Consider the following 71518-nt stretch of genomic DNA (forward strand, 5'->3'; position numbering starts at 1 on the left):
CTGAGTGTTACACTGAGGGAGGGTGGGGGATGTTACTGAGTGTTACATTGAGAGAGGGATGGGGGAATGTTACTGAGTGTTACATTGAGGGAGGTGGGGGATGTTACTGAGTGTTACATTGAGGGAGGGAGGGTGGGGGATGTTACTGAGTGTTACACTGAGAGAGGGTGGGGGGTGTTACTGAGTGTTACACTGAAGGGGGTGTTGGATGTTACTGAGTGTTACACTGAAGGGGGTGTTGGATGTTACTGAGGGAGGGTGGAGGATGTTACTGTGTGTTACACTGAGAGAGGGTTCTGGATGTAACTGTGTGTTACACCGAGGGAGGGATGGGGGATGTTACTGTGTGTTACACTGAGGGAAGGTGGGGGGTGTTACTGAGTGTTACACTGAGGGAGGGTGGGGGATGTTACTGAGTGTTACACTGAGGGAGGGTGGGGGATGTTACTGAGTGTTACACTGAGAGAGGGATGGGGGATGTACCTGAGTGTTACACTGAGAGAGGGATGGGGGATGTACCTGAGTGTTACACTGAGAGAGGGTGGGGGGTGTTACTGAGTGTTACACTGAGGGAGGGTGGGGGATGTTACTGAGTGTTACACTGAGGGAGGGTGGGGGATGTTACTGAGTGTTACACTGAGAGAGGGATGGGGGATGTACCTGAGTGTTACACTGAGAGAGGGATGGGGGATGTACCTGAGTGTTACACTGAGAGAGGGTGGGGGGTGTTACTGAGTGTTACACTGAGGGAGGGTGGGGGATGTTACTGAGTGTTACACTGAGAGAGGGATGGGGGATGTACCTGAGTGTTACACTGAGAGAGGGATGGGGGATGTACCTGAGTGTTACACTGAGAGAGGGATGGGGGATGTACCTGAGTGTTACACTGAGAGAGGGTGGGGGGTGTTACTGAGTGTTACACTGAGGGAGGGTGGGGGATGTTACTGAGTGTTACACTGAGGGAGGGTGGGGGATGTTACTGAGTGTTACACTGAGGGAGGGTGGGGGATGTTACTGAGTGTTACACTGAGAGAGGGATGGGGGATGTACCTGAGTGTTACACTGAGAGAGGGATGGGGGATGTACCTGAGTGTTACACTGAGAGAGGGTGGGGGGTGTTACTGAGTGTTACACTGAAGGGGGTGTTGGATGTTACTGAGTGTTACACTGAGGGAGGGATAGGGGATGTAACTGAGTGTTACACTGAGGGAAGGTGGGGGATGTTACTGAATGTTACACAGAGAGGATGGGGGGTGTTACTGAGTGTTACACTGATGGAGGGTGGGGGATGTTACTGTGTGTTTCACTGAAGAGGGTGGGTGATGTTACTGAGTGTAACACTGAGGGAGGGTGGGGATGTTACTGAGTGTTACACTGAGAGAGGGAGGGATGGGGTATGTTACTGAGTGTTACACTGAGGGAGGGACGGGGGATGTTACTGAGTGTTACACTGAGGGAGGGTGTGGGGGGTTACACAGAGAGGGATGGGGGATGTTACTGAGTGTTACACTGAGAGAGGGTGGGGGATGTTACTGAGTGTTACACTGAATGAGGGTGGGGGTAATGTTACTGAGTGTTACACTGAGTGGTTGAGGGATATTACTGAGTGTTACACTGAGAGAGCCTGGGGGATGTTACTGTGTTATACAGAGAGGGTGGGGGACGTTACTGAGTGTTATACTGAGGGGGGTGTGGGAAGTTACTGAGTGTTACACTGAGAGAGGGTGGGGGATGTTACTGAGTGTTTACACTGAGAGGGGGTTGAGGGATGTTCCTGAGTGGGGTGGGGGGTGTTACTGAGTGTTACACCCAGGGTCATGGGGATTATGAACATCACACCTCGGGGAATGAGTTACGTTTTAAGCGGATAATGACACTGCATTGTTTCTTTTTTGCCCAGTTTCCTGTGTGTTTCCAGAGATGACAAACCAATCCGACATACATATTTCAGACCGTCACCCCAGCCTGGATGAATTGCCCAAACCTCCCTTTTCAAAGCATTGTAATTGGTTGGAAAGAAATCTACTTCTCTTGCTAACTATTCTTGGTAAGACTCTTTACCTAACTCTTCAGAGGCTGGCTTCTCGTCACCCGTGTCCTTTTACTTACAAAGAACCTTGGGAGTGTTACTGAGCAAAGAGACCTTGGAGTGCAGGTTCATAGCTCCTTGAAAGTGGAGTTGCAGGTAGATAGGATAGTGAAGAAGGTGTTTGGTATGCTTTCCTTTATTGGTCAGAGTATTGAGTACAGGAGTTGGGAGGTCATGTTGCGGCTGTACAGGACATTGGTTAGGTCACTGTTGGAATATTGTGTGCAATTCTGGTCTCCTTCCTAACAGAAAGATGTTGTGAAACTCGAAGGGGTTCAGAAAAGATTTACAAGGATGATGCCAGGGTTGGAGGATATGAACGATAGGGGGAAGTTGAACAGGCTGGGGCTGTTTTCCCTGGAGGGTCGGAGATTGAGGGGTGACCTTATAGAGTTTAGAAAATCATGAGGGGCATGACAGGATAAATAGACAAAGTCTTTTCCCTGGGGTGGGGGAAGTCCAGAACTCGAGAGCATAGGTTTAGGGTGAGAGGGGAAAAATATAGAAGAGATGTAAGGGGCAACCTTTTCAAACAGAGGTTGATACGTGTATGGAATGAGTTTCCAGAGGAAGTGGTGGAGGCCGGTACAATTGCAACATTTAAAAGACATCTGGATAGGTATATGAATAGGAAGGGTTTGGAGGGATATGGGCTGGGTGCTGACAGGTGGGACTAGATTGAGTTGGGATATCTGGTCAGCATGAATGGTTGGACCGAAAGGTCTGTTCCGTGCTGTAAATCTCTATGACTGTAAATTCATAGCCTTTGACAGTAGCACTACATCTCACTGAGTCCGGGTTTCAACATGGCTGACATTCATCCTTTCATGTCAGCCTGGGCTCCCTGATCCGACCAGATTAACAACCTCAATCAGGGAACTCAGATTCTATGAGGTCCAGCTGACTCTCCTCATTACCTCACCAAAGACCCTTAGACAGCACCTTCCAAACTCAAGACCACTTCCATCGAGAAGGGCGAGGGCAGCAGGTACTTGGCAACACCACCACTTGCAAGTTCCCCTCCAACTCACTCGCCCCCCTGATTTGGAAATATATTGTCGTTCCTTCACAGTCTTTGGGTCAAAATCCTGGAATTCCCTCCCTACCATCACTGTGGGTCAACCCACAGCAAGTAGACTGAAGTGATTCAAGAAGGCAGCTCACCCCCACCTTCTCAAGGGCAAATAGGGACAGGCTATTAATGCTGGCCAGCCAGCAATGCCCAAGTCCCACAGATGAGTAAATTAAAGCAAGAATCACTTACTACTGATTGCAAAAATACCATTTCCAGGGGGTTCGTTTTCTCTCTCTCTCTCTCCCCCATGCCACCTCAGACATGTACATAGCAGAGCTCCCCACCATCTGCCCATGGTGTATCATCCTATTTGGTAATGTCATCATCTCTCACCTTTCTCCATCCAGTCCTGGTGTGGGATTGGACCCGGAGCCTCTGGCTCAGAGGTAGAGACAGGACTGCGACACACAATCAAGACTTAAATAAAACAAAGCAATTGGAAACGGAACCAGAAATTGCCGGAGAAATGCAGCAGGTCTGGAGAGAGAAAGCAGTTAACATTTCCACTCCAGTGAACCCTTCTTCAGGGCTATTAGTAACTGGGAAAAGGTGGTATATTTGTTGGCGACAAAGGATGGTCAGGGGGTAATCGATAGGTAGACATGGTGCCCAGGGAGAAAAACAATGGATAATGGAGACAAAGAAAATCTGTTAATGGGGACCATAAGTGAATGAAAATGGATTAGCTGTGTCATGTGATGACCTGGCTAGGGGTGTGTGCTAAGAGTGGTTAAAAGACAATACAGGAAGGTGTCTAGCTCCTTTAAAAAATGACTGAACTCATTACTGAGTCCCCCAAGTGGATTTTCTGGGGGGTTTTTTTGTCACTATCAGCACTTACATTTCTCAATAAAAATCAAAAGAACTCAGTTCTGACGAAGGGTCACTGGAGTCGAACCATTAACTCTGATTTCTCTCCACAGGTGCTGCCAGACCTGCTGAGCTCCCCCAGCAATTTCTGTTTTTGTGTCTTAGATTTCGAAGCTCTATTCATATTTTCAGCCAATTATTTTGCATCTTTTATTTTCCAAACTTAAGACAAAATTGCTGGAGAAACTCAGCAGGTCTGGCAGCATCTGTAGAGAGAGAAACGGAGTTCCAGGTCCAGAATAACTATTCTCTAGAGGTTTGTTTTCTCTCTGCACAGACACTGCCAGACCTGCTGAGCTCCCCCAGCACTTTGCTTCTATTTCTCCTTAATTCTTACACAAGGTGTCATTGGTAAGGTCAGCGTTCCTTTCCCATTCCTATTTCCATCTAAACTGAGACTTGTGAAGCAAGTTCAGAGTTCAGCACGCTGCTCATTACTGAGCCAGAAGTAACTGCTAGTCCTTGTCATGGTAACCATCACTGATGCCTAGTTTTATACATCAGTCAACGTGTTCAGCAAATTTAAGAAACACCTCTGGCTCAGATGGGACTTGAACTAGGATCTCCTGGCCCAGAGACAGACATTACTCCTGCACCTCAAGAACACCATGCAGACAGACCCCGAGTTGTGGACTGGTTCTGCTCGAGAGTCTGTTGGCAGGTTGATTTGTACGCACATCGGAACACAGCGTAAAGCAGCCGTTCATGAGCACAGGAAATGTTTATACAGGTCCTGATAATGACATCCCTGTACAAGGCGGTGTTTGTAAGTCAGGGACAGCCGGGTTACCAGATTTACTCACTGAACTCAAATAGCAGCCTCAGTGGGATTCGAACCCCTGTCCCAAGATTATCCCACTGGATTACTCGTCCAGTGACACTGCAGCCAAGTTAGTGCCTCCCAGTGGGACCTGTGCCCAGCAAGCTCTCACGAGCAGCCATGTGATAATGTCCTGATCATTTGTTGATGGAGGGTTAGACCAGGACACTGGGCACTTATTCCTTCTCAAGCTGGGGCCTAGGATCTACCACTGAGGGCAAAGGGGGAGCAGACAGGCACTTGGATTCATATCTGATCTGAGAGACAACACTGGGGCCAGTGCAGCACTCCGCAGTCCCCCTTTGGAGTGGATCAGCCTGGGTTACATGCTCAAGAATGCGCTGCCAGCAGTGGGAGTAGAGTCAGATACATTAGGGACGTTTAAGTAACACTTGGATAGGCACACGGAAGATAGTAAAATGTAGGGTTTGTAGGTTAGTTTGATCTTAGAGTAGGATAATAGATCAGCACAACATTGGAGGCCAAAGGGCCTTCACTGTGCTATATTCTGTGTGAGCCACTGGAGTGGAAGCCCAATCTTCTGATGTGGAGACATCGCATACAGAGCCACAGCTCACACCAGGTGGGGGGGTGGTGTGTGTGGGGGGGCTCGTTCCTGCCAAGATTAAAATATGTCAAAGTATATTACAGAATAATCTGAGTTGAAAGTTGCAGGTCACGCAATAAAATTCAGCTTGTCACCGTTCAATATGTTCCTCTTAGCTGCCTCAAAGTATCAAAACTCTTGATTAGCCCACGGTTCTGAAGGTTAGGAAGGGTTGGCCATGCTAAATTACCCATGGTACCCAAGGATCTGCAGGTTAGCATTGTTTGGCCATGCCAAATTACCCATAGTGTCCAGGAATGTGCAGATTAGGGTGGATTGGCCATGCTAAATTGCCAATAGTGTCCAGGGATGTGCAGGTTAGGGTGGATTAGCTGTGGGAAATGCAAGGTTAGAGAGAATGGGTGGGCCTGGGTGGGGTGCTCTTCTTGGGGTCGGTCTAGACTTGATGGGCTGAATGGCCTGCTTCCACACTGTAGGGATTCTGTGATTCTATCTACTACATGTCAGGAATACGACCCAAGGGCGAAACAATTCAAACTGAAAACTGCAGGAAGTGCGATAGGAATTGAACTATCCCCTATGCACTGTGTTCCACTCTGAGAAGCCTCTGTGCAAAGTTTTATATTCAAAGTGAACACTTCTACCGGGCAGACAGCCCAGGGGGTACCACACTGTACCAGTCCCTCGATGTTGCACTAATTTGCACTAATTTGTTAAACCAAACCAGGTTGCAGAGTAAAATAACATCTCTTTTAGATCAGCATTGCTGAACATGTCAAGCCAATTTGCACACAATAATTTGCACACAGCAATTTCCAGCCTCCGCAGTGTTTTGCATTGATCTATGTGGAGGTTATTGATTGATGGAGTATCTCGAGCACTTATAAAGCATTACTGTCGGGAACACTGGCCTGTGTGTGTAGTTGAGAGATAATCCTGCAACCTGTTCAGTTAGAAAGATTTGCTTTCGGGGCCTGGCTTGGATTCACGTTAACCTCTGATACCAGTTAGACCCCCCTCTTAACCAAATTAGTTTGACCCAAACGTCACAGTTAGGCTCTTGTTATCCTTCAAAATTAAACACAGACAGTGAAGATGGGTTAGATCAATGAATGGCGCTCTTTATTCCAATCGGGTATGAAGCAGAGCAGGTGATGCAGTGGGGCATGTTTTTGCCCCTCACCTTGCTGAGTGGATGGTAGTCCCCTTGTGGCCCAGGGGTTGTAACAGCCTTTTGGAACCATCTCCGGAGCTCAAAATTTTTTTCATATATGGAAATCACCCAGACTCCTGGAACTAGATCCTGGAGGGGTGTGTTTGTGTGTGTGCGTGTGTATCCGTATTGTGTGTGTGTATCCGTATTGTGTGTGTGTGTGTGCGTGTGCGTGTGTGTATCCATATTGTGTGTGTGTGCGTGTGTGTATCCGTATTGTGTGTGTGTGTGTGCGTGTGCGTGTGTGTATCCATATTGTGTGTGTGTGCGTGTGTATCCGTATTGTGTGTGGGTGCGTGCGCGTGTGTATCCGTATTGTGGGTGCGTGCGCGTGTGTATCCGTATTGTGTGTGTGTGCGCGTGTGTATCCGTATTGTGTGTGTGTATCCGTATTGTGTGTGTGTGTGTGCGTGTGCGTGTGTGTATCCATATTGTGTGTGTGTGCGTGTGTATCTGTATTGTGTGTGTGTGTGTGCGTGTGTAATCGTATTGTGTGTGTGTGTGTGTGCGCGCATGTGTATCCGTATTGTGTGTGTGTGTGTGTGCGCGTGTGTATCCGTATTGTGTGTGTGCGCGTGTGTATCCGTATTGTGTGTGTGCGCGTGTGTATCCGTAGTGTGTATGTGTGTGTGTCTGTGTAACTGTATTGTGTATGTGTATATCCATAGTGTGTACGTGTGTGTGTCTGTGTAACTGTATTGTGTCTGTGTGTGTGTGTGTGTGTGTGTGTGCGTGCGCGCGTGCTTGTTTGTTTGTGGAAGTATTCTTTGAAAGATAATCTTTCTCATTGCTGTGTGTGTGTGCGTGTGTGTGTATATATGCAGTGTGCATCTGTGTGTGTCCATAGTGTGTGTGTGTATCTGTATCGTGTGTGTGTGTGTGTATCTGTATTGTGTGTTTGTTCATCTGTGGAAGTATTATTAAAAGATAGTATTTCTCATTGCAGTGTGTGTGTGTATATGTGTATTATGTGTGTATCCGTATTGTGTGTGTGTGTGTGTTTGCTCATTGCCCTGTTTAATGACCATTATACCTGTACATAGTTGGGGTGTGGTTAGCTCATTTGGCTGGACAGTTGGTTTTTGCAGTGCAAAGTGACTCCAATAGGTTCAATTCCTGCCCCAGCTGAGATTACCCTTCAGGGCTGTCTTTCTTATCCTTTCCCCTTGACTGAGGTATGATCACCCTCTGGTTAAACCACCACCAATCATCTCTCTCTCGAATGAGTGAGTAGCCCTGTTGGGCAAAGGTAACTTTGCATGGTTATGTATCTGGTCCACTCTACATCACACAATCAACAGCTTGTGTTTGCAGGATTAAACTTCTGGTTTCCTCAAGTGTGGAGCAGTTTGCGTTGACTCAGAAGGTAAATTTAACGCAGGGATGTTTGATTCTTTAATCCTGTTTGATTTTATTGTCATTGTAGTTGCTGTTTGTGGAATTGTGACATTCTGTGAGTTGTTAGTCCTTCATTCTCACTGAGTTTGACCTTTGTAAGGAGTTGGGACGGTGTAGAGAGAGAAAAAATGTAGTGTTTTCAGCTGCATTACAGTGAAAATGAAAAGGAGTTGCATTTATAGAGCAATTTTTCCAACCTCTGCATGTCCCAAATTGACTCCTATTCAACGAAGTACCTCTAAAGCGTAACTGTTGTTACAACATGGAAAATATAATACTGTTCTGAAGGGTGGGAAGAGATTTTACTGAGGGATCTAACTCTTCCTGAAGGGGATTGACAAAGTAGATATAGAGGAGAAAGTGGGGTCTGCAGATGCTGGATACCAGAGCTGAAAATGTATTGCTGGAAAAGCATAGCAGGTCAGGCAGCATCCAAGGAACAGGAAATTTGACATTTCGGGCATAAGCCCTTCATCAGGGCTGATGAAGGGCTTATGCCTGAAACGTCGAATTTCCTGCTCCTTGGATGCTGCCTGACCTGCTGCGCTTTTCCAGCAACACATTTTCAGCAAAGTAGATATAGAGCAGATGTTTCCCCTTGTGGGACAATCTGGAAGGAAAGGTTGTAGTTTTAGGATAAGGGTCGGCAGATTTAAAACAGAGATGAGGAGGAAGGACTTCTCTCGAATGGTCATGAATCTGTGCAGTTCACTTCCGCTGAGTGCAGTGCATGCTGGGACATTGAGTAAGAATAAGGAGGAGATAGATAGATTTTTAATTAGTAACAGGGTATTGAGAGCGGACAAGAAGGTGGAGTTTATAGAATCTCTACAGCATGGCCATTCAGCTCATTTAGTTCACTCAGACCCTCCAAAGAGCGTCCCACCCAGACCCACCTCCCTACCTATCCCTGTAACCCTCACTTCCCATGGTTAACCCACCTAGCCTACACATCCCTGTGCACTACGGGGCAATTTCCCATGGCCAATCCACCCTACCCTGCACATTTTTGGATTGTGGGAGGAAACCCAAACACCTGGAGGAAACCCACACAGACGCCTTTCACCAAGATCCACCCTATTTTAAGTTACAGCGTCTCTATAATGAGGCAGGCCAGAGAGGAAAATGGAGGAAAGGGTGCTCTGCAGATCCCACTACCCCATGGGGCAACCTGCCTCATCGACCTAAAGTCTGTTGGTTGACGATCAATCTGTCATGTCATGTGACCCATGGCAGACTCCTGAGGAACGTCAACTTCAAGGCAACTAAGTGCGACGATGATTTGTCGATGGGGGGTTATCGGAGACATACAGCTTCCCTGTTCTTTTCGAAATCATGTCAAAGGATCTATTGTGTCGACTCAAGCATAGAGCCAGGGTCTTGGTTTCAATGACTTAACTGAAACGCAATGTATCCCAAGATGGCGCCATTCTCTCAGTAATGCCCAGGGTGGGTCTGCCTTGCCTTATGGACTTTGGTTTCTGGAACCCACAAGCTTAGAACCAAAAAAAAATGCAGGCGTTACAGCACAGAAAAAGGCCACTCGGCCCACTGCTGGCTGAGATAAAAACCTGACTACCCACTCTTTCTCATCCCAACTTGCAATACCTCATGGCAGCCTTACAGCTTACAATTGCAGACCAAAGCTCCCTTTAAGATGAGCTGAGGGCTTCTGCCAACACTGTCAAACTGGAAAGTGAGTTCCTGCCACTCACCAACCTCTCCAGGTGGAGAAAAACCTTTCCTCATGATCCCTACAGTCATAAAAAGGTGGGGAGGGAGAAACCTGAGAGACACAGGTCAGTGTACAGTATCTCCCTGTGAAAGAGGGGACTGAGAGACATCAGTTAATGTATACAGATATTTCCCTGTGAGAAAAAAGGGACTGAGAGACACAGGCCAGTGTACAGATTTCTCCCTGTGAGAAAGAGGGGACTGAGACACAGGTCAGTGTACAGATTTCTCCCTGTGAGAAAGAGGGGACTGAGACACAGGTCAGTGTACAAATATTTCTTTGTGAGAAAGTGGAGACTGAAAGACACCAGTTAGTGTGCAGTGATCTCCCTGAATGAGGGAGAGGGGACTGAGAGACACCAGTCAGTGTACAGATATCTCCTCAGAGAGAGAGGGGACTGAGAGACACAGGTCAGTGTACAGATTTCTCCCTGTGAGAAAGAAGGGACTGAGAGACACAGGTCAGTGTACAGATTTCTCCCTGTGAAAGAAGGGAGTGCGAGACACCAGTGTACAGATATCTCCTTAGAGAGGGGACTGAGAGACTTCAGTTAGTGTCCAGATACCTCCCATTTTTAATGCTGAAGATTATGTTGCATCTTTGAAGTCTAGATCTGCTCTTTAAGAGCGGATTATTGATGGCAGTATCACATGTTTTCACTTGAGTCAGAGAGCCCGCATTAATTCCTGCTTCCTTTAACCTCTGTGACAGCCCTGAAATTGCTTCTTGATCAGAAGGGATTGGAATTTCATTAGGGATTCAATGTTTCTGTGTAAATCCGAGGTAAATAAGAAATTAAAGCAGGGCCTAATCCCTCAGATGACTGCTGTTGGCATTTTTTTTTAATCAACCTTTGCTTGGCATTTGAAGAGACGCAAGGATGGTCTACTCAGAGTCATTGAGACTGACCGTCTCGTGCAAGCGCACGCACTCTCGCAATTCGTCGAGGGAATGAGTGTCTTTGCTGTTCATTAAGATGGCTTAAAATCTAAATATCAGATTGGATCTCTGCAGCGGCTTTCTCTCAACCTCGCTATCAGGAAACCCTATTTTGTAAGACACAAAATCTTAACTCACTTTGATGAGGGTGTGTACAAATCCCAGATTTGAGGACTGGGCAGGTACACCCTGAGCAGCACTGAGAGGTGACCACAGCGTCAGGGATACTGCCTTGCTGAAAATGTGGCCTTTCTGTCCAATCACTGAATAGAAAGTATCCTCGCGCATCACGTTGGAGGGGAACAACTGGAAATCTCCTTGGTGTCCTGATCAATAGCCATCCCTCAACTCAAAAACTGGACTTCACAAGTCGAGAGTATGTGGAGGGTGGGTTGACATGGGCTAGAGAGGAAGGAACTGAAATAAGCGGAATTTATCAAGACAGATTTGATTTAGCTCCCTGGTTTTCACCTTTTCTCTCACTGATGGTTTTTGACCGATTGCTCAGGTCGGCAGCGTTTGTCATGTTATGTTGGGAGATGGAGTTATTTAGTAAAATAAAATGAAAAGGGCAGAGTCGCCTCCCAGCGGAAGGCTGCTGGGCCAAGGAAAAGGTCCCAAAGGGAAAGGTGGAAACAGGTTTGTGCTAAACCCTAATTTACAACAAAATCTTTATAAAGGTTTTAAAGGGTGGCTCAGTGGTTAGCACTGCTGCCTCACAGCACCAGGGTCCCAGGTTCAATTCCAGCCTCGGGTGACTGTCTGTGTGGAGATTGCACGTTCTCCCCGTGTCTGCGTGGGTTTCCTCCGGGTGCTCCTGTTTCCTCCCGCAGTCCAGAGATGTGCAGGCCAGGTGAATTGGCCATGCTAAATTGCCCGTAGTGTTAGCTGCATTGGTCAGAGGGAAATGGGTCTGGGTGGGTTGCTCTTCGGAGGGTCAGTGTGGACTGGTTGGGCCAAAGGGCCTGTTTCCACACTGTAGAGAATCTAATCTAATCTAAATCGCTGAAATTCTTTCTCCTGATTATATGGATACAATTCTGTTCAACAAACCCCACCCCTGTCCAAGTTCCCCTCCAAGACACTCACTATCATAACTTGAAAATATATTGTATCTTCACTGTCGCTGGGTCAAATTTCTGGAATTCTTTCCCAGACTGCATTATGGGTGTCCTGACTACAAATGGACCACAGCGGTTCAAGAAGGCAGCTCACCACCCCCTTCTCAAGAGCAACTAGGGACAGGCAATAAATGGCCCAGCCAACGTCACTCATATCTCATACACAGAAAGAAAATAAATTACTTCTGATTTTATGAGTAATATGTTGCAGACCAGATCAGACCTCATCAAAATATTTTAAGAAAGTGGCCTAGATCCTAATTTCTTCTTATTTTAAAGGTAAATGTGAGATGCTATATTCCAGATGCAATTCAATTGATCAAACTACACAACTTGGAGCAATGCACAATTTATTCAAACACTATAGTTAAAATACAACAAAAGAAAGAAGAACTGGGAATAACCTAACACGATTGGAAAACTTCACTGAATAATACAGACAGTAAACAGTACTAATTAACTGCTCCAATGTAGCAACATCCCATAAACACACCCTTGGCAAAAGGCAAATTCAATAATAGAATGTCTCACATGCAGTTCTTCAATTCAAGAGGAAAGAACATCAAAAGACAATTCTGAGAGACAATTCAGAGAGAGAGAGAGAGTGTAGCAGCTGGCAGAGATTCACTACTTCCAAGTCTGCTGAGATCCCTAGCAACAACTGCCTCAAGCTAATGGAAAATCCTGGTTCTGTGAGAGCTTGACAACACCCACTCAGGCTGCTTCTATTGTTCCAATTTATTTTAAAAACCCTAAGCTTCAAATAGTGTTTATCTCCTCAGAGACTGCTCGGCACCTGTCCCTAATCTCTGTCTAAAAGAAAAAAGGACAAACACGTCTCTGAAAGCTACAGCATCATTACAGATGTCGGGAACATCTGCTGGCAGTCACCCCAGAGAATATCCCTCAAATTCAGCATTGGGAGGAAAAAATTGAACTTACACTTCCATCTGGGACTCTTCATTGGTTTTAGTTTAAAAAAACGTTCTGGTTATTATCACGCGGTTATATAAGGAGCTTGCTGTTCGCAAATTGACTGCTTTGTTTCCTGTATCATAACAGCGATGAGACTTCAAAATACATCTTTACCATCCTTTAGAATTGCCTGAGCTGCTAAAATATGCTACCACAAATGTAGGTCTTTCATGTAAAGTCATACTGCACAGAAGCAGACCCTTCAGCCCAACCTGTCCATGTTGACTAGGTTTCCTAAACAGAACTAGTGCCATTTGCCTGCATTTAGTCCATATCCCTCTTGTAGTGATTGTAACGAGGTCAGCCAGGTGGATCTCATAGACTCTGAGTTCCCTGAGTGGGAGTGTTACACTGGTTCAATCAGGGAGTCCTGGCTGACGGATATTAACAGGAGTGTCAGGGGTTCTGCTCACTCTAGGAGCCAGCTCTGAGCAAGCAGAGTCAGTGTCATAATCTATGCCTGCGTAAATAAAGAATGACTTGATGACGGGATACCATAGAGTTATTTCACCTCTAAACCTTTCCTTTCCGTATCCCTGTCCAAACGCCTTTTAAATGTTGCAATTGTATCCATCTCTGCCACTTCCTCTGGCAGCTCATTCCAGACACGCACTATCCTCTATGTAAAATGTTGCTCCTTGGGTCACTTTTATATCTTTCCTCTCTCACCCTAAACCTATGCCCTCTAGTTTTAGACTCACCCACACTGGAGAAAAGACCTTGGATATTCACCTTATCCATGCCCCTTATGATTTTGTAAACATCTATAAGGTCACCCCTCAACGGGCAGCACGGTGGTTAGCACTGCTGTCTCATAGCACCAGGGTCCCAGGTTCGATCTCCGCCTTGGGCATCTGTGTGTGTGGAGTTTGCACATTCTCTCCGTGTCTGCGTGGGTTTTCTCCGGGTGCTCCGGTTTCCTCCCACAGTCCAAAGATGTGCAGGTCAGGTGAATTGGCCATGCTAAATTGCCTGTAGTGTTAGGTGCATTAGTTGGAGGGAAATGGGTCTGGGTGGGTTACTCTTCGGAGGGTTGGCGTGGACTTGTTGGGCCAAAGGGCCTGTTTCCACACTGTAGGGAATCTAATCTCATTGAATGGCAGAGCGGGCCGAATGGCCTATTTTCTAAGTTCCTGTCTCGAGATTTTAGCCCAAATAAACTCAGTGTTTAAAATAATCTTGACACCCCGGTGTGCGATTTAAAGTTCAATGAAGATTGCAAGTGTCACTGTTGAGACGAACCTAATGTAATCAATCTCCTACACTCCAGGGAATAAAAGTCCCAGCCTATTCAGCCTCTCCTCATAACTCCAACCCTTCGGTCTTGGTAACATCCTTGTGAATCATTTCTTTTCTCTCCTTTCCCATTTAATAATATCCTTCCTACAGCTGTTGGTCTGTGAGTTTGTGTTGTATCTGAGCCTGATTCTAGTTTAACCTTTTGTGCTTCAGGAGTCATTCTGGGGGCAGTGTTTGGTTGTCTTCTACGCATGGTTCCTGACCTGGGCCCCAACTTCCTCCTCCTCGTCTCCTTCCCTGGTGACATCCTGATGCGAATGCTCAAGATGCTGATTCTCCCGCTCGTCATCTCCAGTTTGATCTCAGGTGAGAAGTCGTGATGGTTGTTTCTTCCGTTATTCATTCCTGCAAATGTGGATGTAGCTGGCCAGGCCAGTATTTATTACCCAGAGGGCAGTTGAGAGTTGACCACTCTCCTGCTGGTCTGGAGTCACGGGGAGACCAGACTGGGTGCGGAAGGTGGATTTCCTTCCATAAAATTTAGAACTCTGAAGAGGAATCATACTGACTCGAAATGTTAACTATTTCTCTCACCCTACAACGTGATTGTAATGTGAGGTAAGGTCACCCCAAAGTAGCTCAGTGAACCAATAATCAGTAATTATTTTACTGTTGTCTTAACCCCAGATTTCCTCTTTTATTGAGTTCGATCTGCTGTGACGTGATTTGAACTTGGGTCCACAGGACATTCCTGGGTCTCTGGATTAATCATCCTTCCTGATCATCATCCCTGGGGAAGGGCTTCATCCGAAACGTTGACTCTTCTGCTCCTCGGATGTTGCCTGATTGGCTGTGCTTTTCCAGTAACCACACTCTTGTCTCTGGATTAATAGTGCAGCGATAATACCACCGTATCATTGCCTCCATCAGCCTTTCTCCTCCTTTGCCTTCTGGCTCCACGCTCGCTGTACCTGCATTATGCTTCAGCTGTGGGCTATTCAGCAACAGAATGCATCACAGGGAGTTTGTTAGCTCGGATGGCTGGTCTGTAATGTGGGAAGATACCAACGCTATGGGTTCAATTCCTGCAACAGCTGAGGTTACTATGAAGGAATCTTCTTCACAATCTCTCCCCTCCTTGAGGTATGTGACCCTCTGATTAAACCGACACCAGTCCAGGCGATGTACAGCACGGATACAGACCCTTCAGTACAACTCATCTGTGCCGATCAGATATCCTAACCTAATCTAGCCCTATTTGCCAGCACCCGGCCCGTATCCCTCCAAACCCTTCCTATTCATATACCCAGGAGAAAGTGAGGACTGCAGATGCTTGAGATCAGAGCTGAAAATGTGTTGCTGGAAAAGCGCAGCAGGTCAGGCAGCATCCAAGGAACAGGAGAATTGATGTTTCGGGCATGAGCCCGAAACGTCGATTCTCCTGCTCTTTGAATGCTGCCTGACCTGCTGCGCTTTTCCAGCAACACATTTTCAGCTATTCATATACCCATCCTTTTAAATGTTGCAATTGTACCAGCCTCCACCACTTCCTCTGGCAGCTCATTCCATAACCGTACCACCCTCTGCATGAAAAGGTTGCTCCTTCGGTCCCTTTTAAATCTTTCCCATCTCACCCTAAACATATGGCCTCTAGTTCTGGACTTCCCCACCCCAGGGAAAAGACTTTGTCTATTTATCCTCAGCCTATTCAACCTTTTCCTGTAGCTCAAATCCTCCAATCCTAGCAACATGCTGTAAATCTTTTCTGAACCCTTTCAAGTTTCACAACATCCTTCCAATAGGAAGGAGACCAAAATTGCATGCAATATTCCAACAGTGGCCTAACCAATGTCCTGTACAGCCGCAACATGACCGCCCAACTCCTGTACTCAATATTTTGACCAATAAAGGAAAGCATACCAAACACCTTCCTCACTATCCTATCTATCTGCAACTCCATTTTCAAGGAATTATGAACTTGCACTCCAAGGTCTTGGCAACACACCCTAGGACCTTACCATTAAGTGTATAAGTCATGCTAAGATTTGCTTTCCCAAAATGCAGCACCTCGCATTTATCTGAATTTAACTCCATCTGCCACTTCTCAGCCCATTGGCCCATCTGATCAAGATCCTGTTGTAATCTGAGGTAACCTTCTTCACTGTCCACTACTTTTGGTGTCATTTGCAAACTTACTAACTATACCTCTTATGCTCACATCCAAATCATTTATGTAAATGATGAAAAGTGGAGGGCCCAGCACTGATCCTTGTGGCACTCCACTGGTCACAGGCCTCCAGTCTGAAAAGCAACCCTCCACCAACACCCTCTGTCTTCTACCTTTGAGCCAGTTCTGTATCCAAATGGTGATTTCTCCCTGTATTCCATGGGGAACCTTGTCGAACGCCTTACTGAACTCCTCAGAGTTCTAAACTCTGTTTTGTTCTCCACAGATGCCATGAGACCTGCTGAATTTCTCCAGCAATTTCTGGGGTTTCCTGGATAGGTATCCCCTGCTATTAAAAAAAAGTTGCGTGTTCCTATGAAACCTTTCACCAGCTAAAATGGCATTAATTTATACAGGAAAGATTTTGCCTTTTCTCGTAAAAGTGAAAATCCACTTTGGATTTCTTTTGGTTAGCAAAAACAGATACTAATGTATGTCTGTTGTAAAAGGGAAGTGGCGTGTAGTGAACTTCTGAATTTGGGGGCTACCTGTATCTGTAGTATCTTGCGTTTGCTTTGGTTGTGAGACTTTGAGGAAGCTTTCGCTGGAGAAGCTGACCTGGGTGTGATGGGTGAAATGGTGCCCCTCATGATTCCATAAAGACAGATGAAAGGAAGGATCTGACTCTCAGTAGCTCAGGCTCATAGATTCCAACAGCACAGAAGAGGCCCCTTGGCCCATTGAGCCTGTGCACAGGATCCCTAGGGCACTGCATGGACCAATGCCCAGAATATCCGTCATCAAAGCCTTTATGAGTCTTTGGCTTCATTTTGCAGTTCCCAGTCTCCCAGGAAGCTTCCAAAATTCAATATTAAACATCTGGACACTGTTGGAGGTAACTTGGGTGGAAAATCTCTTGGACGTTCACAAAAGCAATTGCATACGTTCCTAATTTCCATTCGAAAAGTTTTGGATATGGTGAGTAGAGGGTGGAAAGGTCATTGACGAGCTGGTGAAGGGTGAGAGGTCATGTGATGTAACCTCCAAGAATAAGTTAGCAACCCAAGAAAGTTAGAACCCCAGATGTTACGTGTAACCATAGATTTCCCTCACAATTTCCAAACTGGGTTGATACCGAGTGGGGCATTTGTGTCATTTCTCGTAAGACCGTAAGAAAGAACAGACCATTCGGCCCATTAATCCTGCTTTCCCAGTTCAGAAAATTGTGTCTGATCTGTGGGACGTCATGTTGTGGTTGTACAAGACATTGGTGAGGCCCATTCTGTGTCCAGTTCTGGTCACCCTGTTATGGGAAGGATATTATTAAACTGGAGAGGATTCAATCGAGATTTACCAAGGTGTTGCTGGGAATGAAAGGTTTGAGTTATCAGGAGAAGCTGGATAGATGAGGACATTTTTCATTGGAGTATAGGAGGTTGAGGGGGTGACCTTACAGTGGTTTATAAAATCATGAGGGGTATAAATAAGGTGACTGGCAGGTGGCTTTTCCCTAGAGTGGGGTTTTCAAGACAAGGGGACATATTTTTAAGGGGAGAGGAAGAGAGATTTAAGAAAGATATGAGGGGCAATTCTTTTACCCCGTGTGTGGTTTGTGTGTGGAATGAACTTCGAGAGGATGCAGGTACAGTCGCAATGTTTTAAAGATATTTGGGAAAATACATGAATAAGAAATGATTGAAGGGACCTGGGTCAAGTTTGGATTATTGTCAGCATGGACTAATTGAATTGAGGGGTCTGTTTCTGTGCTGTATGGCTCAATGACTCTATGTCAACTGTCAGAATGTTAATCCATCTGTAAACTCCCCCACGACCACACGGTAAAGGCAGGGTGAAGTTGTGAGAGTTAAAGCCCATTTCTAAACTTTTTATCCTTGTGGAAGTCTCATCTCTTTCAGATTAATCCACATACAGATAATAAATGGAACAAATAATTATCAGGAACTGCAGATTAGACTAAGGCTCCTTAGAACAGTATGATTCAGCAGGGATCTAATTTAAATATATTGAAGGATTGGACAGGGTAGAGTTTAAGAATGGAGACAGATAGAGTTTGAGAACGGGGACAGGGGAGAGTGTGCGAACAGGGACAGGGGCGAGTGCATGAACGGGGGATAGTGCGAGAACAGGGACTGGGTAGAGTGTGCGATCGGGGATTGGGTAGAGTGTGAGAATGGAGACTGGAGTAGAGTGTGAGAACAGGGACAGGGGAGAGTGCGCGAATGGGGACGGGGGGAGAGTGCGCGAACGGGGACGGGGGGAGAGTGAGCGAACGGGGACGGGGGGAGAGTGTGCGAACGGGGACGGGGGGAGAGTGTGCGAACGGGGACGGGGGGAGAGTGTGCGAACGGGGACGGGGGGAGAGTGTGCGAACGGGGACGGGGGGAGAGTGCGCGAACGGGGACGGGGGGAGAGTGCGCGAACGGGGACGGGGGGAGAGTGAGCGAACGGGGACGGGGGGAGAGTGAGCGAACGGGGACGGGGGGAGAGTGCGCGAACAGGGACGGGGGGAGAGTGCGCGAACAGGGAAGGGGGGGAGAGTGCGCGAACGGGGAAGGGGGGGAGAGTGCGCGAACGGGGACGGGGGGAGAGTGAGCGAACGGGGACGGGGGGAGAGTGCGCGAACAGGGACGGGGGGAGAGTGCGCGAACAGGGAAGGGGGGGAGAGTGCGCGAACGGGGAAGGGGGGGAGAGTGCGCGAACGGGGACGGGGGGAGAGTGAGCGAACGGGGACGGGGGGAGAGTGCGCGAACAGGGACGGGGGGAGAGTGCGCGAACAGGGAAGGGGGGGAGAGTGCGCGAACGGGGAAGGGGGGGAGAGTGCGCGAACGGGGACGGGGGGAGAGTGCGCGAACGGGGACGGGGGAAGAGTGCGCGAAAGGGGACGGGGGAAGAGTGCGCGAAAGGGGACGGGGGAAGAGTGCACGAACGGGGGCAGGGGAGAGTGCGGGGACGGGGCGGAGTGCGCCAATGGGGATTGGGTAAACATTGCTCGGGGTAGAGAATGTGGTTCTGTTTGTGCAGAACTATGGATCATAAATCTAAAATGATCATTAAGAAATTTATTGGATAGATCACGAGAAATGTTACTACCCAGGACCAGAATGTGGAACTCGCTAACCTAGCAATTAGTTGAGTCAAATAGCAGATATATTTAAGAGAAAGAGTGATATATATGTGAAGGAGAAACAAATGAAAAGGATTTGTCGATGAGATGTACTCGGTGGAAGGTGACCCTAGTGCAGCATAAACATCAGCCAGTCTGAAAGGCCAGTTTCCGGGGTGTAAATTCGGTGCAGTTCTGCTTCCCCGTTCCCCAGTAGCACACAAAGTAATCAAACTGCTTTGGACAAATTTGTACTTACTGAGTGACAGTAAAAAGTGAGGTCTGCAGATGCTGGCGATCAGAGCTGAAAATGTGTTGCTGGTTAAAGCACAGCAGGTCAGGCAGCATCCAAGGAACAGGAAATTCGACGTTTCGGGCCAGAGTCCTTCATCAGGAATGAGGAGAGGGTGCCAGGCAGGCTAAGATAAAAGGTAGGGAGGGACAGCCTACCAACTTGTCAAGGAAGTCTTGTTTTAAACAGATTATTCTCAAAACTGACCCCCTTCCCTAATCTTCGAGTAAAAAATGAGGTCTGCAGATGCTGGAGATCACAGCTGCAAATGTGTTGCTGGTCAAAGCACAGCAGGTTAGGCAGCATCTCAGGAATAGAGAATTCGACGTTTCGAGCATAAGCCCTTCATCCTGATGAAGGGCTTATGCTCGAAACGTCGAATTCTCTATTCCTGAGATGCTGCCTAACCTGCTGTGCTTTGACCAGCAACACATTTGCAGCACCCCTTCCCTAATCCCCAGTCGTCCATCCTGGAATCTTTCCCAAGGAAGGAGCCAGGGCAGGATTCTGACTGCCAATTGGATGAGGTGTGACGGGATGTTTTGGTGCTAAAACCAAAGGAGACCTCGCAACTTCAGTGATACTTGGGCAAAGTAAAGGTCTCTTTGGAAGGTCAACACTGAATACAGCAGTAAAAGGTGGGAGAGTGTTGGAGCTCCCATTTAAGATGGAGTTGATGAGGAGTTTTTCTCTGTCTGAGACGGTTGTGAGTCTGTGGTACTCTGAAGGAGACAGGGCTGTAGATTATCTTTCGGGTCGAGGTCAAGGGATTGTTGACTGACAGGGGAGAGGATGGTTCTTGGGGGTGGGTGGAAAGGTGGAGTTGAGGCCAAGGTCTCGTTCAGTGGCAAAGTAGATTAAAGGGGCTGAATGGCCTACTCTCAGTCCCAGTTTGAACGTTTCCATGTTTGTACAGTAAGTCAGTCAGCATCGGGAAGAATCTAATGATGCAGCTGAAATGATTGTGGAATGGTCAAGGGCCAAAGGGCATAGTCTCACCTGAAAGTGGATGCCAATGTAAGATTGAGATGAGGAGGAATTTCTTCCCTTAGTGGCTTGTGTGTTTTTGGAACTCCTTACCACAGAGAGCTCTGAGGGCAGAGACCTTGTCTATATTGAGCTAGATAGAGTTTTGGCCAGTCGGGGAATCAAGAGTTACAGGGAAAAAGCAGGAAGGTGGACGTGAGGAATGTGAGATCAGCCATGATTCTGGATTAGTGGTGCTGGAAGAGCACAGCAGTTCAGGCAGCATCCAAAGTGCAGCGAAATCGATGTTTCGGGCAAAAGCCCTTCATCAGGAATCACGATTCTACTGAATATGGAGCAGGTTCGAGGGGCTGAATGGCCTCCTCCTGTTCCTATTTCTTATGGTGTTATGGCATAATCCAAGAGTACATTTAAGGTTGAGATGAGGAGGAATTTATTCTCTGAATTAATGAATCTACAGAGGCTAATCATTCTGATTACTCAAGGCTGGGTTGGACAGATTTTTAAGGAGGAGGGAACTGAGGATTGTGGGTAAAAGCCAGGAAAGTAGGGCCGAGGATTACCAGATCAGCCACAATCTCATCGAATGGTGGGGTAGATTTGATGGGCTGAACAGTCTATTGCACCGCTACGTTTTATGGTGTTATGAAAGGATTTTGTCAAGAATTACGACGAGGCAGCACACCTCATGACCATTGTTCCCTTCTCCCTCCAGGCCTCGCTGGTCTGGACGCTAAATCGAGTGGGAGGATGGGCTCCCGGGCCTTGGTGTATTACATGTCCACCACGGTGATCGCCGCTGCTCTCGGTGTGGTTTTGGTGATCGCCATCCATCCCGGTAACCAAAAGCTGAAGAAGCCGATGACTGTGATGTCCAGGAATCCCGAAGTGTCAAGTTTGGATGCCTTCCTGGATCTCATACGGAATCTGTTCCCGGAAAACCTTGTTCAAGCATGTTTCCAACAGGTAATCTCCGTTCAGGTTAACTAGACTTTTGGATTTCTAGTAGTGAGCTGGCACTGCCTCCAGACTGGGGATAAAGAAGGATTTGTGTTTAGGAAGCTCTTTCCAATGACCATTGGATACTCAAATGTGCTGTATAACCACTGAAGTACTTTAGCGACTGGAAGCCAATCGACAAACTCTCACAGTGTGACAGTCAGTTTCCCAAACCTTTTCCCTCTGTGATCCTGATTCGAGGTGTTAACATTTCACAGCTAGTGAGACCGAGGGTGGAGAGGAGAGGGTGACCCGGAGACCTGTAGGTGAGAAACCCATAGCTAAGGGGTAAAGACCCATAGGTGAGGGGTAGAGACCCATCACTGAGGGGTGAGGACCGGTGGGTGAGGGATGAGAACCCATAGTTGAGGGATTGAGACTCATGGGTGAAAGGGAGGGTCCAGTCTGTAAGGGGTAGGGACCAGTAGATAAGGGGGGCAGAGACCGGTAGGTGAGGGGCAGAGAACTGTAAGTGTGGGCTGGAAACCGTAGGTAAGGGATAGAGAGCTGATGATGAGAGGTGGAGACCTGTGTGGGTAAGGGATGGGTATTGCATTGGGGTGCATCGGAGCAGGCTCAAAATTGTTGTAAATTGATTAGAACGACATAGTGGGCCAATGGTGCCTCAGAGCTCACCCACTTTGGGAAAGCCCTAGTGTTGTGCACTATTCTGGGTTGAAGGGTTTGGGCTATTGGGAGAGGTTGAATAGGCTGGGGCTGTTTTCCCTGGAGTGTCGGAGTCTGAGGGGTGACCTTATAGAGGTTTATCAAATCATGAGGGGCATGGATAGGATAAATAGACAAAGTCTTTTCCCTGGGGTGGGGAGAGTCCAGAACTAGAGGGCATAGATTTAGGGTGAGAGGGGAAAGATATGAAAGAGACCTAAGGGGCAGCTTTTTCACACAGAGGGTGGTACATGTATGGAATGAGCTGCCAGAATAAGTGGTGGAGGCTGGTACAATTACAACATTTAAAAGGCACCTGGATGGGTATATGAATAGGAAGGGTTTGGAGGGATAAATGCTGGCAAATGGGATAAGATTGATTTAGGATATTTTGTCGGCATGGATGAGTTGGTCCGAAGGGTGTGTTTCTGTGCTGTGTATCTATGAATTGTTAGTGAAACTTGTTGAGGGATGTCTGCTAGGATACTGTAGAGAAATTCGCTGCTCTTTCTCAAATGCTGCAATCGTATCTCTTGGACACTGCAGACAGGATCTTCAGTCTGGAGGCTCTCCCTGAGCTGCACTGTAGTGGTCAGCCTCCGACTGTACCCAGCTCTCTGGAGTGGGGTTCAGTCTGACACTACTCACAAGGTAAAAACAATGACTGCAGATGCTGGAAACCAGATTCTGGATCAGTGGTGCTGGAAGAGCACAGCAGTTCAGGCAGCATCCGAGGAGCAGCGAAATCGACGTTTCGGGCAAAAGCCCTTCATCAGGAGCTGCATATTCCACTCATTAAACATTCTCAAGTCAGGTTTTAGAAAACATTCATCGATCTATCCATAAAGAGAGGCAGTGGTAAAGTGATCATGTCATGAGCGATTTATCCAAAAGCCTAGGTTAATGCTGTGGGGAGGGGGTTCACTCCCACTGCAACACCTTCATGTAGTAAGACAGTCTGAAATTCAGACTAGTCCCAGTGACGGTGACCCTGAAACCATTATTAGAATGCCCTCCCTTAGCCTTACTACCACTCTGTCCACCCTCAGGCAACTCTCTGGGTCCTGAGCTCAAATGTTCCTGTCTCCATCTCTTTCTGTTTCATTTGGTCATTCTGTAAACACTGTCGTCGTGGGCGGCACGGTGGCACAGTGGTTAGCACTGCTGCCTCACAGCGCCTGAGACCCGGGTTCAATTCCCGACTCAGGCGACTGACTGTGTGGAGTTTGCACGTTCTCCCCGTGTCTGCGTGGGTTTCCTCCGCGTGCTCCGGTTTCCTCCCACAGTCCAAAGATGTGCGGGTCAGGTGAATTGACCATGCTAAATTGCCCGTAGTGTTAGGTAAGGGGTAAATGTAGGGGTATGGGTGGGTTGCGCTTCGGCGGGTCGGTGTGGACTTGTTGGGCCGAAGGGCCTGTTTCCACACTGTAAGTAATCTAATCTAAATCTAATCTTCCTATTAAGTTAGTTTCTCCTGATGTCCCCTTGTAGTCTCATCAGAAAAGACAACAGCAATGCATCTGGGGATGGTTTGTTCTCTTAAAGGCACAGTACAAATGCAAATTGTTGTAAATAGCAAGGCATGGAGTTGGATGCACAGTGGATTGATGGACATGTACAAGATGGATTGACAATAATATCAGTTGTATTGTTGACTTTGAGAGTGACTGTTAAGAATAATTCCACATCATCCTTGTTCATCAGTTATCGGTGAAACTAAGCCATGTGTTATTTTCATTTACAGAATTTCTGCAAAACACAATCAATTGGATTGGCCTACTTTCTCTCCGCTGTTGCCATGGTTACCATTGTAAAATCTGGTCCCCGAATAGATTAAACAAGCCCAGCATGTGCCTGTTGTCAATGTCATGTTTCTAATGGAATAAAGCAAGTGCGGTTATTGGAAAGCGTTGCAATACATTTTACTAACGGGATTGATTTGGTCAATTAGGTGCAAACTGTATCAAAGAAGGTTCTGGTCTCTCTCCCTGATGACGCCAAGTCTGACAACTCAACCCATGCAGTCACAGCGAATGCTTCCTTCCCAAATGGGACTCTACTCTCCGTCAACACCCGGCCGAACTTTGTGACAAAGAAACAACTGGAGCTGAAATGGGGCATGAATGTTCTAGGTAGGAGTCACGCTCCCTTACTTTCTAAATTGATTAATTCCATACCGTGATTCTGCAGAGGGGTGACCCCATTTTGGATGCTTTTCTGGATGGGCAGAATCTTCGCTGTTGATGAAGATGCTGAAGATGTGCAGAATGAGTTAACTGCACTTTTGACCTTGATTTTTCTGTCTATTATTGAAGGACATAAGGGGAGGCTGTAACTTGAGGGCACAGCCAAGCTTTGTCTCTCGTTTTTCTTGCCGCTGTGTGGACATCCCGAAGTTCATGTGCACAGAGCATCCTAGAAGCCATTTAGCTGAGAGGGAACATTGGCCACGTAGATGAATGGTTGGGTGCTCCAATTGCTTGGAAGCATAGAGAAAATTACTAATGTTCCTTTTCTGAGGAAACTGCATTATTTATATAGAATCTATAGAATCCCGACAGTGTGGGACCAGGCCATTCAGCCCACACCAACACTCAGAAGAACAGTTCATCCAGGCCAATTCCCCCCTTACCCTATAATGCTGCATTTTTCATATCTAATCCACCCTAACCTGCACATCATGGGCAATTGAGCAGGGCTAATTCACCCAAATCTGCTCATCTTTGGACTGTTGGGAGCACCCAGAGGGAACTCACAAGGACACAGGGACAACGTGCAAACTATGCACAGATAGTTGCCCAGGGTGGGTTTGAACCCAGGTCCCTGGCACTATGAGGCAGCGGTGCTAACCACAGAGCCACCACATAAGTTCTGTTTTCTCCTTTCTTGGGATAGGGGTGTCGCTGGTTGGGACAATGTTTGTTACCCATTCCCAATGGAGAGCGTGGAGCTGAACCACTGTAGCCCCAGGGCTGTTGGGGACTAATGAGGAGGGACAGTTCTAAACCTCCCAGTGCCTGCATGTGGTGGGACCACCAAACCTGCCCCTTGAAGACCATAAGACGTTTGGGCTGAAGCAGGCTGTTCAGCCCATCGATTCAGCTCAACCGTTCAATAATTATCAAGTCTGTTAATCCTCAGCCCTACTTTCCTGCCTTTCTCCCCTTGATTCCCTTACAGAATAAAAACGTGTATATCTCAGCTTTGAGTATATTTATCGACCCAGACCATCTGCGATAAAGAATTGCACGGATTTACTACCTGACATGAAAAAAATCCTCTTTATCATTCTCTTAAATGGACAATCCCTTATTCTGAGATTATGCCCTCTGTTTCTTGGAATCTTCCACAAGTTCTCCACATCTACCCTGTCAAATTCCGCCCTCCCCCTCCAACTTCCAAGAATTTTACAAGTTTTGATAAAGTCACCTCTCTCTCAACTCCAATGAACCTACACAACCTCTCCTGATGAATAGCCTCTCCATATTAGATTAGATTACTTACAGTGTGGAAACAGGCCCTTCGGCCCAACAAGTCCACACCGACCCGCAACCCACCCATACCCCTACATTTACCCCTTACCTAATTTAGCATGGCCAATTCACCTGACCCGCACATCTTTGTGATTGTGGGAGGAAACCGGAGCACCCGGAGGAAACTCACGCAGACACGGGGAGAACGTGCAAACTCCACACAGTCAGTCGCCTGAGTTGGGAATTGAACCCTGGTCTCTGGCGTTGTGAGGCAGCAGTGCTAACTGCTGTGCCACCGTGCCACCCACAATATTTGGAATCAGACCAGCAAACCTTTTCTGAGCTGCCTGCATTACCATCTTATGTAACCCTTCCTCCGGGATTCAGTTGCTGCCAATTCACAACAGTGTGATATCTTAAATAACGTTCCTTGAGCTACAATATAATGCTTGGGGCATGGTGCTGTTCAGAGATGATCGTGTTAGTAAAGGCAGTCACGTTCAGACCGAAGATTCCTCTGGCCCTTGGTCCTCACACACTGTAAATATACAGAGACAGAGTCATTTCTGAGGAAGGGTGCACTTGCTGTAGAGGGAGTTCAATAGAGGTCCATCAGACTGAACCCTGAGGAGACAGGGAGATAAGGGGAGCAAACTGTGCACAGTGCTCCAGGCAGTGCCTCTCCAAGCCCTCTCAATATCACCTCCTGCCTTCACCCACCAATTACCTAGCTTTCTCTCTCAAACCCCTTCCCCCTCTCCAGTCCTGAAGAAGGGTCCTGTCTGAAATGTCGATTCTCTTGCCCCTCAGATGCTGCCTGACCGGCTGTGCCTTTTCCAGCCCCACGTGTTATTGATTCTCCAAGGTTTTATATAATTTCCTCTGGCTCAAATAGTTTGAGGTAAAGGCCAACATTCCAGTTTCTCCCTGCCATGCCCTGGTATTGCCAACTTGTTCCTTCGGAATTTGTTGACAATGTGACTCTCGGTTTGTACATGTAACGCAACAGCTTGACTCTGTTGTTAAATTGCCGTTTGTTCCCTAGGCCTGATTGGTTTCTTCATTGCGTTTGGGATATCCATGGGGAAGATGGGTGAAAGGGCACATATCATGGCCGAGTTCTTCAATGTTCTCAACGAAATCATAATGAAGCTGGTTTCGATGATCATGTGGTAAGGGTGATTTCCACAAGGAGGGGCGCCTGGTTGGGAATGGGGGGGAGACAGGGATTGTTGGGGGGAGGAGATGATGTTGGTGAGCACGTGTCAAGGTCACTGAATGAGGCACAGAGGGGTGGTAATGGAGGGGTGAGTTGCATTGTAGGTGGTAGAGCAGGACAGGAACACGGTTAATGAAAATGTACGGGATCCTGGGCTTTATAAAAGCATCGTGTGCAAAATTGAGAAAGTTATAACAAACATTTGCACTGCCTCACCTGGTGGACTTTGCCCAGTATGGACATCAAAGTTCAGCCAGCCCTTAGAGACGGCTCACTGAAGAATCACCGGAATTTATGCAAAGGCTTGGAATTCCGATTTCCTGGGGATGTTGGCGGAGCTGAGGACCTTAATCTCGAGGATTGGAGTATAAGTGCATAGAGGTGATGCTGCAGTTACACAATACCCTGGTTGAACTCCATTTGGAGTACTGGGAGCAGATCTGGCCATCACACCTTGGGAAGGATTATATTAGTGTTGGAGGGAGGTTTACAAAAATGGTACCTGGACTATAGGGAAGGATTATGCAAGTTGGGTATTTTTCACAAGAACTGAGAAGGTTAAGGGGTGATCTGATTGGAGTCTTCAAGACCTTGACAGGAAAAGACGGGGAAATAGTTCTATTTTCACTGCTTGGGCGTTCCAGAACGAGGCAGCAAAGTTTGCAAATGAAGGCTGGACCATTCAAGAGAGATTTTAGGAAGCACTTCCACACGCACAGGGTGGGAGAGGATTGGAACTCTCTTCCACAAATGGCACTGGATGCTGGATCAGTTGTTAATTTTAAATCTACGGATGATCATTTTTTTGTGAAGCGAAAGGATTGAGGGTTATGGGCCAAAGGCAGGTATAGAGAGTAAAGCCACAGTCAGCCAGGATCTCATTGAATGTCAGAGAAGGTTTGAGGGGCAGAATGGCCTCCTCCTGTTCCTTTTTCGCCTTGAGGGAATTTGGGACAGGTGTTTAAAATCAGGAGGCTCTGGATGAAGTAGATATGGAGACACTGTTCCCATTGGCAAGAAGGTTGAGAACTGGAGGGCAGGGATTTAAGGTGGCTGGCTGAAGAAGTGATGGCAACACAAGGGAAACCATTTTTACACAGCACGTAGTCAGTAATTTTACTGCACTGACTTAGTGTGAAGTCATAGGTCATAGAATCCCTACAGTGTGGAAACAGACCCTTCGCCCCCCACAAGTCCACACTGACCTGCCGAAGAATATTCCACGCACACCCATTCCCCAATCTATTACTCTATATTTACCCTAACTAACACATCCCTGAGCCACTATGGACAATTTCCCATTGCCCATCCACCCTAACCTTTGGATTGTGGGAGGAAACCCACGCAGACACAGGGAGAAGGTGCAGACTCCACACAGACAGTCGCCCAAGGCTGGGATTGAACCTGGGTCCCCTAGCGCTGTGAGGTAGCAGTGCTAACCACCGAGCCACCGTGCTGCCCTAGGTGGAGGCAGACTCAATAGTGACTTTCCAAAGGGAACTGGATAATTGTCTGAAGAGAGAAGATTTGAAGGGAGAGACCAGGGGAGTGAGACCAGGGGAGAACATGCACAGACATAATGGGCTGAACAGCCTCCCTGTGCACTAGGGCTATTTCACAACTCGTCAGCTCGATGAGGGCTTTCTCTGTCTCAGGGCATCTCAATGTGCTTTCTAGCCAGGGAAAGTTGGAGTCAATCTGTCATTGCTGTAATGTGGGAGAGCTCAACAGAAAATGGGTACACAGCACTGTCCCTCATCTTCGGGTTTTACTGATGTTGATAAAAGGAATAAATATTGGACACCAAGCATACCATCTCCTGCTCCTTGATACATTACAAAAGAGATCTTTGAAGTCTACCTTAGAAGGGGCACTTGATTTGGCATCTTTCTGGAAAGGTGGTACCTCTAACTGTTCCTTGGATGCTGCCTGGTGTGCTTTGACCAGCGGCACATTTTCGCCTCTAACTGTATAGCCTTCCCTGAGACCAGCCGAAGATACATACTCCAATCTGTGCAATGGGGCTTTAAACCAAAACACTATGCCTTACACGTAGAGGGTGAGGGTACAGGCGGAGACGTGGGTATGATGGGTCATTGGTTGTCACGGCCCTTGATGAATCTCCACCATTAGCAAAGGAGGCCTCAGGAATCCTGCTGGGCCCACTTTGCTGTCTCGAGCATCCTTACCCACCTTGTTTCAGACCATCCGGATGGACGGAGAGTGTGCTGATGGGTGAATGTGTTGTGCTGGCAGGTACTCTCCCTTGGGAATCGCCTCCCTGATCTGCGGGAAGATTGCGGCCATCAAGGACCTGGAAGTGGTTGCTCAGCAACTTGGCATGTACATGGTGACAGTGATCGTGGGCCTTGTTATTCACGGCGCCTTCATTCTCCCCTGCATCTACTTCCTCATCACCAGGAAGAACCCTCTCACCTTCTGCGGTGGGATATTTCAGGCTTGGATCACGGCTCTCGGCACTGCCTCCAGGTAGGGCCCACCTCTTGTGTCTGCCCAATTGGCCAAAGGGCAGCACAGTCCAGTGGTTCACTCCAACCATGTTGCACTGCTCCTGAGTGGGGACAGTGTAGAGGAAGCTTTACTCTGTACCTAACCCTGTGCTACTCCTACTCTTGAGGGGTGTTTGATGGGAACAATGTAGAGGTAACTTCACTCTGTATCTAACCCCATGTTGTCCCTGACCTCCAGGAGGGGGGTGGTGTTTGATGGGGACAGTGTAGAGGAAGCTTTACTCTGTATCTAACCCTGTGCTGTCCCTGCCTTGGGGGAGCTTTGATGGGGACAGTAGAGGGAGTTTTACTGTGTATCTAACCCCGTGTTGTCCCTGACCTCAGGGAGAGGGGGTGACGTTTGATGGAGACAGTGTAGAGGGAGCTTTGCTCTGTATTTCAGGCTGTGCTGTCCCTGTCCTGAGGGGGTGTTGGATGGGGGCAATGTAGAGGGAGCTTGACTGTGTATCCAACCCTGTGCTGTCCCTTACCTCAGGGAGGGGGGGGAATGACGTTTGATGGGGACAGTGTAGAGGGAGCATTACTGTGTATCCAACCCTGTGCTGTCTCTGTCCTGAGGGGGTGTTGGAATTGGGCATTCCTCTGTCACTGATCTGTGCAGTAACACTGAGTGAACCCTTGTCTGTCTCTCTGATACAGTGCGGGTACGCTGCCTGTGACCTTTCGCTGTCTCGAAGAGAACCTGCAGATTGACAAGCGGGTGACCCGATTTGTGCTGCCCATTGGTGCGACCATAAATATGGATGGGACAGCGCTGTACGAAGCAGTGGCGGCCATCTTCATTGCCCAGATGAACGGGATCACACTGGACCCTGGGCAGATAATAACAGTCAGGTAAATGGTCCTCTTGATGACAATTCCCCTTGCCAATGGGCGCCATACTCCATGCAACCTGTGTGCCTTAGTCCTGCAATGGTTTTGTGTAATAATGGCACTCCAACAACCTGACCAATTCTCTGGCAATGTGGGTTCAAGCCTAGCTGCTGAAACTTAATTTATTTATAAAGGTAGAATATAAACCCATTAGCAATAATAATAATCATAAATTGGTTTGCTTAATTTTTGTGTCTAATTTAGAAATTGCCAGTCTATGACTCATTTTATTTTGGGATTTATCAGTTGACTAGTCCTAATGGAATGATTTGAGCTCATGTCCCCGGAGCATTGACCTAGCCCTCCGGAATAAGAGCCCTGTGTTGACTGTACCATCAGCTCCTGATGATAGAGCTGATACAGTGACACTGTTTCAGAGCAACAGGGCAGCTTAAATTCCGAACCAACCCATTCAGGAGAGCAGGGAGGAGAAAGTGAGCTCTGCAGATGCTGGAGATCAGGAGATAAATCGGGAAAGGTGATGTGATTGACTAGCAACTGCTTTCTGAGCATTTTAGGGTGGACAATAAATCCTGCCCAGCCCGCGGCACCCTCATCCTGTGCCTGAATTTCACCCAGTTGGGAATGTGGAATTTTGTTTCAGAGTCTTAGAGTCATACAACGCAGAAGCAGACCCTTCGGTCCAACCATAATCCCAAACTAATGTAGTCCCACCTGCCTGCACTTGGCCCAATCCCTCCAAACCTTTCCTGTTAATGAACTTGTCCAAGTGTCTTTTAGACATTGTAACTGTATCTGCATCCATCACTTTCTCTGGCAGTTCATTCCTCACATGAACCACTCAGTGTAGAAAAAGATTGTCCCTCATGTCCTTTTGAAAACTTTTTCCTTTCACTTTAAGAATACGCCCCCTAGTTTTGAACTCCCTCACCCTAGGGAAACGACCCTTGGTATGCACTTTAACTATGCCCCTCAGGATTTTATAAACCTCGATCAGGTCATCCCTCAACCTCCTACACTCCAGTGAAAAAGACCCCAGTCTTTCTAGTCTGCTTTTATATCTCCATTCCTGGCAACATTCTGGTAAAGAGCTGAAAAATGTGTTGCTGGAAAAGCACAGCAGGTCAGGCAGCATCCAAAGAGCAGGAGAATCGACGATTCGGGCATGAGCCCTTCTTCAGGAGAAAGTGAGGACTGCAGATGGTGAAGATCAGAGCTGAAAAATGTGTTGCTGGAAAAGCACAGCAGGTCAGGCAGCATCCAAAGAGCAGGAGAATCGTCGATTCTCCTGCTCTTTGGATGCTGCTTGACCTGCTGTGCTTTTCCAGCAACACATTTTTCAGCTCTGATCTCCAGCATCTGCAGTCCTCACTTTCTCCTAGAACATTCTGGTAAATCTTACCTGAATCCTCTCCAGCTTAATGACATCCCTCCAATAACAGGGTGACCAGAATTGCACACAGTACTCCAGAAGGGGCCTCACCAATGTAACTGTACAACCTCAACATAATACCCCAAGTGCTATACTCCAAGAATATGTTTGCTACCCTGAAAAGTGTGGTAAGTTTTAGAGGGGTGGTGGTGAATTGTGAGACTTTTGCTGGAAACATTGAAAACGAGCAGCAGGAGTCGGCATTTCAGCCCATTTACCGTGTTCACAGACGACACTCCCCACTAATGTCACACTCCCACTCACTCTCCACTACCCTTTGACACTTGAGAAATCCATTAATTTCTATGAATTATATTCAGTGACTGGACCTCAGCGCACACTGGGACACTCATCTGGCTCACCACTGTCTGAGAGAGAACGTTCTCCTCATCTCAGTCCGCTCATGGCCTACTGTTGTATCCTGAGACTTAGTTCTGGACTCCAAGCAAGGGAAAACATCCTCCCTGCATCCCATCTCTCTAGGTGTTACATATTTAAACGTAATCCCCTCTCATTTGTATATACTCCCGTTAAGTACTGGTCCAGTCCTACAGCACAGAAACAGATCCTTCAGTCCAAATTGACCATATTCCCAAGTTAAGCTAGTCCCACACCCAATCCACCCTGATCTACACATGTTTGGATTGTGGGAGGAAACTTGAGCACCCGCAGGAAACTCACGCAGACACGGAGAGAATGAGCAGACTCCACACAAACAGTCGCCCGAGGCTGGAATTGAACCTGGGTCCCTATGAGGTAACAGTGCTGAGCTTCTCCAATGTTTCCTGTCTGTGTGTGTTTCAGACTTCCAACCCCCCCGCTCCACTTCCCCCCCCACCCCAGCCTGCCATTGTTGTGTGTTTCGCCAACCCTTCTGCACTTGCGTTGGGCGGTAATTCCTTGCTGTTGTCTCCCTCCGCAGCCTGACGGCCACCTTGGCAAGTGTGGGAGCAGCCAGTATTCCCAGCGCTGGCCTAGTGACCATGCTGCTCATCCTGACAGCAGTGGGCCTTCCTACTGAGGACGTCAGCCTGCTCATTGCCGTTGACTGGCTCCTGTGAGTAGCCATAGCTGGGGTGGGGTGGGGGAGGTCTTGTGCAGGGTGGGAGTTGATGAGGTGGAAGGTCTGGGGGAGGTCTCATCGCAGGGGATTGAGTCTGGCAGGGTAGGTTGGGGGATCGGGGGGAATCATTCTGGAGGAGGACTCTGGGGGAGGGTCGTGGTGGAGGGTCTTACGCGGGGGGTGGGATGGGGTGGTCTGGGGAGGCCTTGAGGTGTGGGTGCATGCTGGGTCTTGGGAGGAAGGTGGTGATCTGGGGAGGGGGTGTGGGAGGTCTGGGGTGGTCTTGGGGATGTGGCGGGTATGTGCGGAGGTTGGGTGGGGGGGTCTGGCAGTTGTGTTCTGGGGTAAGGGTCTGGGGGGGTGGGGAGGGGCCTGATGGTGGGAGTGGCGAAGTTTGTGTGGGTCTGGGGGTAGGTGTGGCATCTGGGGGGGGGGTCTCACAGTGCGTGTGGGGTGGTTTGTGGAGGTCTTGGGGTATGGGAAGTTTGGGGTGGTGGTGAGGGGTTTCATGGGGGGGTGGGGTAGTCTATGGGGGTCTCAGGGGTGTTGGAGGGCTGGGGGCTCTCACGGGATGTGGGTGGTCTAGCAGGTTCTGGGGGAGATGGGGGCTCTGCGGGTGAGGTGGTGGGTCAGGAGGGGCAAGTAGGGCGTCTGGGGGTTCTCAGGGAGGTGTGGGGGAAGTGTGAGGGTGGGTGGGGGTGGGGGATTTTGAGTGAAAAATGCAGAGCTTTGAGAAAGAGATAGGAATGGGACATGGCGCAAAATGCAGAGAGGGTGGCGTAAAGACAATCTCCCTGCTCGAGTTCGTCCAGAGGCTCCAGCTGTGAGCTCACGTGGGATCAGATCCCTGCTGTGGAAGTGGGCGGCATTAAAATGTAATTAATTGCACGCGGGTTTCCATCGTGGTGGCTCAGGGAGTGTTTACTTAACTATTGTAAAAATCAGGGAAGGAAATCTGCCATCCTTACCCAGTCTGGACTGCATGTGACTCCAGGCCCCCTGCACTGTGATTGGCTGATGTCTGCCCTTAGAAAAGGTCAAGAAGTGGCTCAAAAGAGCTTGTTCCTGATTAACTGAGTTTGAATAAAACTGAGGAGAAATTACTTTTTCAACAAGGTTCTGGGGACGGGATGTATTTTGAGCTGAAGTGTATTAATGGCTCTTAGTCACTGTCTCACCACCAAGTAGAGAAATGTTCTCTCCTCCTGCCCTGTCAAGTCCTTGCATAATAGTATCATAGAATGGTTACAGCTCACAAGCAGGCCATTCAGTCCATCATCTTGTGCTAGGCAGCACGGTGGCTCAGTGGTTCACCCTCCTGCCACACAGTGCCAGGGACGAGGGCTCTATTTCAGCCTCGGGTGACTCTCCGTGAGGAGTTTGCCCTGGGTGCTTTGGTTTTCTCCCACACTCCAAGGATGTGTAAGTTAGGGTGGATTGGCCATGGGAATTGAAGGAAACTGTCTTCCTTATCCAGTCTGGCCTACATGTGACTCCAGGCCCCCAGCAATGTGATTGCCTCTTGACTGCCCTCTGGGTAATTAAGGGTGGGCAACAAATGCTGGTCTACTCAGGGATGCCCTCATCCTGTGAATCAATCAAACACCATTAATCTACCAAAGGATGCTTTCCACTAGTTCAAAATCCAAACTCTAAAACAAATTATATAAATAGATATACATCACCCATGTTACATCACACCTTGTTGTCTCAGTGTTTCTGGAAAAGTATTTGTGTTTTCTTCCCTGAGGGACAGAACTAAAGTAATTGTTTACCTGTCTTGCCATTTCCTTGTTCCCCTTTATCAGTTCTCCTATTTCAGACTTTAAGGGGCCTACATTTATTGACAAATCTTTTCTATTTGCATACTTCTAGAAGCTGTTATTGTTTACTTTTATGGTCCTTGAAGTTTACACTCATACAATAGTTTAATCCTCTTGATCAACCTCCTTTGCTAAATTCACAGTCCTTAGGCTTCTTATTTTTCTAGAAACTTTATATAACTCTTTGGATTTAAGCAGTCCTTAATAGATGTAGTTGGGGCACTTCTCCTGTTGTCGTCTTTTGCTCAAAAGGAATGCAAATACGTGAATTCTTTCCTTAAGTATTAACCTACAGTTTCCTTCAATTCCCATGGCCAATCCACCCTAACCTACACATCCTCGGAGTGTGGGAGAAAACCAAAGCACCCAGGGCAAACTCCTCACGGAGAGTCACCCGAGGCTGGAATAGAGCCCCCCGTGCCCCTAGCACTGTGTGGCAGGAGGGTGAACTACTGAGCCACCGTGCTGCCTAGCACAAGATGATGGACTGAATGGCCTGCTTGTGAGCTGTAACCATTCTATGATACTATTATGCAAGGACTTGACAGGGCAGGAGGAGAGAACATTTCTCTACTTGGTGGTGAGACAGTGACTAAGAGCCATTAATACACTTCAGCTCAAATACGTGAATTCTTTCCTTAAGTGTTAAAGGCCTATCACACCTTTTAGTGAAGTTATCCAGTCTCTCTCACCAACTCACTCCTCCAGCATTTGTACTCTGCTTTGTTGGGATTTTGGACCTTCTTTTTGGATTAAAGTGCTTCACTCCTGAATACAGCCTAACTGAGGATAAACTGTTCCTTAGTTGGTTGCTGCTGGTCTAACAATCAGTTCTCATAGACACTCCAGGGCACAGCTCTCTTCATAATTTTTCATGCTCAGCACACCTTCTCAATTCTGGTCTCAATGTAATTAACAATAGGGTTGCTGTTCGGGCAGGTGAATGTTATTTTATTTCATTTTGCTTTGCATTCGCAGCGATCGTATGAGGACGTCGGTGAATGTGGTGGGTGACTCATTCGGAGCTGGGATAGTTCACGATCTCTCCAAATTAGAATTGGCAGCCATTGATGCCCAGCACGCGGATCAAAACGACTTGGAGATGGTCAAACTCCGGCCAACGCTTGACAATGAAAAGAACTACAAGATGGAGATTACCCCCCTGCTTCCATACGCAGGATACAACTCAATCCCAACTGACGATTATGAAGTAAAGTTTCCTTTCGGTTCATTTTCGAGGTGTTTGTGGTGACTGGGTTCAAGAAGGCTTGGGCGTTTATTTAACACTTTTCATGACCCTAGGCCTACCCAATATGTTTTACAGCTCATGGAGTACTCTCTCAGTGCGGTGGTTGTTGTTAAAAGGGGGGGGGGCGAGGAGGTGGGGGGAGGTGAGGTTTCAAGGAATGTGTCCATAATCAGATGGTAGTCATTGTGATGCCGACTGGAGAATAGATAATGATCAGGGCTCCAGGAGAAAGGCCTAGCCTTCTCCAAGTCATCGCCGAATGGTTTCCTCAGCTTAACAAAAGCTGTTCCCTTGGACAGTACAACACTTCCTTGGAAGTATCAGCCACTCTTTGCTCCTTCTGTAGTGGTACTCTTTGTGCTCGGATCGCTGCCCTGTGAATTTTGTACAGTGAAGTCTCAGATAGTGGGACTAATCCTAGCTTAGAAATAATAAAACAATCACAAAAAAAATGTACAAAACAGAAGGAGACTGATGTATGACCCGAAGTTAAGAATCACAGGACACCAGGTTATAGTTCAATGGTGCAATACCTTAATAGGGATGACTGTGGAGGAACAGTGGCGGATATTTTTGTGTATAATGCAGAAGTTGCAGGATCAGTTCATTCCTAAAAGGAAGAAAGATCCCAGAAGGAGGCATGGGCGGCCGTGGCTGACGAGGGAAGTTAAGAAACATATAAAGTTAAAAGAAAAGTATAACATAGCAAAGATAAATGGGAAAACTGAGGACTGGGAAGCTTTTAAAGAGCAACAGAGGATTACTAAGAAGGAAATACGCAGAGGAAAAATGAGGAACGAAGGTAAACTGGCCAATAATATAAAGGAGGATATTAAAAGCTTTTTTAAGTATGTACAATTCAAAAAAATGGTTAGGACTAAAATTGGGCCCTTGAAGACAGAAACAGGGGAATGTATTACGGGGAACAAAGAAATGGCAGAAGAATTAAATGAGTACTCCAGATCTGTGTTCACTGGGGAAGACACAAGCAATCTCCCTGAGGTAACAGTGGCTGAAGGACCTGAACTTAAGGGAATTTATATTTGCCAGGAATTGGTGTTGGAGAGACTGTTAGGTCTGAAGGTTGATAAGTCCCCGGGGGTCTGATGGTCTACATCCCAGGGTACTGAAGGAGGTGGCTCGGGAAATCGTAGATGCGTTGGTGATTATTTTCCAGAGTTCGATAGATTCGGGATCAGTTCCTGAGGATTGGAGGGTGGCTAATGTTATACCACTTTTTAAGAAAGGTGGGAGAGAGAAAACAGGAAATTATAGACCAGTTAGTCTGACCTCAGTGGTGGGAAAGATGCTGGAGTCTATTATAAAGGATGAAATTACGACACATCTGGATAGTAGTAACAGGATAGACAGAGTCAGCATGGATTTATGAAGGGGAAATCATGCTTGACTAATCTTGTTGAATTTTTTGAGGATGTAACTCTGAAGATGGACGAGGGAGATCCAGTAGATGTAGTGTACCTGGACTTTCAGAAAGCTTTTGATAAAGTCCCACACAGGAGGTTAGTGAGTAAAATTAGGACGCATGGTATTGGGGGCAAAGTACTAGATTGGATTGAAAATTGGTTGGCTGATAGGAAACAAAGGGTAGTGATAAACGGCTCCATTTCGGAATGGCAGGCTGTGACCAGCGGGGTACCGCAGGGATCAGTGCTGGGACTGCAGCTTTTTACAATATATGTTAATGATATAGAAGATGGTATTAGCAATAACATTAGCAAATTTGCTGATGATATTAAACTAGGTGGCAGGGTGAAATGTGATGAGGATGTTAGGAGATTACAGGGTGACCTAGACAAGTTAGGTGAGTGGGCAGATGCATGGCAGATGCAGTTTAATGTGGATAAGTGTATGTTTATCCACTTTGGTGGCAAAAACAGGAAGGCAGATTACTACCTCAATGGAAGAAATTTAGGGAAAGGGGCTGTACAGAGAGACCTGGGTGTTCTTGTGCACCAGTCAATGAAGGTAAGCATGCAGGTACAGCAGGTAGTGAAGAAGGCTAATAGCATGCTGGCCTTCATAATAAGAGGGATTGAGTATAGAAGCAAAGAGGTTCTTCTGCAGCTGTACAGGGCCCTGGTGAGACCACACCTGGAGTACTGTGTGCAGTTCTGGTCTCCAATTTTGAGGAAAGACATTCTGACTATTGAGGGAGTGCAGCGTAGGTTCACAAGGTCAATTCCTGGAATGGCAGGATTATCTTACACTGAAAGACTGAAGCGACTGGGCTTGTATATCCTTGAGTATAGAAGACTGAGAGGGGATCTGATTGAGACATATAAGATTATGAAAGGATTGGACACTCTGGCAGCAGGAAACATGTTTCCGCTGATGGGTGAGTGCCGAACCAGAGGACACAGCTTAAAAATACGGGGTAGACCATTTAGGACAGAGATGAGGAGAAACTTCTTCACCCAGAGAGTGGTGGCTGTGTGGAATGCTCTGCCCCAGAGGGCAGTGGAGGCTCAGTCTCTAGATTCATTTAAGAAAGAGTTGGATAGAGCTCTCAAAGATAGTGGAATCAAGGGTTATGGAGATAAGGCAGGAAGAGGATACTAATTAGGAATGATCAGCCATGATCATATTGAATGGTGGTGCAGGCTCGAAGGGCTGAATGGCCTACTCCTGCACCTATTGTCTATTGTCTAGTCCAACAGGTTTATTTGGAAGCACTAGTTTTCAGAGCGTTGCTCCTTCATTGGGTGGTTGTGGAGTATAAGATCGTAGGCCACGGAATTGTAGCAAAAGTTTACAGTGTGATGTAACTGAAATGATATATTGAAAAAGACCTGATTAGATTACGCTGAAAATGTTTGTTATAAATTCGGTGTCCTATGATCTTATACTCCACAGCCACCTGATGAAGGAGCAGCGCTCTGAAAGCTAGTGCTTCCAAATAAACTTGTTAGACTATAACCTGGTGTTGCGTGATTTTTAACTTTGTCCACCCCAGTCCAACACCGGCACCTCCAAATCATGAATGACCCAAACAACTCTAACTTTTCTCATTTTGATGGTGGCAGTCCAAGCAGACAACCCGCCCCACTTTGTGGACGGAAAAGGGTTCTCCTTAATGAATGCTTGTAGTCTCCAGTGAGGGATTCAGTGATGTAATGGCATTGAACGTCAGGGGGTGATGGCTAGATTCTCTCTTGTTGGAATGGTCTTTTTGCATGACTCTTCTATGGTGTGACTATCACTAACTGCTGCTTGTGCTTCATCTCTCATCGCAGACCACGGACGTCAGGAATGATGGAGCTGAGCAGGATGACAATGAACCAGGCGAGCTGAAGGAGCCCGAAGAATTGAATAACAAAGAATCAAAAAAACCTACCTAATTGCGATGAAGGAGAAAGGGAGGTGTAGAGAAGGATGAAAACGTGGAAGAGGAATAATTTGATTCTGTGAATTTTTTTTTTAAAAAAAGTCTTTCCCTTCTTAGAGAGCAAAAGAAAATAGTTTTAATAGAAGTAGAACAGTATTTTCCTGTCAACTCTGCGTTAGATGGCTAACTCATAATGTAAGGTTGTCAGATGAATTCCCACCGTTAAACTTCATATAAACAAGAACTTCAGCACAGCTTCAGTTTGCCAATTCTCTAGGGTAACCCTGTAGTCTCCAGGACTTAAACAGTCAATCCCCTGTACTCTGCTCTGAGCTACCCAGGAAGAAAGTTAAAGGGACTTACTAATTGTTTTTTTTTTAAACTTGTCTCTAGCAAGGTTTGTTATCCAAATAATGGGTGTGGGAATGGTCACCCCATCAAATAATAGAGTCTATTTCCATTCTGGGGATGGGCAGGAAGATTCCGAATGTCGGGAAGTGCTGGGGACTGATGGCAAGGGTGTAAGCCAACTGTGACCACTCCAGATGTGTGTCCAGGTAGAATTGGTGACCCTCACATGCAGTTGTTTAAATCCTGTCCGTAGGATTGACACTTGGATGAGGCAGCGAGGTCTAAAGCAAGTAGGAAATGATTGACTAGGGCAAAAAAACGACAGAAAGAAAGAAGTGAGAGAGACGAGGCTAGAGCAAAGTTTTGTATATTGCTAAATGTGTCCCTTGTTCTTCAGTCGACGTGAGCTGAAGGTGTGTACGTACATAATTCCAACAATAATCATTGAATCGCTACAGTGGAGATAAACACCAATCGATTCCATACCAACCCTCTGGACAGCAACCCATCTAGACCCTCCACCCCCTCCCCCCACTCCATCTTTGCAGCACAGTGGCTCAGTGGTTAGCACTGCTGCCTCACAGCATCAGGATCCCAGGTTCAATTCCAGCCTCGGGCAACTATCTGTGTGAGTTTACACATTCTCCCCGTGTCTGTGTGGGTTTGCTCCTGGTGCTCCGGTTTCCTCCCACACTCCAAAGATGTGCAGGTTAGGTGAATTGGCCATGCTAAATTGTCCATACTGTTAGTGCATTAGTCAGAGGGAAATGGAACTGGGTGGGTTACTCTTCAAAGGGTCGGTGTGGACTTGTTGGGCCGAAGGGCCTGCTTCCACACTGTAGAGAATCTAAATTTCCCATGGCTGACCCACCTAGCCTGTATGTCCCTGGACACTGGGGGCGATTTAGCATTTAACAAGGACAGAACGCCCCTGGTGCTCACCTTCCACCCTACCAACCTTCGCATAAATCAAATCATCCGCAGACATTTCCACCACTTCCAAAAAGACCTCACCAACAAGGATATATTTCCTTCCCCACCCCTTTCCGCCTTCCGCAAAGACCGTTCCCTCCGTGACTACCTGGTCAGGTCAACGCCCCCCTACAACCCACCCTCCCATCCTGGCACCTTCCCCAGCCATCGCAGGAACTGCAAAACCTGTGCCCACACCTCCTCCCTCACCTCTATCCAAGGCTCTAAAGGAGCCTTACACATCCATCAAAGCTTTACCTGCACATCCACTAATATCATTTATTGTATCCGTTGCTCCCGATGCGGTCTCCTCTACATTGGGGAGACTGGACGCCTCCTAGCAGAGCGCTTTAGGGAACATCGGGACACCCTCACCAATCAACCACACCGCCCTGTGGCCCAACATTTCGACTCCCCCTTCCACTCCTCCGAGGACATGGAGGTCCTGGGCCTCCTTCACCGCCACTCCCTCACCACCCAACACCTGGAGGAAGAACACCTCATCTTCCGCCTCGGAACACTTCAACCCCAGGGCATCAATGTGGACTTCAATAGTTTCCTCATTTCCCCTTCCCCCACCTCACCCCAGTTCCAAACTTCCAGCTCAGCACTGTCCCCATGACTTATCCTACCTACCTACCTCCTTTTCCACCTATCCCCTCCACCCTCCTCCCTGACCTATCACCTTCATCCCCTCCCCCACTCACCCATTGTACTCTATGCTACTTTCTCCCCACCCCCACCCTCCCCTAGCTTATCTCTCCACGCTTCAGGCTCACTGCCTTTATTCCTGATGAAGGGCTTTTGCCCGAAACGTCGATTTCGCTGCTCCTCGGATGCTGCCTGAACTGCTGTGCTCTTCCAGCAACACTGATCCAGAATCTGGTTTCCAGCATCTGCAGTCATTGTTTTTACCTGGGTGATTTAGCATGGCCAATCCACCCTGCATGTCTGTGGACTGTGGGAGAAAACCATGATGAGAATGTGCACATATACAGTTGACCGAGAGTGGAATCAACCCCAGCTTCTTGGCGCTGTGAGGCAGCAGCGCTAACCCCTGAGTCACCATCCCACCCTCGCTGGAAGCACAAGCCTAAGTAACCCAGAAAATCAATCCCTGTCAAAGCCAAGCCTAGTTGCTTCTGATATTGCTTTTGGAGTCTGATTCACCCTTCAGCCAGAATACTCCCATAACATCATAACCATCTGTGTGCACAAATTACTCCTATTTTGTTTCTTTTCCCATAGTCTTCTGGCCAATTATTCTAAATCGATGGCATCTAGTTACTGACCCAGTTAGAGTCATAGAGACGTACAGCACAGAAACAGACCCTTCGGTCCAACCCGTCCATGCCGACCAGATATCCCAACCCAATCTAGTCCCAACTGCCAGCACCCGACCCATATACCTCCAAACCCTTCCTATTCATATACCCATCCTGACACCTTTGAAATGTTGTAATTGTACCAGCCTCCACCACTTCCTCTGGCAGCTCGTTCCATACACGTACCACCCTCTGAGTGAAAACTGCCAGAGTAAATAACTCAATCAGATCCCTTCGCATTTGTGAACACCTCCCTAAGATCATAAAGTGTAGATGCAGGTGGCATCTAGACAACTCGCTCAAGGGTCATCCAGGTGCCAACATTATTCTATCATCGCACTGAAGTACCTTTTGACAGTGAAGCATCTTCAAAGCAATTGATTGAGAAACCCATGTGTAATTTTCTCACTAGTGTTGTCTCTTTAGGCAAACACTTTTATAAAAAAAAATTGTAACATAAAATGCTTCAGAGAGAAGTAGAATTGAAGTACTGCATGCATTTCTGGTCTCTCTCCTATCGGAAGGATGTTGTGAAACTTGAAAGGTTCAGAAAAGATTTACAAGGGTGTTGTGGGATTGGAGGGTTTGAGCTACACAGAGAGGCTGAATAGACTTGGGCTGTTTTCCCTGGAGCTGAGAGGGTGACCCTGATAGAGGTTTTTAAGATCATGAAGGGCATGGATAGGATGAATAGCCAAGATGTTTTCCCCAGGGTAGGGGAATCCAAAACTAGAGGATATAGGTTTAAGGTGAGAGGGGAAAGACTTAAAAGAGGCCTGAGAGGTAACTTTTTCACACACAATGTGGTATGTGTAGGGAATGAACTGCCAGAGGAAGTGGTGGATGATGGTACAATTACAACATATAAAAGGCATCTGGATGGATATATGAATTGGAAGGGTAAGAGGGATATGGGCTAAATGCTGGCAAATGGTAGGGTGACTGATAACACTTTTTGCTTTATTCTTCATTTGAAATTATATACGGCAAATTTCTGGCTGTAACAGCTGCTCCTTTTTGAGATAGTTTCGGTGCTGGAGGTGATTTCCTCAAATCTCAGGAGCAGCAATGACTGCTTTATATGCTGTTGCATTGTTTTGAAACTTAGAAAAGGGAGAAGAGCAGACAAAGGAAGCACATAGTGAGGTCAGTGCAAGGGAGAGAGGGAGAAAGGAACCCACACTGCTAACTGACAGAGTTAGCAGTTACTGCCCCCTTTGCTGTTGAATTCTTGTATCGCTGGACATCGGAGTGCGCCTGGGAAAATTAAAAAAGTGAACTTCGCATCTAATCTCAGAGGATCTTGTTTGGGAAAGATCACAGCACAGAAGCAGATAAGTGGATTTTAAGTGCAGCCTTAAAATAAGTCTGCAGTAGTGAGTAGAGTGGGTTCTTTTTTGATTATATGTTTTATTGAGCTATGTCTCTTGATTAAGCTTTAACTATAAGCCATAAGTATTCATTTAACCTGGAACAGTGTTTTGTAGAGGAATAAGACAGTGCTAATTCTGGGTCTGTAGATTGTGAAGGAGCAAAAATGGCCCTTAGTAGAGTGAAATGCTCTTCTTGTTGGATGTGGGAGTTTAGGGAGGGTTTATGGGTTACTAAGAATTATATCTGCAATAAATGCCATTGGTTGAGAATTCTATCAGATCGAATGGATCGTTTGGAGAGGCAGTTAGAGGCAATGAGGAATTTACAACAGCAAGGGGATGTGATGGATGGCATTTATAGGAAAGGGGAAAAGTCTCAGATACAGTCACATAGATGGGTTAACTCCAGAAAAGGTAATAGAGACAGGCAGCTAGTACAGGAGTCTTCAATGGCTATCCCCATTTCAAACAAGTATGGTGTTTTGGAAAATGTAGGGGTGATAGATTCTCGGGGAAATTCAGCACGAACAGCCAAGTTTCTAGTATTGAGACTGGCTCTAATGCAATGAGAGGTACGTTGGGTTCCAAGTGACCGATTGTCTTAGGGGACTCTCTAGTCTGAGGTATAGATAGACATTTCTGTGGCCAGCAGAGAAAAAGCAGAATGATATGTTACTTCTCTGGTGCCAGGATCAAGGATGTCTCGGAGAGGGTGCAGAAGGGGAAGAGGCACCAGCAAGAGGTCATTGTCCACATTGGAACCAATGACATAGGAAGGGAAAAGGTTGAGGTTCTGAAGGGAGGTTGCAGAGAACTGGCAGGAATTTAAAAAGGAGGTCCTGGAGAGTAGTAATATCTGGATTACTCCCAGTGCTATGAGCTAGTGAGGGCAGGAATAGTAGGATAGAGCAGATGAATGCATGGCTGAGGAGCTGGTGTTTTGGGAGAAGCATTCACATTTTTGGATTATTGGAAGCTGCTTTGGGGTAGAAGTGGCCTTTACAAGAAGGGCGGATTACACCTAAATTGGAAGGGGATGAACATTTGCTAGAACTGCTCGGGAGGATTTAAACTAGTAAGGTGGGGGTGTGGGGCCCAGGGAGATAGTGAGGAAAGAGATCAATCTGAGACTGGTACAGTTGAGAACAGAAGTGAGTCAAACTGTCAGGGCAAGCAGGGACAAGGTAGGACTAATAAATTAAAGTGCTTTGATTTCAATGCAAGAGGCCTAACAGGGAAGGCAGATGAACTCAGGGCATGGTTAGGGACATGGGACTGGGATATCATAGCAATAACAGAGACGTGGCTCAGGGATGGACAGGACTGGCAACTTAATGTTCCAGGATACAAATGCTACAGGAAGGATAGAGAGGGAGGCAAGAGAGGAGGGGGAGTGGAATTTTTGATAAGGGATAGCATTACAGCTGTTCTGAGGGAGGATATTCCTGGAAATATATCCAGGCAAGCTACTTGGGTGGAACTGAGAAATAAGAAAGGGATGATCACCTTATTGGGATTATATTATAGACCCCCAATAGTCAGAGGGAAATTGAGAAACAAATTTGTAAGGAGATCTCAGCTATCTGTAAGAATAATAGGATGGTTATGGTAGGGGATTTTAACTTTCCAAACATAGACTGGGACTGCCACAGTGTTAAGGGTTTAGATGGAGAGGAATTTGTTAAGTGTGTACAAGAAAATTTTCTGATTCAGTATGTGGATGTACCTACTAGAGAAGGTGCAAAACTTGACCTACTCTTGGGAAATAAGGCAGGGCAGGTGACTGAGGTGTCAGTGGGGGAGCACTTTGGGGCCAGCGACCGTAATTCTATTAATTTTAAAATAGTGATGGAAAAGGAGAGACCAGATCTAAAAGTTGAAGTTCTAAATTGGAGAAAGGCCAATTTTGATGGTATTAGGCAAGAACTTTTGAAAACTGATTGAGGACAAATGTTTGCAGGTAAAGGGACGGCTGGAAAATGGGAAGTCTTCAGGAATGAGATAACGAGAGTCCACGGAAAATATATTCCTGTCAGGGTGAAAGGGAAGGCTGGTAGGTATAGGGAATGCTGGATGACGAAAGAAATTGAGGTTTGGTTAAGAAAAAGAAGGAAGCATATGTCAGGTATAGACAGGATAGATCGAGTGAATCCTTAGAAGAGTATAAAGGCAGTAGGAGTATACTTAAGAGGGAAATCAGGAGGGCAAAAAGAGGACATGAGATAGCATTGACAAATAGAATTAAGGAGAATCCAAAGGGTTTTGCAAATACATTAAGGACAAAAGGAGAACTAGGGAGAGAATAGGGCCCCTCAAAGGTCAGCAAGGTGGCCTTTGTGTGGAGCAGCAGGAGATGGGGAGATACTAAACATGTATTTTGCATTAGTATTTACTGTGGAAAAGAACATGGAAGATATAGACTGTCAGGAAATAGATGGTGACATCTTGAAAAATGTCCATATTACAGAGGAGGAAGTGCTGGATGTCTTGAAATGCATAAAAGTGGATAAATCCCCAGGACCTGATCAGGTGTACCCGAGAACTCTGTGGGAAGCTAGAGAAGTGATTGCTGGGCCTCTTGCTGAGATATTTGTATCATCGATAGTCACAGGTGAGGTGCCAGAAGACTGGAGGTTGGCAAACGTGGTGCCACTGTTTAAGAAGGGTGGTAAGGACAGGCCAGGGAACTATAGACCGGTGAGCCTGACCTCTGTGGTGGGCAAGTTGTTGGAGGGAATCCTGGGGGACGGGGTGTACATGTATTTGAAAAGCCAAGGACTGATTAAGGATAGTGAACGTGGCTTTGTGCGTGGGAAATCATGTCTCTCAAACTTGATTGAGTTTTTTGAAGAAGTAACAAAGAGGACAGTGCGGTGGACTTCAGTAAGGCGTTCGACAAGGTTCCCCATTGGAGACTGATTAGCAAGGTTAGATCTCATGGGATACAGGGAGAACTAGCCATTTGGATACAGAACTGACTCAAAGGTAGAAGACAGAGAGTGGTGGTGGAGGGTTGTTTTTCAGATTGGAGGCCTGTGACCAGTGAAGTGCCACAAGGATCGGTGCTGGGTCATGACTTTTCATCATTTATATAAATGATTTGGATGTGAGCATAAGAGGTACAGTTAGTAAGTTTGCAGATGACCTCAAAATTTGAGGTGTAGTGGACAGCAAAGAAAGTTACCTCAGAGTACAACAGGATCTTGATCAGTTGGGCCAATGGGCTGAGAAGGTGGAGTTTAATTTAGATGTGAAGTGCTGCATTTTGGGAAAGCAAATCTTAGCAGGATTTATACACTTCATGAGGTCCTTGGCAGTGTTGCTGAACAAAGAGACCTTGGAGTGCAGGTTCATAGCTCCTTGAAAGTGGAGTTGCAGGTAGTGAAGAAGGTGTTTGATATGCTTTCCTTTATTGGTCAGAGTATTGAGTACAGGAGTTGGGAGGTCATGTTGCGGCTGTACAGGACATTGGTTAGGCCACTGTTAGAATGTTGCGTCTAATTCTGGTCTCCTTCCTATCGGAAAGATGTTATGAAACTTGAAAGGGTTCAGAAAAGATTTACAGCATGTTGCCATCATTAGAGGATTTGAGTTATAGGGAGAGGCTAAATAGGTTGAGGGGTGACCTTATAGAGGTTTATAAAATCACAAGGGGCATGGATAGGATAAATAGAGGAAGTCTTTTCCCTGGGTCGGGGAGTCCAGAACTAGAGGGCATAGGTTTAGGGCAAGAGTGGAAAAATATAAGAGACCTAAGAGGCAACTTTTTCACACAGAGGGTGGTACGTGTATGGAATGAGCTGCCAGAGAAAGTGGTGGAGGCTGGTACAATTGCAACATTTAAAAGACATCTGAATGTGTATATGAATAGCAAGGGTTTGGAGGGATATGGGCCGGGTGCTAGCAGGTGGGACTTGATTGGGTTGGGATATTTGGTCGGCATGGACGGGTTGAAGCAAAGGGTCTATTTCTGTGCTCTATGCCTCTATGCCTCTATGACTTTATGACAATAAATTCTAAATAGGACTATTTTTATGATATCTGGCTGGCCTGGATGAGTTGGATCAGAGGCCCAACCCCTTGCGATGCTGTATTCAATGATAAACAGAAATTATGTTATATTTGTCCAGAATCTTGGTTAGATCAGACGTGGGTGCAGAGATTTAGTCTCTAAATTAACAAAAATCACAGAGTCACTAGAGAAGGCTCATGAATGATTTGCCAGAAGTCATAGCCACAAGGAAGTATTGAAAAGGTTGATCGTTCTTTCTGTAGAAAAGTGAAAATCACAGATAATATGATCAAATCCTTTGGGTTTGATTGGATGGACATAGAGAAGATGTTTCCAATTGTTGAAGAGATGTAAAACCAGGGGTCACTGTGGTGCAGCGTTAGTGTGTAAAAAAGATGGAATGAGGGGTACTCTTGTGGCACAGTGGTGTGTCCCTAAGTAAATAAACAGACCTTTTGGAACTTCCTATCCCTGGACCAAGAGATCCAGGTTCAAGTCCCACCTGCTCCAGGGGTGTGTAATTACATCTCTGAACAGGTTGATTAGAAAAATTGTTTAATGAGGGGAAAAAAAATCCTGGGACCATAAATGTAAGATAATGACTGATGCACCCAACTGGGAATTCAGGAGAAATGTCTTCACTCAGTAAGAGGTGAGAATTCACAGGATAAGGGCATTGCTGGATAGGCCAGTATTTATTGCCCATCCCTAATTGCCCAGAGGGCAGTTAAGAATCAACCACATTGCTGTGGGTCAGGAGTCACATGTAGGCCAGACCTGGTAAGGATGACAGTCCAAGAGTGTGGTTCTGGAAAAGTACAGCCAGCATCCGAGGAGCAGGAGAGTCAATGTTTCGGGCATAAACTCCTCATCAGGCTTCGGCCTGGAACATTGATTCCCCTGCTCCTTGGACGCGGCCTGACCTGCTCTGTTTATCCAGCATCATACTCTCGACTGTAATGCACTTAACCTACACAACCCTGAACACTACGGGCAAATTAGCACGGCTAATCCACCCTAACCTGCACATCTTTGGATTGTGGGAGAAAATCGCAGCACCCAGAGGGGATCCACACAGACACGGGGAGAACATGCAAATTCCACACAGAGTTGCCTGAGGCTAGAATTGAACCCAAGTCGCTGGTACTGTGAGGCAGCAGCACTAACCATTGAGCCACCGTGCTGCCCATTTCTGATGTGGCCAAACAACTTGATTGTAAATGGGAGAGTCTCCTGGGCAACCATCCTCCAGAAAACAATGGCAAAGCACTGTAGCATTTCACCTGTAAGGGTGGACTGATTTCATGGACATCTGTGGGCCAGCTCTGTTAGACAAGCACAGGAGAAGAGACAGATAAGTCTAAGTAACACCCGAGAAGTTGGATTCTCCACTCTCCTAAGGTGATTAGGGGGTGGGTGAGTATTTAAGTTGGTCACCAACAATCTGTGCAGTTTGAACTATTGCCTGTCACCAAATGGAGCAATTTCCAGCCGCTAGTCTAGAGGATTGTCCAGATGGGAAATGGGAAAGGTCGAATTGACAAGTCTACCCTTCAGCCATCATTAGGAGGGGACTGTGGATGGTTTAACTTAGAAGTAGTTTCCAGTCTGGTACCAAAAGTGTTTCTGATTTGAGATTCCCGACTGCAGGCGTTTAAATCGGAGGTGAACAGACTTAAGCATAGTTAAGAATCACACAACACCAGGTTATAGTCCAACAGGTTTAATTGGAAACACACTAGCTTTCGGAGCGACGCTTCTTCATCAGGTGATTGTCTGATGAAGGATCACCTGATGAAGAAGCGTCGCTCCGAAAGCTAGGGTGCTTCCAATTAAACCTGTTGGACTATAATCTGGTGTTGTGTGTTTTTTAACTCTGTACACCCCAGAGCAACACCGGCACCTCCACATCAGGACTGAAGCATGTCAGTGATAGGGAAGGATAGACTCTTGAGCTTGCCTTGCACTTTCATGATGTCAGTTCTGCCCAGTATCACCCTTACAGCTGCTGTTCCACTCCAGAACACCAGGTGAGATTGGATTAAACCTTTATAACATTTTACTTGCAGAAATGAACGATATCCACACGAATCTCTGAGCTACTTCTAACAAGCTGAAAATGTGTTGCTGGAAAAGCGCAGCAGGTCAGGCAGCATCCAAGGAACAGGAGATTCGACGTTTCGGGCAAAAGCCCTTCTTCAGGAATCTGTTCCTTGGATGCTGCCTGACCTGCTGCGCTTTTCCAGCAACACATTTTCAGCTCTGATCTCTAGCATCTGCAGACCTCACTTTCTCCCCTAATTCTAACCAGGCCTGGATAGACTAGATGGAGGAGGATGTATGTTCTCACTGGTTGGAGAATCTTGAACAATCTCAAAACACGGTGGGTAGACCATTCAGGACTGAGATGAGGAAATTTTATTTTCCCCCCTCGGAATGTAATGAACCCTCTACCACGGGAAGCTGTGGAGGCCAAGTCACTGAATATACTCAAGAAAGAGATTGACAAATCTATAGATTTTCAATATTTTTGACCAACCTGTGCAGAGATGTTATGACACACCTCTGTGTGGCAGGGGCAAGGTTTGAATTCAGGTTTTGAAAACATAGAAAATAGCAGGAGTAGGCCATTCAGCCCTTCAATATGATCATGGCTGATTGTGCAATCTCAGTATCGCACCTCCTGCTCTCTCTGCACAGCCCTTGATCCCATTAGCCACAAGGGCCACCTCCAGTTCCCTCTTGAGTATATCTAATGAGCCGGCCCCAACAGCTTTCTAGCTAAGAGGCACGGACACTACCACTGTGGCTGAGGTGCCCTCATCTCTAGATTTTGTAGACACCAAAGGGTGAGGGGGGAAAGTGGGAATACGGCTTTGGGATAGAAGATCTGCTATGATCAGATTGAATGGCGGAGCAGGCTGGAGGGGCCAAATGGCCTGCTCCTAGTTTCTCTATTTCTATTTTACTCCGTCACCCACGTTTCAGTCTGCTCCTTTTAGGAGCACAGGTCAATCCCCAGTTCAAGTCCACCACTGAGCACATTTGACGTATTAATGACTACACGCTGAATGTTGCCTTCCCTAACTCCTGGCTTGATAGATGATGCTCTTCCCAGTCTCCAAACCTGGTTTTCCTTCATCCGCTCTCTGAGGGTGAAGTTAAGACTCATCAAAAACCATGTGTCCCCCGAGGTGTGGTCAAGCTAGGAAACGGATTTTAACATCAAAACCCCGACCCCTGGATGCCGTTTCTATTGGGGAATTTTTCAGTCAATGCATCAGCGTCGAACTCCCTGTGCAGCACCAGATGGTTAACACGTCTACCAGTCTAACACCAGGGGCAGGCAGACCATCACCTTACCAATGGGACCAACTGGACCTGCTGTTCTCAGCATCCAGTGTGTGTCTGTGCGTCTTGATAAAATATTGGGCTGTAGTTGCAATACTGTAGCAGATAGCAATCGTTTGGTTGTTTGTCATGTGCTATGCACTATATTCACTGATCTTGTGATGTGTTTGAGGTAACAGCTATCATATTGTGTTGTTTTAATAAACATTTGGGTGCTGTTCCATCACAGAATGCGTTTCCTTTTCTTCTGTTCCCATCAGAGTCATGATTTTCACAACTAATTGTAAGCGCACATGGGCATGCCCAAGCGGTTTAGAGTACCCCTTTAGTCAAGCCGACTAATACCCGTACTCTCGTGAAAATCTCAACAGGCAGCACTAGCTAAACCCAGGCGTGGACTGGTGAGATGGTAGGCATGAAAATGAAAAACGTTCAAATGAAAATAAGCTAAGGAAGGGTCCTGACTATTTCAAATAGTGAAACTGCAATCAATTATGGGTGGCACGGTGGCACAGTGGTTAGCACTGCTGCCTCACAGTGCCAGAGGCCTGGGTTCAATTCCAACCTCAGGTAGCTGTCTCTGTGGAGTTTGCATATTCATTGCGTGGGTTTGCTCCGGGTGCTCCAGTTTCCTCCCACAGTCCAAAAATGTGCAGGTCAGGTGTATTGGCCATGCTAAATTGTCCGTAGTGTTAGGTGTAGGGGAATGGGTCTGGGTGGGCCACTCTTCAGTGGGTTAGTGTGGACTTGTTGGGCCGAAGGGCCTGTTTCCACACTGTAAGTAATCTTAAAAAAAAATTCTTGGTCAGTTTGTGGGTTTGTCCTTGGTGGGGGAGAAATAAGATTGTTCATACACTCTCTTGGACACAAATGATCCTTCTATTATTGTGCAGTTGGCTACCTAATGTCTCGCCACTGCCAGAGATCACCAGCCTACATCCACTCAGTTTGTCCCCTGTGGTGGACAGGTGTTGGGGAGTCAGGAGGTTGGGGGGGGTGATCTGAGAGAGGGTTATAAAACCGTGAGGAGCATGGGTAAGGTGAATGGCAGGTGTCTTTCCCCGAGGGTAGGAGATTTCAAGACTCGGGGGCATATTTCTAAGGTGAGAGGAGAAAGATTTTCAAAAGACAGCAGGGGAATGTTTTTTACACAGTTTGTGGTTCGTGTGTGGAACGAACTTCCAGAGGAAGCAGTGAATGAGAGTATAGTTACAACGTTTAAAAGGCATTTGGATAAGTACATGAGTAGGAAATATTTGGGGAGAAACATACAAGTTTAGAACCTTAGAAATAGTGTGTTCCTTGTGAATTGGAGATAGAATATTTACAGCTGAAAATGTGTTGCTGGAAAAGCGCTGCAGGTCAGGCAGCATCCAAGGAACAGGAGAATTGATGTTTCAGGCATGAGCCCTTCTTCAGGATTCCTGAAGAAGGGCTCATGCCTGAAACGTCGATTCTCCTGCTCTTTGGATGTTGCCTGACCTGCTGCGCTTTTCCAGCAGCACATTTTCAGCTCTGATCTCCAGCATCTGCAGTCCTCACTTTCTCCTCATAGAATATTTACACCCTATACAATTGTTTCAGCGAGCAGACAGACGGATACAATATTTTAAAAAGGAGGATATTTGGAGTGCACAACATTAAATACAGTAACACCACACCAAAGGCAGGATCGTTTCACTTTCTGTCGGTACATTTTATTGACTTCATACAGAAGGACACAGACTCCAACACAACCTGGTCTGGTTCTAAAGTGAAAAATAAATAGCAGCATTCAGGTGCACTGGTGACAGTCTGTTTACCGTCACTCGAGGTGAAACCAAGTTTCTGTGACGATAGGTAAAAACCATTAGAAAATAGCCAACTGTGCGAAGGACAAGTATACCATGAGGAGGAAGTTGTCTGCCTTTTAAGGTTACATAACCATCATTCCTGGATTCTAATACAGAATTACTTGGTACAGTGCCACATTCTAGCAATGGACCAAACTTGCTGGATTGTTTTGTAATAAATATGCAAAAATAATTTGGGCTAAATAGGAAATAGATACATGAATTGAGGCTGATTGGACCCTCAGGTGTGCTTCTTGTTTCGATAATATTGCAATTGATCATAGAGGTCAGCCCATCGAGTCTCTATACTGACCCTCCAAACAGCATCCTGCCAGGCTGCCCCCTCCTTTATCCCCCACAGCCAACCCACCCTCACCTGCACATCTTGGACTGTGGGAGGAAACTCACGTAGACACAGGGAGAACGTGCACACTCCACACCGACAGTCACCCGAGGCTGGGATCGAACCTGGGTTCCTAGCGTTGCGAGCCAGCCATGCCACCCCCAACTGCTGCCGGAAAGTCTCTCTCCCTCCCCAACCCCATATCCTGCACCCTTGCCCCATGAGGTAGATGGTTAACATTTTACACATCTGTCAGTGTGTGAGTCCTGTGTGCGTGTTTCCCTCCCTCCTCACTCGGGCTGAGGGCTGACCTTATAGAGGTCATAAAATCATGAGGGGCATGGACAGGATAAATAGAAAAGCTTTTTTTTCCCCCTGGGTTGGGGGAATCCAGAACTAGAGGGCATAGATTTAGGGTGAGAGGGGAAAGATATAAAAGGGACCTGAGGGGCAAGTTTTTCACACAGAGGGTGGTGCGTGTATGGAATGAGCTGCCAGAGGAAGTGGTGGAGGCTGGTACAATTACAACATTTAATAGGCACATGGCTGGTATATGAATAGGAAGGGTTTAGAGGGATTTGGGCAAAGTGTTGACAAATGCGACTAGATAAGGTAGGATAACTGGTTGGCATGGACAAGTTGGACCAAAAGGTGTGTTTCCGTGCTGTACATCTCTATGATGGGGCAAGATAGAGTAAACCTTTACCAGTGTCTTCCTGGCGTGGTCAATTTGGAGATGCATGTCAGGAGAATTCACTGGAGGACAGTTTGCCAACCCTGGATTCCCTCCCTCCACGAAATAGCATCTGTTGTGGAAAACTCCCTCTGAGTCCTGTTTCCTACAACTTAGGCCTGAGTATGGCCGAGAAAAGCGATGCGCTGTCCTAATGTTTCACTCATCAGGACAAACGCAAGAATGCCAAAACTTCAATGAGGAGCAACTATTTGTATTGCATGAGAAGACGACACTGATTGGTCGGCAGGTTGACATTAATCGGGTGATGCATTGCCACAAAATGGGAATCTAATGTCCTCCAAACCTTTGTGTAATTTGAAAAGAAAATGAGGCACAGTTCCTGTTCCTTTGCCATGGAGAGGATAGGTCCCAGGGTGTGAATAAATATAGCAAGCCTTAAGTTTGCTGTTGGCACAAAGTTGTGACACTTAATTGAATTTGGGTATATGGAAGATTGAGGTTACACACAGTCCTTTCCCCATTGCCGCCTGAAGATTAATAGCTTGGGATTTCCCAACTGAGCAACGAAACCCCTGGACTGCTTGGATCACAAGGGTTGAAGAAGAAGGACCCTCTGTGGGATGTGGGGGGCATTAGTGCTTTGAGAGCAGACGATCATTATGTTGGTGGCATCATGAAGGTGTCTGGGAGAGGTAATGGGATTCCTTCTCGGTTAGGAACAGGCGGGAGGGTGGTCACGGGACAGTACATCAGGAGGAAGATTGAGGTTTGGTCTTCCTCACCAGCAGCTCCAACCATGAGTTGTAAACATTCAAAGCTTCCTCCAAAACTCTTCATCAATCCCACATTGCAATAGTGTCAACATTCATTATACCTCTGTCACTAACTTTGTAATTACATATGTAGTGTGTTTGTAAAAATCGGTTTCTAAATACAATATTAAAATCTTATCAAAAGCAATTAGAAATATCCCTCAAATTCATAGAATCACTATCACACGGCCATTCGGCCCATTATTTCCACGCTGAACCTCGAAGGGCATCCCACGCAGATCCAACCTAATTTACCACAGCCACTCGACCTAACCTGTACATCATTGGACCGTGGGAGGAAACCAGAGGAAACCCACACAGACGCGGGGAGAACGTGCAAACTCCACCCAGATCATCCCCGAGGCTGGAATCAAACCTGGGTCCCTGTGAGGAAGCAGTGCTAACCGCTGAGCCAGATTGTAAACCAACTTATTTTCTGATTTTTTTTAACCTCCCTGCCTTTAAAAAGCCAGTTGACAGCACATGTACCCGTTATCTTGCCCCGCCCTCACCAGTCACAGTGATGGAATGGGAGCCCTTTCCCTCTGCCCAGCTAAAGTGTCAAGTAAGCTATCGCCAGGCTCTGAGAGAATATTATGGAGGGTACTGTCTCAATGTAGCAAGGGGTTAGGTTCTTCGAGAAAACTACATTGCTTTCGTTATTCTAAACTACTCATTGGTCACAGCTCAATAAATACCAACCCTTAAGACCATCATACCAGGATAGAGAGGAGGACATTTTCCAGTCGGAATATGTAATGAATGTGTAATTTTAGATCAATATAACTTCATCCCTTAAAATGGTTGATTCTTATCAAAATACAATATGCATGGAAGTGAAAGACAAATCTACATTCTATGTACATTTCCCTTCGGTAACTTTGGCGTTGTGAAGGGGACAATACTAATGTCGCTCATTGTCACATCAAACATGGCAGCTGAGGTGTCCGAGGACTTGCCCGAAACAAAAATTGAAGTCTATGTATTTGGAATTAGATGGGCTTCTCCTGTCCTCACAAGGTCGACATCTTTATTTCAGAATCCACCTTCTTCTTCTGCTTTTCCATTATGGCCTCCAACTCTGTTACAGACCGATTATCCTGTAAGAAATGTGTGAATAAGAACACTTTTAGGACATTGGAAACAGCCTTGTCAGACCCAACTGGACCTTCCATCCTTGGTGAGTCAATATGACTGAAGGGTTGACTCAAGTAGGCCTGCATTGTTTGGGAGAATGAGTGGTCATCTCATGGAGAAAGGGAAGGACGGCAGATGCTGGCGATCAGAGTCAAAAAGTGTGGCGCTGGAAAAGCACAGTAGGCCAGGCAGCATCCGAGGAGCAGGAGAGTTGACGTTTCGGGCATAAGTCCTTGGGCTAATGCTCGAAACATTGATTCTCCTGCTGCCTGACCTGCTGTGCTTTTCCAGCACCACACTTTTTGACTACAGTCATCTCACTGAGACGAGAAAGAGTCTTGAGGGTCGTTCACTGCATCCAGTTCTAGTTGCCTAGTTATAGGAAGGATATCGTTAAACTAGAGAGGGTTCAGAAGAGATTTACCAGGATGTTGCCAGGTATGGAAGGCTTGAGTTGTAAAGAAAGGTTGTGACTTTTCTCACTCGAGTGTAGGCGGTTGAGATAGAATTTTACAGAGGTTTATAAAGTAGTGAAGGATAGAGCTCGAGTTAACGATAGTTGCTTTATCCCTGGGATGGGGGATTTCAAGACCGGGGGTATATTTTTAAGGTGAGAGGAGAGAGATTTAAAAAAGACTTGGGGCAATGATTTTACACACAGTGTAGCTCATGTGAGGAAGTGGTGGATGTGGGTACAGTTACAACGTTTAATAGACATTTGGGTAAGTACATGGACAGGAAAGGTTTGGAGGGATATGGGTGAGGAGCAGGCAGTTTGGGATTATGTTCAGCATGGATTGGTTGGGCTGAAGGGTCTGTTTCAGTACTGTAGGACTCACAATCCACTCGGGATGTATTCTCCTTCTGTTGCATGTAAAAACACCAATCATACAGCAACAACTGGATGAACAATGGCATGGCGCCTTCATTCAAAGTGAAGATGACATGGAGAAAGAGAAACTGGGAGGCTCTGTAGGATGAGTGTGTTCTGGCTACTGACTCCATTGGATTATAGATCACATCCGGTCTCAGGGTGAAAGGTGATGGACAGACACCTGAGATATACCCCCTTTCAAGGTGCTCCGCAGCACATTAAGCCCGGGTGGCACAGTGGCACGGTGGGCGGCACGGTGGCACAGTGGTTAGCACTGCTGCCTCACAGCGCCAGGGACCTGGGTTCAATTACCGACTCAGGCGACTGACTGTGTGGAGTTTGCACGTTCTCCCTGTGTCTGCGTGGGTTTCTTCCGGGTGCTCCGGTTTCCTCCCACAGTCCAAAGATGTGCGGGTCAGGTGAATTGGCCATGCTAAATTGCCTGTAGTGTTAGGTAAGGGGTATATGTAGGGGTATGGGTGGGTTGCACTTCGGCAGGTCGGTGTGGACTTGTTGGGCCGAAGGGCCTGTTTCCGCGCTGTATGTAATCTAATCATCTAATCTTAAGTCTCAAATTATAAGAACATAAGATCGAGGAGCAGGAGTAGGCCGTCTGGCCCCTCGAGCCTGCCCCGCCATTCAATAAGATCATGGCTGATCCTTTCGTAGACTCAAATCCACTTACCACCCCCCACCCCCCACCTCTCGCCATAACCCTTAATTCCTTCATTGTTCAAGAATAATCGACTTTTGCTTTAAAAAACATTTCCTGAATTAGCATTAACTACTTCACTGGGTATGGAGTTCCACAGATTTACAACCCTCTGGGTGAAGAAACCCCTTCTCAATCTGCTCCCCCGGATCTTCAGGCTCTGCCCTCTTGTCCTAGTTTCGCCTGCCAGTGGAAACACCCTCTCTACTTCTACCTTATCTATTCCCTTCATAACTTTATATGTTTCTATAAGTTTCCCCCTCATTCTTCTGAATTTCAATGAATATAATCCCAGAATACTCAGTCTCTCCTCATAAGCCAACCCCCTCAACTCCAGAATCGACCTCCTATGCACCCTCTCATTCATAGATTGGAATCCAATATGTTATTTTGTGGATGAAATCTATTTACCTCTTTGGCAACTTACTCATGGGATGCACATGTTATTGGCTGGGCTCCTGTTGACGGACCAGAGCGTACTTTAGACAGAGTAACATTTGTTGTGGGTCTGGACTGACATGTAGGCCAGAGCTGTAAGGATGGTCGATTACCTTCCCCAAAGTGAACTAATTGACAGTGATCACCAGGAGGGTGGGGGTTTTGGTATGTTCCATTTCCTGGATGTGAAATGAGGGCTCAATCTGATATTTGAACCTGCATCACCAGAACATGGGCCTGTGGTCGTGGGTCACTAGGCCAGTGACATTACCACGGCACCATCACCTCCCCTGAGTGAATAAACACCAAATTCCACAGTATCCCGAAGGAGCCTGATCCACAGACTGACCGTTCACTCAGTCAAATATTGGTTTTGCCATTTATTTTAAACTTAGCCCATTTTGAGCATGTCTATTTTGATCTGGACCTTCGGGGTAGCATGGTGGCTCAGTGGTTAGCACTGCTGCCTCACAGCACCAGGGTCCCAGGTTCGATACCAGCTTCGGGCGACTTTCTGTGTGGAGTTTGCACATTCTCCCAGTGTCTGCGTGGGTTTCCTCCAGGTGCCCTGGTTTCCACCCACTATCCAAAGATATACAGGTCAGGGGAAGTGCCCATAGTGTTAGGTACATTGGTCAGAGGGAAATGGGTTTGGGTGAGTTGCTCTTTGGAGGGTCAGTGTGGACTTTTTGGGCTGAAGGGCCTGTTTCAACACTGTAGAGAATCTAGTCTTGTGACCACCCCCACACCGCACCCTTCCCCACCACCCTGACCTTGTGTGGTGGAATAAGGAAGACTCCCTCTAATTAGGAGGCCTTTTTCATGACACTCTCACAGAAACTCTACAGTGTGGAAAGAGGCCATTCAGTCCATCAGGTCTGCAATGACTGTCAGAAGAGCGTTCCACTCAGACGCAGACCCCTACCCTTGCATTTTCCATAGCCAATCCACCCTAGCCTGCACACCTTTGGACTATGGGAGGAAACCCACGCAGATACGGGGAGAATGTGCAAACTCCACACAAACAAAGAGTCATAGAGATGGACAGCACAGAAACAGACCCTTCAGTCCAACTCGTCCAAGTTGACCAAATATCCTAAATGAATCTCATCCCATTTGCCAGCACTTGGCCCATATCCCTCTAATCCCTTCCTATTCATGTACCCATCCAGATGCATTTTAAATGTTGTAATTGTACCAGCCTCCACCACTTCCTCTGGCAGATCATTCCATACACGTACCACCCTCTGCATGAAAAAGTTGCCCCTTCAGGTCTGTTTTAAATCTTTCCCCCTCTCACCCTAAACCTATACTCTCTAGTTCTGGGCTCACCTACCCTTGGGGAAAAAGACCTTGGTTATTCATCTAATTCATGCCCCTCAGGATTCTATCAACCTCTATAAAGGCACTCCTCAGCCTCCAGGGGAGAAAAAGCCAAATGTGGAATCAAACCCAAGTCCCTGGTGCTACAAGGCAGCAGTGCTAACCACTGAGCCACCATATCTAGGCAAAACTACACAGCACTGCTTCCCTCACCAACCCAGAACACTGCAGCAAAGGGACAAGGATTGAGGGAATAATTAATCACAATGTTTGCTTTCCATTGTCGTTGACTTCACCCCACCCCCAACCTTTGGAACATTTGTCACTGAGATGATAAAAACTCTTCAATTCTATCTCTCCCGAACGTTCACAGAATGGACAACGCACTCCCCTCTAACACTTTGAGCTTTCAGCAAGATCCCCTTACCTCAAGCAGTGATTTCTGGACCATTATCTGGCTGTAGACACGGGTGCCCTCCTCTGGGCTCACCGACCGCAGTTCATCCTTCTGCAGGGAGAAGAGCTGGGCACCAGTGAGGATCCCGAGAGAATTCACCGTCCTGAGGGAGACCGAGAGAGGCAGAGATCTCAGAGCTTTGCAGAGATGACGCTTGATTCAATGAAGCGACTGTTAACTTCCCTCTGGGCAATTCAGGACGGGCAATGAATGCTGAACTGTTCAGCGACACCCTCATCCCGTGAAGTGATAAAGTCTCTTGGCTTTCTGTATGCTTTGGAATGTCTGCTCCACGTTTCATACTCTGGCTTCCAACTTCTTTGGACGTTTTACTTACTTTTCGTTGAGGCCAATCGAGCATGACGCACATCAATTGTAAACTGATTCACCTCGTTAAACTCGGAATGATTGTAATTTACATATTTTATCCCCCTTTCTAAAAGTAAGGAGTCTGCTAGATATTAAACCATCCTACACCCGTTATGTAGAAACATAGAAAGTCAGAGTAGGCCCTTCTGCCCTTCAAGCCTACTTGCCACTCGATATGATCATAGCTGATCACCCAACTCAGTCCCTGTTTCTGCTTTTGGATTTTTAATCCCTGCAGCAGTAAGAACTAGGGTTACAGTAAGAGGTCCACAACCCAGACAAAGACCCTTCATCCCATCAAGTCTGTTCCAGTCAAATACAACCAGCCAACTATTCTAATCTCAATTTCCAGCCCTTAGCACTTAATCTTGTATGCCTTGGCATTACAAGTCTACATCTAAATTCTTCTGAAACATTACCCATGTTTCTGTCTCTATCCTTTCAGGCAGTGAATTTCAGTTTCCCCTTACCATCCAAGTGAAACCTTTTCCCTCACATCTCCTCAAAATCTCCTGTCCCTTTCTTGAAACTAATGCCCTCTGCTCAATGATCCTTTCACCAAGGAGATAGCTAACTCCTCGTAAACATTTAATGGTTTGTCCTCAACCCCTTTCTGTGGCAGAGAATCCCCCACTCTCTGGGTGAACAAAGTTAAAAATCACACAACACCAGGTCATAGTCCATCAGGTTCATTTGGAAACAACAGCTTGTGGGATTTTTACCTAAGTCCACCCCAGTCTATCACCGGCACCTCCTCAACTCTGGCTGAGGACATTTCTCCTTATCTCAGTCTGAAACTGTCTAGGCTGTATCCTTAGAAGTAGGGAGCATCGTTTCAGAATAAGATGCTTAAGATGGAGATGAGGAGGAATTTCATCTCTGGAAGGGTCACCTTTGGAATTCTCTCCCTCAGTGAGTAGAGAGCCATTGAATATATTTGAGGCTGAGTTAGACAGTGCTTTTTGAGTCAAGGTCCTGATAGAAGCAGGCAGGTAGACTTGAGGACATGATCAGATGAGCCGTGGACCTTTTTGATTGGTGGGCCAGGATCAATGGGCCAAATGGTCTGTCCATCTGCTCATGTTTAAGCTCACATGCCCCCCACATTCTCGTGATAAGCTACCTGGTGCACGGATCTTCACCACAACCCACCTTCCCATGCCATGCGAGTGTACTCCTTGTTTACCCAGAGTGATGATCCTTGACCTTTGAGTCAAAACCCAACTGCCTGTTCCTACTTTCTTCGATGCATTGATGAATGTTGGACCAGGTGTGGTTCAGTGCCCCAGAGATCAATCTTTAACTCCCATCCGGAAGAGCCGTCCCACCCCATCTGGACTTACATTTGAGAGAAGCCTTTGGCCTCCAGCCAAGTCTTGACTTCACTTGGGGATGAAGTGTAGTCCAGAGGGACGGAGGTGTCAAGGGTCTTCTGCACCTGGAAGGACTTTTGCTGTGCTGTTCTGCCATTGGCAATCCTCAATAAGAGTTCTTCATTCATGACGTTAATCTGGGTATGACGCTCTGAGGAAGCAACATGCAATGTTCGGTTAGACCTGGTTAGACAACATTGGAAAACATTGCTGTATTTGTTCGTCTCTCTACTTTTTCTATTAAGCAAGACCAAATCCACACTCAATACCAAACTGCGTTGTTCACTGAACTCAACTGAGGTCACTGTGGAGTCCCTCTTTGTCACCACATTCACCGCCACCACACCAAAGTGTTACGGTGCAGAAGGCTGCCTTTGGGCCCATCACACCTATACCAGCTCTTTAAGTGAGCACCATTACCTCGTGCCAATCTCCTGTCTTCTTTCCCCTCTTGCCCATTATTTCGGTGCAAGCTATCATCCAAACTCCACTGTAAGACTTGAACCTGCCCCCACCAGGCCGTGCATCCCATACCCTATCTACTCACTGGGAGAGAAAGCTTATTTCTCACATTGAATTTGTTCCTTTTGCAAACGGGAACAGCTTCTCCCCATCTACTCTGTCCAGCCCACTCTGAACAATCCACCAAATCTCCTCTCTGCTTTCCTCTCTGCAAGGAGACTAACTCCAGTCTACCCCCATCATTGTGGTGTCTTATTCCCGCGATAGCTGTGCGCACCATCTACAGGATACCCCGCAGCAATCATCAAGGCTTCTTAGACAGCACCTTCCAAACCCATAACCTCGATCGTCTGGAAGGATACCGGCGCATGTGAACACTGCTACCTGCAAGACCCCCTCTAACCTGCGCACCGTCCTGACTTGGAATTAAACCGCTGTTCCTGCGCAGTCACTGGTTTAACATCTTGGGAATCGCTCCCAAACAGCACAGAGAGTGAACTCATGGGCTGCAGCTGTTCAAGAACAAAGAACAATACTGCACAGGAACAGGCCCTTCAAGCCTATGCTGACACCTTCGGCCCTTCCATACCGTCTTCACTTACAGGATCCATTCGGATTAGAATTAGAACCCCTACAGTGTGGAAAGAGGCCATTCAGCCCAACAAGTCCACACCGACCCTCCAAAGAGTAACTCACCCAGACCCACTCCCCTACATTTACCCCTGCCTAATGCACCTAACCAACACATCCCAGAACACCAGGCGGCAATATATCATGTAGGAGAAAGTGAGGACTGCAGATGCTGGAGATCAGAGCTGAAAATGTGTTGCTGGAAAAGCGCAGCAGGTCAGGCAGCACCCTGAAGAAGGGCTTATGCCTGAAACGTCAATTCTCCTGCTCCTTGGATGCTGCCTGACCTGCTGCGCTTTTCCAGCAACACATTTTTCAGCAATATATCATGGCCAATCCACCCTAACCTGAATGTCTTTGGAGCGTGAGAGGAAACCAGAGCACCCAGAGAAAATGCACACAGACACAGGGAGAATGTGCAAACTCCACAAAGACAGTTGCCTGAGGCTGGAATCGAATCTGGGTCTCTGGTGCTGTGAGGCAGCTGTGAGAACCACTGAGCCACCGTGCCACCACCTGTGCCTGCCTATTTCCTTCTAATTCATGCATCCGTCCAGGTGCTACTTGAATGCAGCTATTTGTGACTGTTTCCAGCCTTCCTCTGGCAGCACGTTCCAGCACTCACCACCCTCTGTGTGAAAAACATGCCTCGCACATCTCTCTCCTCCCCCTACCCTGAACCTTGAATTGTTGTCCCTTAGTAATTCCTGGGTAAAAGCCTTACACTTTCCTCTGCTATTCACAACTTTACAAACTTCGATCAGGTCACCCCTCAACCTCTGCATTCCAGTGAGATCAAACCCGGTCTCTCAAACCTTTCATCATCGCTAAAAACTCCAATACCAGGCAACATCCTGGTAACCTTCTCTGTACCCTGTCCAAAGCATCCACACCCTCCTGGTCATATGGTGACCAGAACTGGGTATGAGAAAGTAGCTCATTCCCACCTTCTTAAGGGATACTGCGGGCAGCTAATAAATGCGGGGCCAGTTGGGAATCCTAAAAAAAAATGGGAACAGTAACTTGTCAGATGTTGCTGTATAATTTATTCACCCCTTTGGGGTCTGGCCTGGGATTCCATTGGGGTGGGAACCTCCGTCTACAGCCTATAATCGTAGACTTTGTCTTAAATTCTCTCTCTTTTTTCTTACACAACGATGGAAGGATTGCTGTTCTCAACTTTTTATTTCTTTAGTTTTCTCGTTTATTCCTATGATTTTGAAGGTCGTAATGCTGCACTTCTTATTTTTTAAGTTTTTAAATTCTCTTCCTAAGAATTTCTTACTGAGCTACCTCAGCGACTTTGTTGCTACGGCGACGCTGTAAGTGACGACTTGTCAACTTTTCACTGCACCCATGTGAGTACATGTGACAATAAATCTAATTGTAATTCCTGATTTGATTGAATGTATTGTTATCACATGTACCTAAGTGCAGTGAAAAGTTTTTGCTTTGTGAGCAGTACACGGTGGCACAGTGGTTAGCACTGCTGCTTCACACTACCAGAGACCTGAGTTCAATTCCTGCCTCAGGTGACTCTCTGTGTGGAGTTTGCAGATTGTCTGTGTGAGTTTCCTCCCACAGTCCAAAAATTTAGCATTGGCCATGCTAAATTGCCTGAAGTGTTAGGTGAAGGGGTTAAAGGTAGGGGAATGGGTCTGGGTGGGTTGCACTTCGGAGGGTCGGTGTGGACTTGTTGGGCCAAAGGGTCTGTTTTTACACTGTAAGTAATCTAATCAGATCATAATATACAAGGACCCACAGGTCAGAGGGTGATTGAACAGAGAGGGCTGTACAAAGTCTGTTCTGGTACAACGCGATTGTTCTGTTCTCGCGTCATAACAAGATCGCTCAGTTTCCGCGCCCTTTAAACTAATGGGGACAGCATCGTGTTATAGCCAATACAGTAAGGCAAGTTCACAGCCTCCAAACAAAGGCCTAAATTCTTCAATCGCATTAAAGCCAATTTGTGTTGAAGAAACACGCATTGTAAGTTCATAGTGCAGAATTAGGACATTCAGCCCATTGAGTCTGTGCTGGCATTCGATCATGGCTGATCTGCTCCTCATTCCCATTTCCCCCTTCTCTTCATATCCCTACAACCCAATGCCAATTAAAAATCTGTCTAACTCCTCCTTAAAGTTCCTCACTGTCCCAGCATCCACCGCACTTCGGGGTAGGGAATTCCACAGGTTCACAGCCCTTTGGGAGACGTCGTTTCTCTGCAACTCTGTTTTAACTTTGTCAAGCCTTATCCTAAGATTATGACCTGTCACTCTAGAATGCCTCCCCACAAAGAGGAAGCATCCACTGCATGTCTATTTTAACGACACCTTTTATCAATTTGATCTCCCCTCATTCTTCGAAATTCCAGAGAGTATAGGCCTGAACTTATAGCAGAACTGACTCAACAAAGTTACAATGACACAGGAGGTGTACAAAATTGTAGTTCTACTCAGGAACACGGCGAGTTGAATTACATAAAGACAGGAGTGGTTTATTCCAAATGACAAAATAAAAACAAGCAACGAGGCGATAAGGGTGTCATTCCAGGAATGTTTTGTCACTGACCTCTCTCTTTCTGAGTCACGCCGAGATTCTCAAGGTTCGAGTCCCAGCCAACCTGTTCGGGGTGGGGTTGGCTCACCCTTTTCGGGAGGGTGGGGGGTGGAGTGCCTTTCGGAGTTTGTTGGTTCCCCTGCAACACACGAAGAGACAATGAGTGCCGTCGCTTTGGAACCTCGGGAAATCAGCGGCGGAATTCTCCCAGGGTTAGCACAAACACACGGGAATGCTGGCAGATTCAATCCAAGCCTCCCCCCACTCTGGCTTTTCGATTCCTCTTTTAAAATCCAGAGGAACCTCAATTATCCAAGGACACGGGCAGCGAGTATTTCGTTTGGTGAATCGAATTCCGGACAACATAGTTTAACCGAGCATCGGGACCTTGCTGTCTTGCCGGATAATCCGATATTTGGATAATCGGATGCTGGATAATTGAGGTTCTTCGGCATTTTTCAGGCTGGTTCCCGTAAAAGAAAGCAAGTGATTGCATTCAAATAGCACCTTACACGGCCGTCGGGCAGTGCTGCCGAGCCAACGGAAGGCCCTTGGAGGTATAGCCACTGTTGCAGTGTAGGCAAACACCAATTTGAGCACAGCAGGATCCCACAATCAGCAATGAATAGCTGTTGGGGTTAAGGGTTGTCCACTACTTTGGTGGGAGTTGCCTTGCTCTTCTGCCAATGGCGTTGTGCAATCCCTTTCTTCCACCAACTATTACTGGGCTACTGTTTAACATTCTACTAAATAAAAATCTTCCCTCCTCCATACTGACAGAGCAGGCTCAGCCTAGAGTTTAGCTCACTATGCTCCCCCAGAGGGGGGACTTGAAGAAAACCTGTGAGTTTAGAAAGAACGATGTTGCCCCCTGAACACAGGTCACATCAACAGAGGCTCATCACTGTTGGAATTCTGGTCTCCTTCCTATCGGAAAGATGTTATGAAACTTGAAAGGGTTCTAAAAAGATTTACAGGATGTTGCCAGGGTTGGGGGATTTGAGCTATAGGGAGAGGCTGAACAGGCTGGGGCTGTTTTCCCTGGAGCGTCGGAGGCTGAGGGGTGACCTTATGAAGGTTTACATAATCATGAGGGGCATGGGTAGGGTAAATAGGCAAAGTCTTTTCCCTGGGGTCGGGGAGTCCAGAACTAGAGGGCATAGGTTTCGGGTGAGAGGGGAAAAAAATGAGACCTAAGAGGCAACGTTTTCATGCAGAGGGTGGTACGTGTATGGAATGAGCTGACAGTGGTAGTGGTGGAGGCTGGTACAATTGCAACATTTAAGAGGCATTTGGACGGGTATATGAATCGGAAGGGTTTGGAGGGATATGGGCCGGGTGCTGGCAGGTGGGACTAGATTGGGTTGGGATATCTGGTCAGCAAGGACAGGTTGGACGAAGGGTCTGTTTCCATGCTGTACATCTCTATGACTCTATAAGTGGAGGACTGCAGTATATTGAAAACCGCAGGGTAATTAGGAAGGGTCTGGTTAACTCTGCTTTCTCTCCACAAATGACCTGCTGAGCTTTTCCAGCAATTTCTATTTTTGTTTCTGATTTACAGCACCTGCAGGTCTTTTGGTTTTTATTTATGCTTTTTGTCTATTGAGCCAAGCCCATGAGCCAGCAGACGGAGTTTGTGATGAGGAGATATCAATCTTTTACAGCATGTGCAGTCCAAATTCTAACCATTCCTGGGTGAGAATGTAACTTTGTCAGGCAATTTGGACGGTTAGACATAACAAAAACTATCTAGAGGAAAGTGAAAAACTGAGACAAAATACAGGAGAAAGACAGAGAGATGCTGAAGGGTTTTTAACGGGACTCATTTCCTGACAAGCCTCAGAGATCCGAGAACATTACAGCGCAGTACAGGCCCTTCAGCCTGCGGTGTTGTACCGACCTGTGGAACCAATCTGAAGCCCATCTAACCCACACTATTCCATCACCACCCCTACGTTTGAGAGGTCTGGCTGTGGTGTTTGTTACCTTGTTCACTTCTGCATATAAAAATGAACTGTCAACGACATCCTGGGCAGGAACAGGCTCCAGGATGTTGAAGGGGACATAGCCAACCTGCCCACTCTGATTCTGCACCTTCCACCACCGCTTGGAATTGTCCAGCACCTGGAGAGACAAAGATCGACGTCAAGCATAGAACGCCACCATTTGTGAGTTCCCCTCCAAGCCACTCACCATCCTGACTCGGAAATATGTCACCACTCCTTCCATGTCACTGGAATTCACTCCCCAAGCGGAAATGTGGGTACACCTATAGGACATACAATTCAAGAAGGCAGCTCACCACCACCTTCTCAAGGGTAATTAAGGATGGGCAATACATTCTGGCCTAGCTAGTGACTCCCATGACCAGGAGTGAGTGGGATAGAACAAACCAGTTGGTTAGTCATGAGAGGGAAGACCTTACCGTCCTCCTCTGTGATACAGCACCAATAGATGACCGTATTCCTGATTAACGTCTTATGCCCGAAAAGCCGACTCTCCTGGATGCTACCTGACCGGCTGTGCTTTTCCAGCGTCACCCTTTCCAACTCTGACTCTCCAGCATCTGCAGTCCTCTCTTCCTCCCAATGAATGACCACACCCGCTTCCAATGATAGGCCATAGGAGTAGGCCACTCGGCCCTTTTAAAAGCCTGCTTGCCCATGCAATTTGAACACTGTAGGCTGTTCAACCTGCTTCTCAGCATATTTCTTTGCCACCTCATGCCATGTTAATGAGTAATGGCATGATTCCTCCAATTGTTCGCTAATTACAATATAATCATATTTGACCCAGTTTGAATCCAATAAAAATCCAGAATTAAGAATCTAATGATGACCATGAATCCATTGTTGGTTGTTGTGAAATCCCATCCAGTTCACTAATGTCCTTTAGGGAAGGAAGCGGCCATCCTTACTTGGTCTGGCCCACATGTGACTACAAGTCAATCTGGGGTTGACTTGTAAATGCCCTCTGGGCAATTAGAGATGGGCAATAAATGTTGGCCCAGCCAGTGACACCCTCATTCTCATGCATGAATAAAAAGTATGTTTTCCTTTCATCAATCTCCTCAGTCAATGCTCAGTAAGCAGAAGCTATTTAAGAATCACAGAAACACAGAAACCCACCCTTCGGTCCAACCTGTCCATACCCACCAGATATCGTAAATTAATCCAGCCCCACTTGCCAGCATTTGGCCCATATCCCTCTAAACCCTTCCTATTCATATACCCATCCAGATGTTGTAACTGTACCAGCCTCGATCACTTCCTCTGGCAGCACATTCCATCCACGTATCACCCTCTGTGTGAAAGCATTGCCCTTGGGGTACTTCTAATCCCCTCTCACCTTAAACCTGGAGGAGGGGAGCAGGTGGGGGGAAGCTAGAGGGGCTCAATGGCCTCCTTCTATCAGCCCTTTCCATTGAGAGGACTCAAACAGGTGAACTCACCTCGACCACTTCTCCAGACAACACAGAGAGCTCGTTACTGTTCCGGGCCACAAAGTCGTAACTGCATTTCATCGGTTTGTTCCCCACATTGTGAGTCCTGAAGGAAGAATGTTGACACTGTCAAGACTGCGTCCTTTTTGCGTTTGTGGTTTTTTAATGCCGTGGACTGAAATAACTGTGTACAGTATATTTTTAAAACCTGACGATTGCCACATGGTTTGAAAGCAAGAAATGCGATCCTCACTGTGAACACTGTTTGCACAGCTAGGGGTCACGGCAATGTCTGCAGACGAACTGGAATCAAGGAGCTGCTTACAAATGGGGCATTAGTCAGCAAACAAGAAGGTCTATGGACCAGTGATTGATTCTCAGCTTTCGGAGCAGCTTGAGAGTCAGAACAAGACACAGAGAGAAACCGTCAACTAGCCATGATCTCACTCCCCATTCTCTACAGTAAGCCCTTTGAAGTTTAAGGTGTGATACGGTTATCTCTATGTGTTCAGCAGTTGCAGAAGGCTTTTAATTGATAAAGTCATAGAGATCTGACAAGTGAATGAGCCACCCTGTGACTTTTGCAAACCAGTGGAAGTATTTCAGAACAGGCAGGCTGAGAAGAAAACTTCTAATCAGCAAGAAACAATTTATAAGACCTTGTGAATGAAGGCACCTGAGCTGGTTTCTCAGTGTGGCTGGTCTGAATCCTCATGGGTTGGTGGCATTTCTGAGGGACACGTTGAGGATGCCCATGAAGTATTTTCCTGCCCTCCTAGCAACTGCTTGCCAGGACATGGCCTGGAGCTTGGTTTCGGATGGTAAGGTAAGGTGGCAGCGGGGAGGAGGGGTGGGGCATGGTGGTTGGTATGGCAGGTGAAATCAGAGTCTGACGTCAATCATTAACAAGTGGAGCTGGCACTAAGGGAGGATTTGATTGGCCACTTATGAGCTATTCAGCCCACTGAGTCTCTGCTAATCCTACAGGATAGTGGTAAGCAGTGCTGTCTCTGCTTCAACACCAACCCACATGCAAGCTCGCACTTTGAGTATTCCCTCTATCAGAAGAAAGAATGGTCTCTTCTCAACTTAGTTTTGCCTGTAGCAGTGGGTTCCTTTGGTCAATAGAAGGGCCTGGATATTAGACAGCACCCACCTTGAGTGATTGCCACCCGTCTCTGCAGCATTTCCTAAGAAAATCATGGATGTGGGTTTTGCTGTCTGGGCCCAGCATTTATTGCCCATCCCTAGTTGCCCCTTGAGAAGGTGGGGGTGAGCTGCCTTCTTGAACCGCTGCAGTCCATCTGATGTGAGTTGACCTACAATGCCCCAAGGGAGGGAATTTCAGAAATTTGACCCAGTGACAGTGAGGGAACGGCGATATATTTCCAAGTCAGGAAGGTGAGTGACTTGGAGGGGAACTTGCAGGGGTTGGTGTTCCCATGGATCTACTGCCCTTGTCCCTTTAGTGGGACGGTTCAGGTGGTGAGTTTGAAAGGCACTGCCAAATAAGTCCTGAGTTACAGAATCAGAGACTATTAAAGCATGGAAAGAGACCCTTTGGCCCATCATGTGGTCGTGGGTTTGGAAGATGCTGTCCAAGGAGCTCAGCGTGAATCCTGTGGTGGATGGTGGTACACAATACTGGAGTTGGCGATGGAGGAGGGGGGAACCAGATGTTTGTGAACGTGGGTGAACTTATTGAGCTCCATCATCATCGTGGACAGTCAGTCACAGGGCTCTGGGGCTAATGTGGGCCTCGCTGTAACCCTGGGTGGGGGAGCGCTGCAGAATGGGCAGCTTGAGGATTTCATGCAGCAGATACTGGAGCACTACAGCCAAGATAACCAACTCTCCGGCCCTGAGGCCTCTCAACAGAGCCACCCTTCCTCAGGAGTCTGTGTACATGGCCTAGCGGGAATTACAAGCCAGTTCAGGAGCTGCAAGGTTTAAGCGTCCCCCAGGGCCTTTCCCTCACCCGGACATCCCCACAATCACTTTCACCCAGATCACAGGTGGTTCTGATATACCGCGATAGTTCCGTTCTCGTGTGATCTCGTGTTATAGAAAAATCGTCGCCCTATTTAAACCAATGGGGCTGGAATCGCATTATAGCCAATACAGGTTAAGGAAAGGCCACTCCCTGCAAATAAAGATCTAAATTCTTCAATTGCCAATTCATGTTGAAGAAACACACATTTACAGCAGAACTGGCTATTTCCCTTTATAAATGACACTCTTGTCATCAGAGTCCACTTGGAGACAGAAACTCCGCGTGTAAAGCTAACATTTTCAAAGTCAGTCTGAGCCAACAGTTGCTCAGCTGTTTCCAGCTGAGGTAGTCAGTTAAAAGGGTACTTACCCATTGCTCTGTTTGACAGGGGCAGTTTGTGGGCCTGATTGCTGGAATAAAACAGATGTAAGGATTAAGAAAGTCAATAAACATCAGGGCTGAGCACACTCTGAGCTGACCAGACAAATATCAGTCAAAAAGACACTTGCCTCAACGTAATATATTTAACATTTTGGACTCTGGACTGCTTTATCTGGAAATTCAAACCAAAAATAAATTTACAGAATACTGGATATCCAGAATGAAAGCTGAGTACATACTGGAAATATCTGCAGGTCAGGCAACATCTTAATGGCAAGACATTATGAGCTGACACTGTCTCTTCAGATTTGAAGAATTAGACTCAAAACCTTAACACTGTTACTGTCTCTGCAAACCCTGCTGTGTTTTATCAGTATTTTCTTCATTTTGGGACGTTGTAAAGAGAGGTGAAGGTCTAAGGCCTACTGGAAGATGCCTTCAGCAAGTTTAGCGATTTTATTTTATTTATTCATTTGTAGGATAAAGGCATCTCTGGATAGGCCCAGCATTTATTGGCCATAGGGTCAAGCACATTGCTGTGGGTCTGGAGTCACATGTAGGCCAGACAGAAGTTTCCCCTCCCTAAAGGACATTAATGAACCAGATGGGTTTCCTCCAACAATTGACAATGAATTCATTATCATTATTAAATTCTTCATTTCACAAATTTACTGAAGTCAAATTCCACCAATGGCTCTGGCGGGATTTGAACCCCTGCCCCCAGAGTTTCAGGGTTAACTGCCCAGTGGTAACACCACAAGGCCATCGCCTCCCCACGTTGGAATGAGGTCAGCCGGATGTACCTTGCAGAGTCTGAGCTCCCTGACTGGGGCTGTTAACCTGGTCCAATCTGGGAGTGTGGTGCTGGAAAAGCACAGCCGGTCAGGCAGCATCCGAGGAGCAGGAGAGCCCACGTTTCCAGCAGACGGCTTTCATGCTGATGAAGTGCTTATGCCAGAAACATCAACTCTCCTGCTCCATGGACGCTGCCTGACCTGTTGAGCTTTTCCAGTGGCACACTTTATGACTCAGATTCTCCAGCATCTGCAA

The 71518-nt window shown here is 46.9% G+C and overlaps 2 protein-coding genes across 3 annotated transcripts in view; one reads left to right on the forward strand and one right to left on the reverse strand.

Annotated features, from left to right (window-relative positions):
• The first annotated feature begins 1920 nt into the window (after window positions 1–1920).
• LOC132831200 (excitatory amino acid transporter 2-like) lies at window positions 1921–39260 on the forward strand. Its single transcript, XM_060849213.1, has 10 exons — window positions 1921–2047; window positions 14256–14408; window positions 21328–21578; window positions 24229–24409; window positions 26796–26922; window positions 29226–29459; window positions 30140–30334; window positions 32689–32823; window positions 35631–35862; window positions 39156–39260. Exons 1-10 carry the CDS (start codon window positions 1921–1923, stop codon window positions 39258–39260), a joined length of 1740 nt encoding a protein of 579 aa, XP_060705196.1.
• Window positions 39261–52303: 13043 nt separating this feature from the next.
• LOC132831264 (epidermal growth factor receptor kinase substrate 8-like protein 1) overlaps window positions 52304–71518 on the reverse strand; it is a 109623-nt gene continuing 90408 nt past the window's right edge. For both annotated transcript variants that reach the window (XM_060849288.1, XM_060849289.1), the window contains 7 exons: window positions 70457–70497; window positions 68104–68200; window positions 66639–66776; window positions 64662–64788; window positions 60969–61149; window positions 59227–59359; window positions 52304–55415 (listed from right to left, as the gene is read on the reverse strand). In XM_060849288.1, coding sequence (XP_060705271.1) covers window positions 55329–55415; window positions 59227–59359; window positions 60969–61149; window positions 64662–64788; window positions 66639–66776; window positions 68104–68200; window positions 70457–70497 — 804 coding nt within the window. In that variant the 3' untranslated portion in view covers window positions 52304–55328. The remainder of the gene's footprint in view (window positions 55416–59226; window positions 59360–60968; window positions 61150–64661; window positions 64789–66638; window positions 66777–68103; window positions 68201–70456; window positions 70498–71518) is intronic.

Source organism: Hemiscyllium ocellatum, chromosome 33 (assembly GCF_020745735.1).
Source record: "Hemiscyllium ocellatum isolate sHemOce1 chromosome 33, sHemOce1.pat.X.cur, whole genome shotgun sequence".
Taxonomy (NCBI): Eukaryota; Metazoa; Chordata; class Chondrichthyes; order Orectolobiformes; family Hemiscylliidae; genus Hemiscyllium; species Hemiscyllium ocellatum.

What these genes read in the sequence shown, in the direction of transcription:
- LOC132831200 (XM_060849213.1), top strand. Translation starts at nt 1,921, where the DNA reads ATGACAAACCAATCCGACATACATATTTCAGACCGTCACCCCAGCCTG. An exon ending in TTCAAGCATGTTTCCAACAG is followed by an intron (nt 21,579 to 24,228) that starts GTAATCTCCGTT and finishes TTGGTCAATTAG; the next exon opens with GTGCAAACTGTATCAAAGAA. An exon ending in GCTCTCGGCACTGCCTCCAG is followed by an intron (nt 29,460 to 30,139) that starts GTAGGGCCCACC and finishes TCTCTGATACAG; the next exon opens with TGCGGGTACGCTGCCTGTGA.